Source organism: Aythya fuligula, chromosome 2, assembly GCF_009819795.1.
Source record: "Aythya fuligula isolate bAytFul2 chromosome 2, bAytFul2.pri, whole genome shotgun sequence".
NCBI lineage: Eukaryota > Metazoa > Chordata > Aves > Anseriformes > Anatidae > Aythya > Aythya fuligula.
Window position 1 is genome coordinate 80,482,563 of NC_045560.1, and position 72,089 is coordinate 80,554,651.

The window sequence follows — 72,089 nt, forward strand, 5'->3', positions numbered from 1 at the left end:
GATAGCCATCATGTAACCACTACAGGCCTGGTACGAAAAGTATATGGGGTATGTAGCAAGCAAATCCTGAGTAATTATTAAGCAAATCTAGCTGTAACTGCAGTGTGCTCTTGTGCAGGAGGCAATTTTGAGCCTCCTTTACACATCCTATTCATTGGTGGCCAGTCTATTCCATGTTGCTTTAAGAAGTGCAGACAGTTGCCCCATTGGCTACTCAGCATCTCAATAATGAAAATCTTCTTAGCTAATTATCTACTGTGATTCCAGCCAAAAATGGTCCTCTTATGCTACCCAAGAAGTAATTATTATAGTTGTATGCTGTTTCAGCAGTTAGTAGCTTTTCAGCAAACCAGACCACTGCACACTTACGATAAAAAAAAAAAAAAAAAAAAAAAAAAGAAAGAAACCAGCACTTAAATGAAGGAATGCTGTCAACATCCGGGACACTGCCATGACCTTATGTTCCACTTAACAGAAATATTTACCCAACAATCCTGCATGTGGATATGTTTTCATTAGAGAATTTAGCTTTATCTTCCTGTTATAGCAGCAGGAAGTCAATTTTTATGTCTCAGTTTCCCAATTAAAAACAAGCGGAATTGCTAAAACACAACTCAAAATATGCGAGGGTGTTTTGCTACCAGAAATTTCCTTTTCAAAAGCATTTCTCAAAGTGTCATGACACAGTAACAATTTTAAGTGACGTAACTTTAAAAACAAACATAATACAGCCATTTTCATGACTATTCTACTTCCAGAATCATTTTGGACTTGCTGTGGAAAGTAGGCATGATAAAGCTAAAGGAATTTAAAACTTTCAAAACTACAGTAATGTCACAAGAACATTTAAACATATGCAAAGACACTTTTCAACAACTTTATTGGTTTAATAAATGTTGTTGTACAAAATTTCTCTGGAACATCACGAAAGAATTACAGTGTAATTATATTTTGCTTATAGTATTTTAGGAGGTACAACTTTTTTTTTTGAAAATAAACATTCTAAAATTTTGAAATGGATACTGATTTTAAAAAGCAGCATGATAATATTCCTTGTCTCTCAGCAAGAGTAAAAAATACAAGCCTCATTGTTTTGCACCATTAAATTTGAACCAGAGGATGACAGTACCATATAGGCTAAGTTTACTTTTGCATTTCCATATTGCTTAAGTGGAATTGCTTACAAAACTACTTTGGAATGACAGCAGTAAAATGAGAAGTATCTCAGAGGCTCAGTGCTTTTATACTTTCAGCCTTAGGAATACAGGGCTGAAACTATACAGGGAATTTTCATCCCAATATACATTTAGAAATCATAAAATGAAAAATATTCAGAGCAAGCCCATCATGTTTTTTGTTCCTTAAAGAAGTCCATTCCTTTCAGTTCTTCTGGAAGATAGTCCTGTTCTACAGGTTCCTTGTACATGGGGTTATATTTATAGCCTTTACCATAGCCCAAGTTCTTCATAAGCCTTGTTGGGGCATTTCTCAGGTGCAGTGGAACAGGTGGTAGAGGTCCTGTGTGCATTCTCAGACATTCTTTCACATTGTTGTAAGCCTTGTACACCTCTATAGACTTTGGTGCTCTTGCAAAATACACTACACATTGTGCTAGAATGACCTGGAAACGAGAAAAGGGAAAGCGTTAAGTGATTTCTTTTAAGCTGTTTGGGAAAGGAACTGTTATTCAGACATTTTGTGCAGCTTGAGAAGGCCTTTATTTTTATACTGACCTTGCGGGCTAGGTCAGTGAATATTATTAAACAACAATTCAGTTCTTTATGATATTGGCTCCTAGAAAAGAATAACTAATTTAGAATGTCAGAATATATGACTATTTGTAACTGAGGGAAAACAGAAGAGATAGATAAATATGAAATTAGTTCAAACACCACTTTTTAACATCAAACATGCAGTGAAATTCAAACTACAGCTTCTATTTTTAGAGCTACAATGTTCTGTTATTCAAAAAGTGTTGTGCAGAATGAGCAAATAACTAAATTTACCTTGCCCTTGCAATCTCTGTTTCTTTTTTTTACAGTTAGAGCTAGGTTTTACAATTTACAGTACTTTTATATCAATAAATTAAAGAAGCCTTTACCTCACATTCTGGCATTCCAATGAAGTGACAACCTTGATAGGCAGCAACTGCTTGTGTTAAAGCCAAAGGATCTGCCAGTCCTGCAGAAAAGGATCAGATGAAAGCAAGTTAAAGTCAGTTTACTTTAATTACCTTTTTTTTTTTTCCCCTTCTTCTAAGAAGGACAATTATTCATGCACATTGCAAAGGTGCTGTGTCAGATGGCAGATCGTCTGGTACAATACTTGAACAGTACATAAGATATACTTTCTTCATCCAAAACCTTCCTTTTTCCATGCTGTCTTCCAAAACAAAAACCTGAATTTTGTGCCACACAATGGCAGCCTGAGCAGTAGCAGATAGTGTATGATTCACTTACTTTTTGGAATTGAAAAAGTGGGGAAATATACTGTATAGACTTAGCTTACCCAAATCTAGTAACTCTTCGCCCATCACATGCACTAAAAATGTTGCTGCATGTGTTACGTTGGAAAACAAAAAGAAGATGCCTTAAAACTACAGAGCCAGCTATCAAATCTGAAGTTTGTATGCCAGGATAGGCTTTTAGCTTCCACAATTACTAAAACAAATGAACAGAGAAAAACCCAGACATCCCTGAAATACACATTCTCTGTGACACCAGTTTATTAGAGACCTACAATCATCATCAAAGCTGGAAGAATATATATTAGTACACTGTCAAAACCTAACCTCAAGAAAAATCTTTGTTTTTCCTGCAGTAGATAGTCATCGCAATGATATCAAACACAGGTTTCAGTGTGCATATACTAAACTTTTGTCAGGTATTGTGCATTTCAGTATTTTGTACCTATTCCACACGTAGCATTTATTTCCCCCCTGTACCAATCTTTGGAAACCAGAATACTGGAAGATCTGAATTCAACATAATATTCCAACACGAAATACTGCAATCGCTTACCTATATCTTCACTTGCAAATCTTACCAGCCTCCTCGCCACATAGAGTGGATCCTCACCACCCTCAAGCATTCGAGCAAGCCAGTAAAGGGAAGCATTTTCATCTGAGCCTCTCATAGACTTATGCAGGGCAGAGATGCAATTGTAATGTTCTTCTCCTATTTGGAATGGGTGAGAAGAAATATACAAAGCTATTTGGAGGAAATCAAGTGAGATACATTTAAAACAATAGAATATATTTTACCAAGTCACAGTAGGTAAACATAACCTGCTTTTTCAAGTTCTTTTTATGCATATATCATTATGTTGTTCATCAAAGCAAAGCATGAAGATGCTGAAAACAACCAGAACCATTCCACTAAGTATATAAGCATATCAGAGCAACAGCAGATGAAAAGGAAAGTTTTTTTTCTTTTAAACATTACAAGGCAAACAATTTGATTTTGATATCCTATGACTTTTCCTTCAAAAGTAGGAAACAAAACTGGTATTTTAAGCAGTTAGGAAGAAGATCTTGTATCTCCTAATCCACAATAGGTAAAGAATGTATAAACCATCAAACATTGCTTTTTGACAAACACATGTAGGTAGCACTGAGGAGGCAACAGAAGAGAAAAATGTTGTATACACTGGTGGTATTTTAGAAAAGGATATTTCACATCAAATAAAATTTAAAAATGAAGCATGCAGTAAATGAGATGTGAATTTGCTATATTATACATGGAAAAAAGAAAATATTGCTATAATTATATAATGACGACACTACAAAATTTGGAGGAAATAGGATCACAGCACACAGCCCTGACAAAACCACTACAAAATCCTTGGTTCAGATGTGGACAGCTGCACCCTTTTAGGAAGGGCCCTAAAAATTATAGCCAGTTCAAACAGCACCAAAAAAATTAAAAAGCACCACCTCCAACAACAACAAAAACCAACCAACCATCTGAAATACCAGACTGCTAACTAAAAGGGAAACAATGATTTACAAATAAAGTTTGTTTTTTTTTTTTAAACATTAAAGCTTAATATAAGATTAAGTATGAATTCGAGCAGAAACAAAGCCACTTCACAGATATTTTAGGGCTATTGTTAAAAATAGGGGGGGCAATATTAGAAACACTGAGACCCCTCCTGCTTGCAACTTTTTTGCCATGCAGCTGGGTTTGATTCTTATGCATATCTTTTAATCAAACCTATAAGACTATTTTGCTGTGATATGGTTTTTAAACTCTCCACATAATCTGATTTTTTTTTTTTTACTTCTCAAAGTGCCTGGCATTCCTTGGCTCACAGCTAACCATATTATGAAGGCAACTGGCTGCGTGCACAGCCATCTGTTAACATTTCTCTTCTTCCTACAGCTAAAAGGATTTACAGCCTCAGGGCTGTAACAGAACACATCACTGTCATTTATAGTCCCTGCAAAATAAAAGGCTGCACATATCATTAAGAAAACCAAAGCCTCCATACCAATGCAGTTGCTCCTTTCAAAGTCAGAAAGACTTCCACCTTCCAGATTAGAAACTGGGCCCATCTTCCAGTGTTGCTGCTCATGCTGCACTGCGGTTCTGTGGGGAATTCAGAGTGTGCACTCCCCGAGTGCACAGGCCTGCAGACAGCTATTTTTGATAGGACTGCACACAAAGAGCCCTGCGGTATGTAGTCATTACTCATGCCAACATAAACAGCATATCTGTGCTCTGTCATAGCACTTGAGTTAGTGGCAATAAACCCAAGCAGCTGGACTCGCATCATCATCTTGGGAGAGGCGTCTTTTGGTCTCTCAAAAGGAAGACAGCCTTTAAATATCTTGAAAAGTTGCATTTGCCTGGGTTTTTGCTTTTTTTTTTTTTTTTTTGAGGGGGGGGATGAAGTGCTTTTATACACTGTTTGGGCTACTGTAATGTGTTGTGCCTTGGAACGCCAACTAGAGAGGCAGAAGGAATCCAGTGGATAGGTTAGGACTGGAGACACCAACCTTCAGAGTACATGGCTGAGCAAGGGAACAGTTTCCTCTCTTTATTTCCTTCCTCAGAGTTACGTGTGTGACTGACTTACCAACATAATGACAATATTTATATACTGGACAGACTTATTCAGAAAACCTGCGGAATTATTCTTTAAACCTCTTTGTCCAATGCATGTAACTGTATATTTTTCCTTCTGTTGAAACTGTGTTTTATGAATCTTTTTTAAATATGCAGTTTATACTCTATTAGATACCAGGAACAGTTTAAAAAAATTAGACAGATCTCTTTGGAGACCCTGTGTTTATTAGCCCTGTTTCTCATGCCAGTTAGCCACTACATAGATTCTGGCCTTACGAATTCAGCTTCCAGAGATACATATGCAAAGTTATCACTGCTGCTCTGCATCCCAGATGCCTCTTGAAATCAAATCTCTGAAGAGTTTTTGGAATCAAAACACAACTGTTCTATTAAGTTCCCACACAAGCAAATACCTTTCCTAAGAGAAACAAGACACTTCAGAAAAGGCTTCAGGGAAGATGGTATTTTCTAGAGCATCTAATGTATACAGACACATAAATCATGCTGATTCTCACTTTTGTGCCCTAAATCACTCGTGTGCTTCAGAAGAGTTTTCCAGATAATTTAAGATGTTAATTTCTCTAAGGTCTTATTGGTAATAGACAGGTTAAAAAAACAAACAAACAAACAAACAAAAACTTATTCACTGACCACAGTTAGTGTCTGGACTCCTTAACCAAGCCCTAATTATAGCGAGCCAAAGCAATATAACAGTCACTGTCTCACATTATTTTCTGTCTTAGTCAAAGGTATATCAACTGCTCACTGATAAAGTAGAGAATAAAGCCTTGGAAGAAAGGCTAAAGTAACAACATTGGTAAAAAGCCTTCTCGTTCCGGCCCAGCAGAAAACAATAAAGCTGGCAAATACAACGGAACAAGACATCTTCTCTTTCCTCCTTCATAAAATAGGGTGGCATAACATTACAGGTTACATTCTGTAATCTGGAACACCTTATCTTCATCTCAACTGTTTCTCTTCTTTACCAAAGTTAATTACCACTGTTAATACATAGATAGAGACAAAATCTTGCAATTAGTCTGATTTTTATTTTTGGTATTCACTATTAAAGCACTGGAAACAGTGAGCCAAAATACATAAAAGGAAGAAGAGACAATACAAATCTGTCTTAAAAATCAGGTCTTTGTCCATTTGTAGTTAATTAATTTAGCTGCTGCATCATTTTCTCCAAAAATCAAAATAAAAAGGAACTACAATTAAAAGCTAAAATATGACTGAATACTTTGTTTTTCCCACATTGTAAGGGCTGCAGGCTGTTCCTGGCAGTGAAATTTGACTGGTGGTTTCTTTGTTCTGCCAGCTAAAACACAGATTACCTACGCAAAAATCTTGGCTGTACCCAAATCAAAGCAATAGGCCAATGACTGGATTAAGAATAATTTCCTTCCTAGACTACTCGGAGAGAGTACATGAAGGCATGCATGACCATATACATTTGGCAAATACTGCTTAAGGTGAGCAAAACTAAACCAAATAAAAACTGGATTCCATATTTAAGATTGAAGCCCACTTTTTTTTTTTTTTTTTTTTAAGAAGGCTGTAGATTCCAGCACAAGGACTGAGATTCAAAAAGTATTGAAGCATACTACAAAAATATTAATATTTATACAGTAGCCTCTATCCAGAAACACTTTATACATGAAACATAATAGCTATCTCTATTGTTGCCAGAAGTGATCAATCCAGCCCCAGACTATTCTATTCTGCAAAGGAAAGTTTAAAGGCACATACCCAGGCAACTTGCTACTGTGACATTAGCAATCACAGGCTTTTTACTATTTATGCAGCCAAGAAAGAGGATTTTCAGTGCTGCCACCCACCTCTGAAAGAAAATCTGACAAAAAACACAAAAAGATCAAAAAGAACTATTGACACACACCACCTAGACTTCACGCAGGCCTTAGGTGGAGGCACTCTACCATCTCTAACTAAGCAAATAGGCAGAGGATGGCTGGGAGCAATGGCCACAAATGAGTTGTGCGACTGCAGCCACAAGGCAACAGCAAACACACAAGGGACCTACACAGCACATGAGAGTCATACCAGTAAACTGGTCAGATTTTCCCCTTCCTCCTTCTCTTTACCCATGACTTCTTCCTGCCAGATATGCCATAAAAATGTTTCTTCTCCCTCCCCCTCCCTAACCTTCCCTTCTCAGCTGCCAACGTATCCATATCTGCACAGCTGACTTTTACTGACAATGAGCCATCATTTCCTCTTTGTAGCAAGGCTGAGAGCGGCCAAATGCATTCCAAACAACCTCTACAAATTTCACCACAGCTTTTAAGCACTGACAGTTAATTCAGCAGATCAGATACAGTGGAAAAACACTGCCTGGCACAATTGTCTGATACTATGGCAGAGTAATTCAAGCATTGCCGAAGAACTAGCACATGCATTCAAGGCGATTCGTGTAATTTCAAACATTCAGTCTCTGGCCTTTAACCATCTGCATAAATAGGTACAGGCCAGCTCCTATGGTGCCTAACATTGCCAAGTTACACGTAGAGCAAGAGTGGTTACCCCATTAAGAAGCCTGAAATGCAATTAGATTTATGTAACCTGTACTACGAAGGTTACTAAATTCATTACCTCTAAAAGCAATTATAAAAATATAAGCAAACTACAACAGAGCATTTCCAACCCTCCAAGAACAAATCTCATCAAAATACTACTTCACCCTGCAATCCTCTTAGACCTCAATATTCTAATAACCTGAAGGAACAAAATAATTTCACCTGTTTCAACTGTTAGAAGGACTGCAAGCAAGTCTCTCAACTAACCTATGCTTCCTAAGCCGTATGAGGAAACTATTTAGAAGGAATTTCTGGATGAGCCTGCTATACTGTAAAGGAAATGCAGCTTTTTAGGCCAGATTTCAGTACGGCCACTGCTTCACCAGAGCACTTGGTATGAAAGGGGAGAAGCAATGTGAATGACAGAGGCTCTTCAGAATGCTGCATGGCGAAAACTGTATCAGCTACCCACCTGCTCGGTCATACAGGATGTGAGATCGTTGTAGACCTTCCTTTACATGTTCTTCTGTTATCAGAACTCCATCAGCAGAGCATCCTTTGGCAGTACTCACAGGAGTGGTCTTCCCTGCTGCCAGCCTGGCCTGAACTGCTAACTGAAGTCCGTTCAATCCAGTCCTTGCATCACCATCACAAAGGTAGGCTAGGGTACTTAGAGCCTTCTCCTCTATGTACACCGGGAATCTGCAACAAAATGACAAGATGTTATCCAACGCGTTATCCCAGATGTTATCTCATTGTGTATTGTGCTAGATACTACCTTTCTTTGCAAAGTCTGCTGAGAGGCAACTGGGCTTATGTTTTGTCCTTAACTCATCGTCATGATTAAGCACTGCAGGATCTGGGATAAAATTGTGAGATCCCACCCCTCGACAGCCTGTCAAATTCATGTTAAATACAATGGCAGACAAAAAAAAAAAAAAAAGAACAGAAGCTCTCATCTATTTAATGTTTTTTTTTCCTTGAGATTACCTCCTCTCACCAAGTTCAATGAAAACTAAGGGTAGGTTTTTGCCAGAAGTGCAGTTCTGGCACAGCCATTTGAACATCACGAGATTTTACACCATCAGCATTTCATAGCTAGCAGTTAGAATTCCTTGGGGAAAGGAAAATGAGGAAGCTACCCAAATGCATGAGATAATATAGTGATGCACAAAGTAACTATTGAGTATTTGAACTAATGGTTACTGACATTACGAGCTGTTATCACATGTTCTTTAAAAAGCTATGGCAAGAAGCACTGATGTAAATCATAAAGCATATATGCATCCCACCTTCTTATTTGAAATGGTGACAGGTACAGCTTCAGTCACTGGGGTAACAAAAACTATTGCAGCACAGAGAAAGGCTGTGAAATCCCAGAAGAAATCCCAGTGCACACAAGTCCCTGTTCTTGCCATCCACTGCTTTAAGCACACCAGGGCTATGAGAAGGCTTCATAACAAAAAGGCTGAATTCCAGTGACCACACAGCATAAATGAACAGGACAGGTACAGCTGAGAAATGCAAGAACAGGTGAAGGCTTTGCCATGGTCTCATAGCTGATCTATGGCAAATCTGGGAAAGTAGATTTGCCATCTCTTTCTCTAGGTTTTCATTCACTGGGTTGCAATCCCTGCTCCCAGTGCTATGCAAACCAACCTGACTCTGCACATTGCACATGCACATTGTTGAGTATTTGACCCTCAAACTTCAGTTGCATAAACAAGTTAACTGCTAAGGTGTTTGACAGACATGGGACACTGCTGATTTGAAAACAGAAGCCAATGGAGTTAAAGCATGACACAAACAATCACCTTAACCTGGCCATTTCTAGTAACTGGACTTGGAGAAGGCAATTTCTTATGAAGCCCTCGTGCACCAAGTTATTAGGGATTCACCAACAGCCCTGCACCTCATTCAGAGAGATTTACTGCTGCTATTACCAGTGGTTTACAAAGAGATAATGCCAGGGTTCCCAGACACGCAGCTCCACTAATCTTCATTATTTGGCCCACCCCTTTATGGGGCTATGAAAAATGCTTTTGTTAAGCATGCAGCAGCTGCAAGCAGCTCTGCAGCTACAGGTATTTGAGCAGCTCTGAACTCCCCCTTATTCCCATGCTAGTCAGAAGTAGCCTGAATGGCAACGTTAGCTTCCAAAAACTTGCACTTGGTGTTTGAAACACCCTCTGTGTCTGAACAGGGAAACAGCCGAGTGTAACACCACAGTGCCTTAATTCTGTCAAGTAGCTTATACATCAAGGTACTTAGAAATCAAGGTGTGATGCCTTCCACATACAGGCAAGCTGCTCGTGGTATATTGATGAAGGCAATGATTTGAAATAATGTAATGCTTCCCTAATTCCATAGTTAGGGAAGAATCAGCTCAGCTGAGAATTTACAAATAATATTTTATACTCAGAATAAAGTGAATTCAGTTATTTTTTCTAAGAAATTAAGATCTTAAATCTCATCACTCGCTGTATTTGACATTTTTAAGCCCATCCCATTCTCAGAAGCTCAGGCACCCTACACCCTTTCGCTTTACCCTGACTTCCTCACACCCTCAAACTCTGAGGCAGAACAACTCCCACAGGTCCTGACCTCTTCACAAGCTCCTGAACCTCTTGCAGATGGGCAGACTTGTATTTTTTTTTCCCTCTCCAAAATTAACACAGTACACCCCCGGATGCCAATGCTTAATGTTACTACCTCGTAACCAACGATACTTGGAGACAAAAATAAAAACAAGCCACCAGGGACACCCCAGGATCTATCACTCACTGAGCCGAAGGTGATATACTAGCTCAAGTAATGGAAAACTACCACCATGGGGTAATAAATCATTCTTCCAGTTCCCTCCTTATCACAATATCCTCAACACGGTTTGTGCCAAGAACCAATATGAAGCAGCATCAATTACTTATAAAACCTGTACACAACCAGTGTTTGACACAATGAGAGCAGATGCAAGGAAGTCTAAGCAAGGACAACCTGTACAATGAAAGATTTAGAAGTAATTGAGCAGAGCATGCGATAAAGCATCCACTGCTGCTTTCACATATACATCAGTATTTTATTGCATTCATAACGCAATTATTTTCACTACAGTTGCTCCTGGACAGATTGAAACAGTTTTATGGGCAAATATAATTCTTTGTCTTAAACGAAGTTGTATGATACCAATTATTCACAGCCTTACAGCACTGTCTTTGAAGAAGGCCTCATCCCAGCAACTCTATTTTCAGCAAGGAAATTAGATGGGTGTTTCAAAAAGGGAACAATTTTCAAGAGGTGCTCAACGCCCAAGATCCAAAGGAAGCCCGTGTTAAATATTGATTTATAAACCAGCAAATTCAAAACCTGTCAGTACTCGTAGTATAGCCACTAACGAGCTGAATTGCGTGATGTCTAGCCTTGCCAACAGCAAACTGGGAATCTTTCGTTTCAACCAGCTGCATGCCTTCTGGGCTACCGAACTTCAATACATTAATCTAGCATCCAGTTTACCATCTGACAAATCAGAGAGAGCACTCTGAGGGCAGCACCTAAAAATAATAAAAAGCCAAGAATGAAAAGAAGAATTTGATTTCCTCTGTCAGTGACACAGCACAAGCGCACTGCATCAGTGTGTAACTGTACAGTTTGTGCTGTTACCGAGACAGCTAAAACAGTCAAAAAGCACAAGCAAAATCTCAGCAATATAAAGCATCTTTCATGCTCACGTCTCCTTACTTTTCTTCTTCATGACTGTAAACTTCCTTTCATAATCTCCCCTCTTTTAGTTTACTGCAGGCTTTATGAGGCACCATTTGATGGCAGCAAAGCTGACGAAGATGTAACACAAAGCACATCTTATCCTAAAAAAATCCAGTAATTCATACAAAAAACATTAAAGAAACTTTGTAAGTGCAATGACATCACGCAGAAAAGGATACCAAATTCTGTAATGGCTTCCAGTGGTTCCAGTTCAGCTTTATGGCAAGAAAAGGATACAGTGGGATGAAAAAAGCCAGGTGATCTAATCCTATGAGAAACCTTCAGCAACAGAGGAAGCAAGACAAGAGAAAACCACTGAGGAAACTTAAGGAAACAGATTCTAGTAGAGCATGCTTTCCATTTGGGAACTGCTGCACATGCACACAATGCAGAGGCGGTGACACCTGTTGAATCATTCTGCAGTGGCTGCATTATCACTGAGCTCAGAATACACCTGTAGGAACTCTGGAAGACCCACCCTCACACTGCTCCTCAAGGTAAAAGAAGAGTCTGCAGAGAATCAAGCTCTTCTTCAACACCTCATGTAGGTCAAACATCACGTCAGAAAAGTGTTGTGATACCATCTGATAAAATGATTCCAAGGAGCACATGCAGAACTTCATACTGCACGTGGTTTGGACTGGGAAACTCACTCCTTGAGGAGATTAAATCCATAACACAATGTCCATGCCTCTTCTGTCTTCTGGCTGGATCTCTGCATCCCTTCTAAGTGGGTATGCCTCACATATGGGGACATGCTGCCTTACAGCACCTTTTCCAACTCTGGAACAGATGTGAGCACACTGAACAATCAACTCCACTGTAATTTGTGACATACTATTGTTTATTCTTCAGGACAACATGAACTCTTACCTGCCTGCATCTAACGCTAGCCCTGCTTCACAGAGATAGAGAGGTAAAGAGATAAGAGATACAGCTGCTCCTGCAGAGTGGTAGGCGGAAAGGAAACGAAGGATCAAAAATGGCACAGAGAGTGAAGCAAGAAGGAATTAAGGAGACCAAAAACTGAACTACAGTAAGGGACAGGGTAGATTAAAAAAAAAAAAAAAAAAAAAAGTCAATCTCAACAGCAACAGTATGTATCAACTACAGACCAAAACCAGATAGTGGTGGGAAAGATTAAAAAAAAAAAGTTGAACACATAACTGTAACAAAAGCTCTAAAATTCCTAATTCTATTTTCATTTTAAAACGCAGCCTGGCTCCTGCTTAGTCACTGGTATGGGGCACTCTCTCTTCATGGATAGACTTCTGAAAGCATGCTAGTCTGACAGCCTGCCTGCCAGACTTCTCTCAGTTTGATTAAGCACCACACCACGCTGCTTAAATCATCCATAGCTATCGGAAGGTTACAGATACGGGAGTCTAGCGAAACCCAAACCCAAACAACTGCAGCTGAAACTATGCCTTCCACTTTAATCCCATACATAAAGGAAAGTCTCCAAACACCAGCCAGGGTGTAGCCACAACCACAGCTGTGCCACTACATTAAGGATGACATGCTGCACTGCCCTCTCTTCTGAAAGTCACACTGCTACAACATGCAAAAGCTATAAATGAGTAAAAGTGAGGCAGGGAAAAAAAAAAGAAGGGGGAAGGGGGAAAGCGACAGCTTTTATTTCCTGCCCTGACCTCAGCATTCAGGTTATCACTTCTTATTGATTCTGGTCTGTGATAATGCTAAAAGGAAAAAGCATATTCCCTTCTATTTATTGTATGAAGAGTGCCTGCCCAATTAGCACCACATTAATGAGCTGTAAATTACTAGCAGTACACATGAGCATCTCCATGAAGAAACTGTAACAACATCTTGCATGAAAGTAGCAGAATCAAGCATTACTCTTATTTGCCAGCTAGCCATTTCAGAAGGCAGATACACGTCCATAGGGGATCTGTCTTGACCTTGGTATTTCCAAAAACTCTCCCAAATGTTTAACACGACTATCTGGTTTGGACAAAAAGGGTCAGACAAAAACAAAATATATTTTAAGATAATCTACTAACATCTCACAGCAAACACCCTCCCCAGCATACTGTAAATCATACCATGGCACTTATGCTGCAGCTAAAACACAGCAGTACTCTCTCTTGATCTCATTCAAAAAAAATTGTCAGAAAACAACAAATTTCATCTGGCACTTCCAAGTTAATTTAACAGGGGACGCCCCATCTGCCACTTAATGGTAATGCGATGCTTTTACAACCACTAACAAGAAGTAACACACATTAGGACGCGACAAAGACTCGGTTACACACTTGCTTCCACAGCAAATCCCCAGCAGCAGAATGGATTTAAATATCCCGGGGGGGGTGAGTCAGGAGCTACAGATCCAAGTATAAAACTCTCTCCTAATCCAGACGGTGAGATTATGTTTTGGATGGAGAGCCAGTGCTTTGAATTCTCTCTCTCTCTCTCTCCTGTCACCCCCCCCCGCCCCTGCCATATGCTGCCACCTCTTTTCTTTACTATCAGAAGTGGCTAGGGTTTCTCTTCCCACCCCCCAACTGCTTCATCCTCTCCCTGGCAGGCAGTCAATTCCTCGGGCTGTGCGCGTTAACACCCTGCAGCCCATAAAGTACTCACTCCGAGCTCTCGCTGCTGCTGCCAGTTGCAGAGCTGTCGTGCTGGTCGGCTTTGCCCAAAACCTGGACCCCTAAGGACCTGACGGCCCGCATCAGAATCGCCTCCATCGCCTCCACCGAGAGCTTCTCCAGCACGATCACCCGGCATCGGCTCAGGAGAGCGGCATTGACTTGGAAGGACGGGTTTTCTGTCGTCGCCCCTATCAGAGTCACGGTCCCGCACTCAACGTGAGGAAGGAAAGTGTCCTGAGCATGGGAGGGAAGCAGAAAAACCTCATCTCAATCAATGACAACCTGAAGCATCCCATGTGAGTAGGCTGTCTGGCATTTTCAAATACTTTTTTTTTTTTTTCCCCTCTGGTGTTTTGAGTCTTTGGGCTTCCTGTTGATGTGACAAATAACCTCACTGACAAGGCACCTCATCTGTTCGGCTAATTAACTGATTTAATTTCATGCACAGAGCACACAGTGGGCTGCTCACCTTGATAACCCATGCCTACACTGAGAATGACCCTACCAGCTGAAAAAGGAAGCATCAAATATCTGCAAACTTTTAGTTTATGTGACTGTTTTATTGTTTGGCAATCAAAATACCAGGAAAACATCTAATATAACAAATAATGAGGCTACTTCTAACTCCTTGAACCAATATTTAGGGCTACGTTTTTTTTTCCTACTACCTAATTGAACAGGACATCTCAGAGAACTGTAGGATCAGAACATGGTTCCATATAAAAACTTAACCAGCAGGCCAAATTTTGATCTTTCCATGGCATGACTAAAGATAAAAATACCTAGGAAAACATAAAAAAATACAACACTCAGGCAATGGCTGCAGCAACATATTATACCAAAGTACCATGCCATGCTTTAATTTTCTGTTTTCACAGAGAAGAGTGCACAACATTAAAGCAAACGCACCCTATGCACATCCACATTCCAGACCTCTTTAAGGGTAACATGGAATTTAATCCCCAGCATGGAGGCTGAAATGAAGATATGAACAGCAAATGCTACTAACATGACTTTGGAGAAATAAAATTTCAGGAAAACATCACACAGAGCCCAGCATGCAAGTCAGCTGCAAGCATGGCTCAGCCTTTTATTTAAATCTTCAAATCACAGCAATTTCACACTGATGCTTGGAAGTTAGTTATGAATTTAATTTTCGTAACTCTAATTTATTTACTACGAATGTTAAAATCAAAAGCCCAAAGCGAGCTACCATCTTAAGGCAAAGTGGGGAATTTTACCGAAGTTCTGACAAAGGCTTTTTCCAAAAAAGCGATGTAGTACAAACCTGCTGGGATTTGTTGAAACGATGGATCTCATCGATAAAGAGAATGGTTTTTCTCTTGAAGAGTCTTTTTTCATTCTGGGCTTGACTGATGACATCTCGAACATCATTTGTCTTGGCACTCGTGGCTGACAGCGTCACAAACCTTGCGCCGGTCTTTTTGCTGCTGTTGGCTATGATGTGTGCCAGGGTGGTCTGAAAGAGCAGTAGGAGCTAGCCTTGTAACAATCATTTTGGATACAGAAAGTACTAATGCGCAGACAGTATATAGAGAGCAAAGCTATATATTTAGGACATAGGGACAGTGCTGACAGTTTAGAGAGTAGGATATTTTAGTTCACACTATTGTGGCTGCCAATTCCACCACTGCATTTCTAGGGCCTGCACTTTTAAGTATCAGTCGCAATATTTTAAGTGCCAGCAGTGACAGCTGCCGCCTTCATCACTGAAGGAAAACTCTTCTCCAAAGACGCTGTTGTCACAGAAGATGGGTTGACTACAATTCACCATGCAACTATTTTGTAGAGTCCATTAAAGAATAAAGAGCTGGACCATTCCAAGATACCTGCAGAAGAGCTTACAGTGAAATTATTTAAGAAAGAAAAAACTACATAAACATTGTGAACTAAAGCTTTTTCTATTTCCACCCCTTGTAACAATGACATTAATCAAAAAGCAGCTCTCTACAAAGGCATGAGAGTTAATAGTGAAAAATTATATGCATAATTCAGAAAATATAACTCTAAATCTAAATAGTCAATAGTAACTAAGTGCTGGCTCAGGGAGGTAAAGGGCTGCTGGCTGGACAAAACATTGCCTGGTTTTAATGAGCACTCACATTGTTTCCCTTTCCTTGTAGACAACTCCTTCCCAACACAATTTATTTATAGGGAATTTCACTGCACCCACTAAAGCAGAGAAGCAGCCTGCAGCACTACGTTGCACACAGATGGAGTACACTTGAACATGGGCATAGTTTTCAGTCCTTCCTTCACTCCCCTTTGTAAAGGCAAGAGTATCTGCATGTCTCAAGCAGCGCATCTCTGTTTCAAAGTACTGCTAGAGAAAAACAGGTGATTCTTCCATCAATCTTGCTTCTTGTAAAGAAGGAGCCCAAGGAGACCGAAGCCAGGAGAGCCTCAGCAGCTGAGGAACAGGACAGGTGCTGACAAAACTGCTTCAGAAGATATTCTAGGTACTCAGGTTAATGCAGCAAGTGCTCTAAACCTGATCTTGCAGAGACTGCAGGAGCAACCACCTACCAGAACTTCTGTCTCCTTAAAGGATTTCCACATCCCTGAAACAGCAACCAGACAGAGATGAGAGAAGGGAAGCGAAGGGGAAGGATATATAATTATTTATCCTTGCTTTAGCTTTAGTAAGGGATTCCTGACTGGTTTCAGAAGAGGTGTCATTTCATCTCTTGATGCAAGATACGAATCCTGTGTCGGATCCCCTCTCATCTGCTGGAGCTCAAAGCGCCAGCCCCTTCCCTCCTGAGCATGCTGCAGAAGACAGGACTGGGATGATACTCTGGGAAGTGCTCACAGCCTACAGACATCAGGGAGGGCTAGAAGACCAGGAAAAAAAGGTGATACTTCAGACTTTGCTAACAGAATAAAACCATAAAACTAAAAGTTAGTGTTTCCTTACAAAAAGGACTTAATTCAGAATGGACCTTTGAAGGATTTATCCATACCTTGAAACCACTGAAAGCGTGGAAAGCACCAATATATCAAATCTGAAGATGAAAAAGGAAAAACTACCTCTTCTTTCTCTAAAAGTAGCAGTGGCAAGAGAGGGAAAAAAAAACCAACAACAACCAAGTGGCTATTCTTCTTATAGCTCCACTTCAACTGGTAGCTCACGCTTCATCAACATCAGGTCTCAGAGATGAAGGGCCTAGTTACAGTCAGCATAAGTCTAAGAACATGTCTAAATTGAGGCATTCAAGTCTGCAGAGATCACTTTTTCTACACCCAGAGTGAACATTTTTTTCTTTTTTTCCTATCAACCAGCACAGCTGGTATTGCAAAAATTGTGAATTTTGACTCGCAAGATGTATGAGTATAACAAATGATAATCGTTAGCCAAAAAGAAACTGATTTTAGCTGAAGCCCAATTTATTTTCCTGCTTTCTCTCAAGCAGAAGCCAGTATTATGCTACACAAAAAGTCAAGAACCATGACTCATTAATAACCTTTAACTTGAGCCTGCAGTCACTTATTTCCAGATCTACCACACACAGGACACCTAAATACCAAAGCTCTCCTCCACTGGAAATTTCTTCATGTCAACCCAAATTAGGACTTCCTTCCCCACAGGCTGCAACAGACCAAGATTTAAACACCAAGATTTGTTTCCTTGCTCGGGCAGCTCTCTTTGAATGTAACCTGTTTCCTTATTCTGTGCTGCCACTAGTAAATACAACCTCACCTCCAGGGCTGGAAGAAAACAGGAAAAAAAAATCAAGCACAAACAAAGCCTGTCCCACTTATGTTGATGTTCAACGACTTTATGTTACTAATTGGAAACAAGGCGGTGGTTTCATTTTCGCAGCTTTTTACCAGGTGATTAAATAACACCCGCTGTATTAGCTCACCACAGCCTCTTCTAAAAATTAAGTGATAATGCCTAGCTCTCTTCAGAAACGGAAACTGAAAAACTTGGAAGAGTAGTGTATATGGGGGGATCATATGAATCCCTAGTCAAGAAGTTGCCTGTGAAACCTAAGGTCATCCTTACCTCACTGCACTGGCAGATCTGGTAGACCTTGTTAATGAATCTCAGGCAGACCTTGCTAACGAATCTGCCTGTGGCTTCCTGTTCACGGAGCCTTTCCCTGTCTGTTCTTAACTTGCACGAATTTGGCAAAACAGCTTTTGCAGATGCTGGTCAAAGAAAACACACCGAGCCTCAGGTGTCATCATGTAGCTTGATGAGCAGTCACAACAGGCCATGCCTGGTTGCACAGCCTCGTGGAGGGTGCCAACAGTGCCAGCACCCTTGGACTGCAACTGGGGAAGCAGCTCCCTGGGATACAGCTTAAAAAAATGGGGTCTGTCCTATCCAACACCGCTGAGCTGAACCCAGGCTACCACGCCGTGTCACAAGAGACACAGGCCATGAGTCAGGTTATGCCTAAAGGAAATTAGGACAGCAGATGAGCATGGCTCAGGGACGCTGCTTATTGAAATAAATGCAATCAAAAGTGGCAGCAGTTGGCATTTATATAAGGGCAGATGCTATTCTTACTCCTCTTGTTTGGTTCCTCGCACCCCAAATAGCCCACAGGGAGACTACTGGAGGAGTAAGGTGTCACTGAACAACAGCAAGTGGCTTCCAGCACTTCCAAAATCCAAGCCAGACCTGGCATAAACAGAGGCAAGGTCACTGCGTGGCGTTTTCTGAAGCAGAGCTGTGCCTCCATTTGCTCCATCCAGGTTTGTTTCATTACGCTTTGCAAATGCAATGAGCCAACTCCACTCTTCTCAGAGAACTACACAAAGTTATTGCCAATTTAAATTGACATACGCGAAATCAAGCACGCAGTATTTGAAGACTTCTCCCATGAAACTGCAAAGATGAACCCATTTTTGAGCTGTTCTGAACTCTTAAGCTCCTGTAAAAGACATCGCGCATTTTCAGTTTAAGATCTTACTTGCCACCTGTGTTTGTGATGTTGTTTACAGGGAGCAGGTTCCAGCTACTTGTTGTCTTCTTTTTTAACCCCCCCCCTCATTAAATGACACACGTAAGAGGGAATGTTTACCATACTTAAAAACAGAATGTTCGGGTTTATAAAGCTTAAACCGTATCTGTGGCAGCAAAATTACTCTCTGCTCAAGTTACTCGTGTCCCCCCGCTAACTCTACTAAAATTGGTGCCCCCGTGGCAGACAGGCAAAAATGTAAATCCCTGCATTAAGGTGTCATAAATCACAGCGCAGCTTACTCGGATTACACCAGGATTCATACAGGCTTTGAAAAATTTGCGTAGTCAGGATGAATAAGCTAACTGTTCACAAGTTAATAACCACGGCATCTCTTTGAGGCAGCGTTTCTTCTTCTAGCCTGTGTCTGGTCAGCTTCTTAAAGTGGAAAACACATTCACGGGTTTAACACTTAGTAGTGACAAATTTTTATTTTTTTTTAAATGGAGTCAAAGCAAGTTCAACTAAAGCACTTTGGCTTCATAAAATGTTAGGATGACAAAATAAAAGTACAATGACCATGCTCCCTTAAAATAAGAAGGCACAATACAAATGAAAATTCAAACAAATTAACTAACAACAAGAGTATCCTGATTTTGTCTTTTCATTTTTGATTGTGCTTCCTTGAATATTCAAGTGCACCTGGGACAAGTTAACTTGATCAGCCCAGTACAATGCATTTTTAATCAGGTACTGGCTTTGTTATCTTCATAATAAAAAAATCTCAAAGTATTCTTGACCTTCAACATCAAATAAGTTTGCAGCAGTTTAATAGCAAAGATTCTCCTCTTGCTCAGAAAAAGTCTGTTGAACCACACCACTTCTCATAAAAGCCCAGACTGACCAATAATGCATAAATTCATTTGAAATTTGTCCCCAGGGGTTAACTCAATGTCCACTTATTTTTTGACTCAGTCCTGTCCTACCCTTTTTAAAAGAAGTATTGGTTAACGTGGTATTTGGCTGTAGAAATGGAAAAAAAACATAGATGGAGAGCAATACCCAGATTGCACGGGTAGCAGGAGAGTGAAGAAGTCTAAGAAGTCCAAATGACCACCTTACACAGCAATTTGGAGTTTAGACCAATGCATTTAACAATATTCCTTTTAGCATCTACCCACTAATGTACGACTGTTTTCTTTGATGGGCAGAGCTTAGCACGTGGGCTTGTTACATTTGAAGCTAGATAATACAAATATAAAATTTGTTAATATTTTTCCCACTGTGCAATAGAAAAAGTTTTCAACTATCAGCCCAATGAAGTCCTGAGGCAGTGCTAGTACTTTTCTCTTTCACAAGATCAGCAGACAATTTTTACCATCCTTATAGTGAAGGATTTTTAACCTTTTTTTAACCTTGCATTTTAAATCTCTAAGGACAGGAATTAAAGCAAACACAAAAACAAGTAAAGTACAGAACTTTGAGCAACTTAACCAAATCAAACACTTCTTATGGAGAAGAAGGCCTGAAATGAAATTTTACTCCAACACCATCGTAGAAATATTGGCAAGCATCAGTGAGGGGAAACATTCAGCGTTTTGCAGTAGAAGTTCCTGGTTCAGCCAGGAGTAGATGGTCCTGACACTTCAAAAGAACACGTTAAAAGCTAGGTGAAAGAGCAAAGCCTTAGAGCTACTTGTTGAGGGGCAACCTAGAAAAGAGATGAACTAGCCAAGAGTTTAAGTATTTGGAGAGAGAGTGTAACAGACTTTGGAACTGTTCCTGATGGGGCAAAAGGGACAGTCCTTACGCAAGTCCCTAGTCTAATCTGACGACCAGCTGAATTTGGTGAAAAGCAAGCTTACTAAATACACCTCCACTTGTGGTATATAAGCAAGGTCCTGAGAAAGGAGAGTGAAAGCTGTGTTACTACAGACATGAAACTGACCACTCGTCATTCAGAGCCTATCTTAGTACCACAGCAGGTTCCAAAAGCCTTGCAACACAACTAAGTTGTCACCACCTCATGAAAAAGCACTTCTACAGGCTTTCAAAGAAGGTGCATTCATCAGAACACAATCCAAAGCCTACTGAGTCCAGTTCTAGTTTCCAGAGACTGTATGTGGCCCTCACTTTGTGACCAAAACCAAAGACAGAATGACATGGAAAAAAAAAAACAAACATAAAAGTAGGTCCTTGAAAGTTACTTATTAAATAAACTACTAGACTACTAAACAACCCAAGAGTTTAACTCCACGTCTCTCTCCAGCCACCTTAATCCAGTCCATCTACCTCCCCTTTAATAAGTTTGTAGAAATCGCTTTTCTTTACCTCGCCTCCTCAGGTTTTCCTGATGTTATCACGGTATTTTAAAGGAAGCAGCAATTATATAAGCTCACCATCTGTTTCTTTTCAGGTGCATGTTATCTAGCCTAAACAACCTACTGCATCTTTGCCAACAGTGTCCATCTATTGTTCTCATACCTGCTCCTTATTAACTGTGATTAACTGTAATTAACCATGATTATTATGCAAATACCACACACACGCAGTCTCTATCTTCAAACAAGTATACTAACAAAAGCGAGCTGCAATTCTGTCCTTAACTCCTCTGCTAGCACTAATTCATTAGTCATTACTTTCCCTATCCCACCTTTTCCCATGCAAATTAACCTGAGATCTTTGAGTGCTCCCACTTGAACACACTTGAGCCATTTATTTGGCCTTGCTACAGCTGTGGACCCCTTCACTGTTGTGTTGCAATTACAGTCCCTTTGGGGATTTACCACAGCCTGTCCCCAAGTTATCTTAAAAGAGGCAGAACAAGAGCATGCAGTAGCCAGGACCTGCGACCAAAAGCTGGAAGGGCTGACCGCTTTTGGTTTGTCTTTTTGAAGATGGATGAGTGCCTGGCACAGTGTGCCTAACCCCTGTCTTAGCTCCCTTCCACACCAAAGTCTTTTCCTGACAGGAGACAGAATTTGTGGGCAAAACCAAAGGTGTGCTCACAAACCACGTTGTAGTAAATATGCCAGTATCACACCCCTTCTCCTCGATATTTGTATAGATTTTCTTGCTGTTTTCAAGCTTCCCAGTTCTGCACACTAGTAATGGCTCTAAAGTTTACAAAAACAAGCCTGCTGTCTGAAATCAGCCAAGTTTGGGAGCGTGGGTTGCTTACATTTTATTCTAGAGGCAGGCTGAGCTTTCGCAATCTCTGCAAAAACTAGAGGGCATCAGTCAGCACGAAGCCAAAATAATACACGGGGCGTGTAAAAACAGAACAAAATGCGAGGGAATACGGAAAAAAGGGGCACTCTCAGGGGGTTGATGGGGCTTGGAAAGGCACCAGGGAAGGCGCTGGGCGTGGAGCCCCGGGACTCCGCCGGCGGCTCACTCACCTTGCCGCATCCCGGCGGCCCCCAGAGGATGAGGGAGGGGATTTCGTGGGACTCCAGCAGGGACCGCAGCAGGGTCTGGGCTCCCAGCACCCGCTCCTGCCCCACGTAGTCCCTCAGCGTGTCCGGCCGCAGCCTGTCGGCCAGGGGCTTCCCCTCCAGCTTCTGCGCCAGGCTGGCCCCGCGCAGCGCTGCCCCCCCGCCGCCCTCCTCCGGCTTCTCGCCGGGGGCTCCGGGGCTCTGCCCGCCGCCTCCGCGGCTCTTATGGAAGAGGGAGAAGACGGGGGCGGCCGCCGAGGGGGTCTCCCCCGATGGGACGGCGGCGGCGAGGCGCGGCTTCTTGGGAGGGGGCGAGCAGCCCCGCTCCGCATCGCCCTTCCCTGCCTGCAGGCAGCGGTCCAGGTGCGAGTTGATGAGCGCGCCCGGCAGCTCCCGCAGGCACACCGGGCACCGCACCGCCGCCGCCGCCGCCTCCTCCTCCTCCATCGGTCCCTGTGCAGGGCAGGAAGCGAGACCGCCCGCCCTTCGGCTCCCGCAGCCCTTCGGGAGCTGTAGTCCGCCCCTAGCGGCTGGAGGAGCCGCAGGGAGCCTGGCTGGGGGCATAGGGCTCCGAGCCTCATGGCCAGCTCCCCGCACCCCGACACCCCCGGGGCGAAATGGCCGCCGCGGGCATGGGGCGAAATGGCGCCCTCAGGGGGTCGGGTCCGCGCAGCCATAGGGGCCCCGCGGCAAATCCCTCAGAGGGAGGCCAGCTCATCCTTAGATTTGGCCTTAAGCTGCTGTCTTCATGTTGAAAACACAGAATCACAGAATCATCTATGTTGGAAGAGACCTCCAGGATCACCTAGTCCAACCTCTGACCTAACACTAACCAGTCCTCTACTAAACCATATCCCTAAGCTCTACATCTAAACGTCTTTTAAAGATCTCCAGGGATGGTGACTCCACCGCTTCCCTGGGCAGCCCATTCCAATGCCTAACAACCGTTTCAGTAAAGAAGGTCTTCCTAATATCCAACCTAAACCTCCCCTGGTGCGACTTTAGCCCATTACCCCTCATCCTGTCACCAGGCACATAGGAGAATAGACCTGTCCCCACCTCGCTACAGCCTCCTGTAACATACTTAAAGGGAGCGATAAGGTCATCCATGAGCCTCCTCTTCTCCAGGCTGAACAAGCCCAGCTCCCTCAGCCGCTCCTCGTAGGACTTGTTCTCCAGACCCCTCACCAGCTTCGTTGGCCATCTCTGCACTCATTTGAGCACCTCCATGTCCTTCCTGTAGTAAGGGGCCCAAAACTGAACACAGTACTCGAGGTGAAACAAGTTGAAACACATAGGAAAACCCTTCCAGTTTTTGGCATGTGCAGCATCTCGGTGGTCTTTTTGGCTTTGATTCCACAGCAACCTAGGGTTATCACTGCTGCTTTTTTGTTGTTGTTTTGCACATTTTCAGCCAGCACGCTGCATGGTCTGACTCAGACTGTACAACCAAGCACTGGGAATGGGTGAGCCAGGCTACACCAGCCCCATTTAGATGGCCTCAAGTGCTGTGGACTTGTTGCAGTTTCACGCTGATTAACATTAAATCACAATCTGTATTTGGGGGTGCACCTCGGTCATTTGCTGAAATACACCAAAGCTGCTTTTTTGGTTGACAAAATACAAATAAATTCTTTTTAAGAAGAAAACAGTGCTCCCACATTACACAGAATGCTGCAGGGTTTGCATGTTAAAGTATAGTAAGCAGTACTGTTAGCATCCTAATTTACCACCTGAATTTGACCCACTGGTAATTCTTTCCACCTTACGTCTTGTTTTCTTTCCTGAATTATATATTTAGGTTTAATTATATTCTATTACATAATCATTCCCAGCTTGTAAATTTCAGGTCAGTCTAATGTCAAGATGTGCTATGCCAGGATCTATGAGGTAAACAAGTCTGGCTACTATGTAATAGTACCTGTCTCCCAGCTTAAATATTAAAAATGGCTGGTTTGCAAATGACCAACAGCTCAGAAATAAAGTTTTCATTTGAGCTCAAGACAGAGGCCAAAGGACCGAGTTTTGAGCAAAGTGCTATGCAACCCATCATGTAAACCTAGTTCTGGCCGAAGGGGTTACAAACTAAAAACTGAGAAAGAAAAAGGTTGTTGATGGGTTTTTCTTTTGACTGAAACACATTTGCCTGCCTCTTTCTATATTGGAGCAGTTTCAAAGGCATTCACTTAATCACTTACACTTTTATTGTGCTCATGCTACTATTGCGTAGGATTGTATATACCCCCTCTGCATACAACTGGGCAAGTCTCTGTGTTGCTGTGTTAGGTCTGTGATTTCTGAGTGTACAAGTGAAGATGTGACACTTGAAGCAAATTATTTTGCTTAAAGTGAGAGATTGGCTTGTTGAGGAAGACCCAAAATAAAGCAGATCAAAGTTAGGGTATATAAATGATGGGGGAAGGTTCATCCTCCTTTGAGAGAAACAGAGCTCAACATCTAATTGAACACATTTTTTTCTCTTTCCTTTCAAAAACGTGGAGTGCTACAGCCTCACATTGCACAGTGGCACATGATGAGAATGGGATTGCTTCTCTGGGGCTGTGCAGGGGGCAGTTGCAAACAAATTGCCCTCTGTACACCTCAAGAACTTTCAATTGTTTAGGTTATCATTTCAGTAATATATACAAGTGGTAATGGGGGAGAAGTCAGTAAGATTTGGACTCGATCCTAATCTCTCGTTGGTAATGGAGCACAGTAATGCCTTCAGGCTTTCCACCCCACTAATACTTTCCCAGATAAGTGACCCATTAGTCACTTATGAGGGAACAACATGCCCTTCCAGCAGGACATGTCATTCTCATTAGATGGATGGCCGCATTTGGTGGTCGTAACCTACAGGATGGTGTGCTCTTTGAAGAACTATGGAGAGCCTGAATCAACTTTCCCTGTTTACAGTCACGTCAGGTCAAAAGTGGTTTTCACAGCCAGGTAGCTCAAAAACACATGGCTTTGAATAACTGTAGACGTGGAGGTGGGGGTAGGAAGTCTGGAAACCTCACTTGCTTCTTCTAACAGCTTTGGTGTATGTTCCATCACCCCTTGGTGCTGGGTAGATTGAATGATCTAGAGAATTTGGGCTCAAAGGTTAGATTGAGCCCTTGTGGTACGTAGCCTGCAACTATTAGTGCATTTAGCAAAACTCACAAGCTCTGAACTGAGAACCTGGTGGAGAAATAGCTCTTAAAGTGTCCTTTCACCTGAAGGAGGTGGGAAGGGAGGTCAGAGCCATGAGAGCTGGTGATGATGGCTAGAGGCAGCAGACTTAGCATTTTTGCATACCAAGTGCAAGACTTGTTCAGACAATGGATGTTTCACAGTCCCATGCTGGTGTCCATGCATCTCACTAACAGTGTGGTCTGGGGTGTCTCTCTTACCGTGTGCCCTCTACCTGCTGCCAAGTCTGTGAGCATCTTGGTCTCTTATTGCCACCATGTTGCAGTAACGTGGTAACAAATCTCCCTAGAAGGCTTATTTGCTGGGTGCAAGCTTGCACTTTACTGGCCATGATCTATAAACGTCACCACCAGCAACCCACCTCCTGTGTCACTTGTGATAGCATAAGGCACCTTCCACATCTGGGAGGAGTTTGGAGGAATAACTTTGGGCATTGTATAGTGAGTTGGTGTAGGCATACATCTAATCTGTTGCATGTGTACAGATGTGGAGTTGAAATACAGCGAGGAACATTTTCTGTTGGAAGGTGTTTAGGTAAAAATAACTGATTTAATTGGGCTCTGGTTGTGTACCAAGAGCTATTTCCCCATGTAGCTGATGACTGTAAGGTTGTATATACATTCTTAATTATGCCATATAGTTTATGGTATTTATGCAAGTTAAAGTAAAAACCATGAGCTGTGTAATGAGATTAACCAGATCCAACTTTCTAGAACTAAAGCATTGCTACAGTGCTTTTGTGGCTGAGTCTCTAGTCCAGTGAAGGAAGGTTTCCAATAATGAAAACATTTTTTTTTTTTTTGCCCTGTATTTCCTGAGTCTATTCTGAGTTGCTAAGTGAAATTTTAGTGTAGTTTCTTGTAGTCTTATAGAATTACTTGTGCAAAAGGACATATCTTGTCCTGCAATAGCTTTTCAGCCAACTTTACTGTTAGACAAGCCTTGATGATCCTACATCAAATAAGTTCTAAACACGTAGCAAGGACCTACAGTAGAAAGGAACCCAGCTGAGGAATGTGGTCTTTTGCAGCATTCTGCAGAAGGCCTGAGATCACAATCAATTTGACAATTGCATTCTTTCACAGGACAGTGGAAAGAGAGGGAAGGAGTGAGTTCAGGCCTAAACCACTTTTTTTTACCATCTTAAAATTTCATGGGCTCAGTCCCAGAGTCTTCACACGTCACTTGCTGGAACTGCAGTGGAGAGAAAGAAAACACTTCTGAGCAACAGAGCCATTCAAGTGATTAAAAACTGGGTAGTGATCCATAAACAAGGTTTACAAGCAACAGCAATGCATATGGATTTGGTAGAGCTAAATAGTCTCTACAAACAAATTAAATTACATTGGTCCTGTAGCCTTCTTGAATTATCTAGTGTTCAACGTAGACAAAGAGTGCTGTTAATTCTGTATTTTTGTATTGGTTCAGAATATATAAAGACAGATATTTGAGATATAAAAAACTTTGCAACGCTGGCAGTTTTCTAAGCTAAAATTCGTGAATTACATTGATATTTCCTATTTGTCTTTCTTTTGTACAGACAAGAAAGAGGAGAAATCAGAAGGTATGAGTGTTCACTGGTTTACGAATCTAAGGTGGAGAGGAAAACAGACAGTAAATTAACTGGGCACAGTATGAAGCTACTTAAGATTAACAGGCTGGAGGAAATCAATACACGATACAACAGCAACAGACTGGAAAAAACAGCCTTTTTTCAGAGCATGGAAAAAGTGGAGAGGACTACACATTTTCAGGAAGAAAAAATCAGGCAATCAGATCCTGGAATAGAAGACGAAAAGGTAACTAACTACATAATTAATTTTGTCTTCCCAAAGCATGCTTCCTTTCTTCTTCCAGTTAGTTAAAGAGTTTACTGTGTCTATTTCAGAGTAGAACTGAATTTTTCGTTTCTATCTGTGAACGTGTATTGCCACTACAAGAGTCTGGTCAGCATCTTTTAGTCTTTTGGATTCATAGAAGCAAGCATGTATGTTTTTATTTGGGGGTTTACCTACCTAAATTCAGAAGTTCCAAAGAAGTTGTGTGGTTCTGCAGTGCTTAAAAACCAGAAGGTAAATACGGATTCCCTTGAATTCATGTTTTGAAAGCACTGGTCCTACCTAACAGCAGTAGAATTTGTGGGGACTGAACGAGTGTCATGTGAAGAGCAGATCTCCCAGAACTAAGACAGCTTAATCCCTTTAACACAGGGGGAATAGGGCATGGTTCCTTGCAGAGTGCCGTGGTGGCAGGGACAAGCATTGTCCTCTGTAGCTCTGTGTTGCATTTGTCTCTGGTAAGAACAGTAGTGGGAGCTTCACTGAGTGGTGTCTGGCAGGAAGATGGCTCACCATCTTCCATCTCAGTCAGCCAAAATGTGTTTGGAAACAGCAAAACACTCCTTGTATCGTGGTGCTTTTTCTGTGGGACAGTATAGAGGAACAACTGCTTTTATTGATATGTCACTTAGACGAGAACTAAGGAAATATGCTTACATAGAGCAATGAGAAACAATTAGTACTCACTAGTTTGTGAAAAGGCTTGAAGAAAAAATTGTGCTATGGCTGATTGTGCACTATTTGTGCTGATAGGCCAGAGCAGTTTTTCAAATATTCTGAATATTTTCAAGTTCATGTGATACCCTGGAGCATTGGTATATATTCAGTGACATTTCAGTTTGTATTCAAAACTACAAAAAAAAAAAAATAATCCTAATCTACTAGGTCCCTTTTGTACAAAATTCTTTCAGTCTTCAGTAAACTACTAACTTATTATTTTTAGTAAAAGAAAATGATCTGCATATTAAAACAAAGTATGTCTCATGTAAGTAGGATGTGTTTAGGGAGTTCATGTAGAGTTCCAGTGAAAATTAGAAAAAAAATATGTGTGGTTGGGGTTTGGATGTTGTTATTTACCTCTTTTAAAACAGATTTTTTCCAGTGAAAATCAAAACTTGCACAGGTGAGAAAGCAGAAGCTGATACTGCTGCCACATGACTTTTCCTTTGTCTCTTTATGGTCAGGCAGAAGGAACTAAGTGTGAACCTTCGTACATAGCCATGAGAGCTGCTTTGTTTACATTAATATATCTTTGATGACAAATTGCAGATAGTAATTGAGGTGGTGGGATTTTTCCTCACTTTTTGCTGCAAAGTCTCTAACCGATTGCCTTGATGTTTGCTTCTTCAGTCTAATGGTGGAGCTAGCTCTTTGTTAGGAGTGCTGTAAAATAAGCCAGGAAGAGCTTGGAGGTGCAGTAGGGGAAAAGTGAATAGGCTTAGAAGATGAACAGCTGGTTGCTAGTTGGAGAAATAGCTCTGTATTCCCATTTTAGCTCCTCAGTCTCCTGGGGACAAGACTTCAAAGATGAAAGGCAGTCCAACTGAACTCTGGTAATATACCAGATCACTGGAGTGAGGTTTCCAGATACATAAACATCAGTTATATTTCTCCTAAGCTTTTACAAGCTTAGAAGTTAATTGCAAAGCTTAACTTTCACACAAAATTTTTAGGAATTTCTCAGTGGGATACAGAATTGGGTCCTAGCTGTGCTGTGAATGTTGATGAAAGGAAAACCAAGACCTCACTTTGAAAGGTCTTAACTCGGTCTGCTTCCCTGACAAACAGTTTGATTATACTGATTGGGAAAGGAAAGAAAGATGATTGTGCTGGCAGGAAGTGCAGTAAACTTTGCTCAGAGGTATGCATTTACATGTGTATGTTTGTGGGCATATGTACATAATTTCTGTGAATGTCGTCCTACTCATTTTGAAAGCAGAGACAAAATACCTATTCACTTCAATGGGAGTGGGTTACAACTCAAGAGACCATCTAGCAGAGAGCGGTCAAAGTCTGTACTTGCTGGAAGAAATAAATGCTGGATTCAACTAATTGATATAATTACAGAAGAAAATGATCGCCCTCCTCAAAACAACTGTTTTTCTAGAAATACTCTTTTTGAACATAAGCAAGCACAATTTTAATCTTCCAGTATAGTCTTGTCAGAGCAAAACAAAACAAAAAGATTCTAAATAGAAGGACTCTCCACAGCCATTGCAGTACAACTATGGAAAGTAAACCCACCAACTGTTGGCCATCAGCCATGAATAATGACTTTACAGCATAATTAATGTTTATGTCTTTGAACTGCCAAGAAGCTTCAGTGTTGCAGTCCTCTAGATGGCACTCTTTGCCACACCAGTTCTCCACCTGGACCATTTTTTTGTTGGAGAGGATGACTCAAAAGGACTCGTGATAAAACTGCTCTTTACCTCTTCTACATGTGTTTTGTTTTGAATGTCCCCTTGCTGCCATTTATATAGTTGGCAGCACGTGTTTATATCTCAGCTAAATTCTGTCCTCAGGAACCAGCACAGGGTTTTGCTTCAGGTGATACATTAACAAGTGAAAGACATTTTGTTTTATAGGAACAGTTTTCTGTGTGTGTGTAAGAACCAGATGAAAAAAAAAAAAAAAAAAACAAAAATCTAAATCTCTCCTTGATCCACTGCACTGCATAGCCACACCAAGTGGTTGTTCTGGCCCAAGGGAGGTGGCTCTTACCTGGTTAGTGATGGGTGAGACAATGCCATTCCATTATTCTGTTTTGAATCACTTTCTGAAATTAGAGCACTAACTCCCTATTCCTAATGACAGAGACATTTTAAATGCTGTAAAATTGTCCTCTTCGTGGTCACTTGAAGAGGACACTTGTCTTTAAACCCTGGCTCCACCATTCTGATGGGCACAGCTTGATTCTTTTCTGTTAGAAATGTTCAGAACCATTGAAGCTGCTAGGCTCATATTTTACAAATTAAAAACGAAGTAAACCCACCCACGTTGGATAACAATTAAATGACCACTTTTTTAGGAGAGCAGTATTAAATAAACATTAGACAAAAGTTAAATCTAGTCTTAAGCAAAGCTTCAAAGCTTCTTGAACTTTGGCAGACCACCCAGGGAAAGAGACTTGAAACTCAGGGTCTCTCCCCACGCATAAAGCTACTGATCTTAAAGCAGCCTAGAGAGCTGGAGCTGCAATTGCAGCTCCTGTGGTTGAATCTATTACAAGTCGACAGGGTAATTGTAGAGTTTCTGGATCTTATCATTTGCAGCTACAAGGCTACAAACCATTACCTCGGTTTACCATCCATTTACTCATTTGCAATGTAGTGCCAGTATGGCATTCATTTGGGCAATATGCTGTGATGGTAGAGTGGCTCCCTACACATGCATGTTATCAAGCTTTTCCTTGGAGGTGTAAGTGTTGTGAAGGACCTCTACCTGCAGTTCAGATGCAGCTGAACTGTTGTGGGTAATGCATTACCTGCTGTCTGCTGAGTGGTAGCAACACACACATTACATGCACATTTGCCTATAGTCTTCTCCAAAACAGAAAGAAAAGGCACTGGTGAAAGGCATTGATTCAAACTTTTTTTTTTTTTTTTCCCCATGATTTTACCTGTTATGCTTTACCTAACATTTGTGGAGTTGTTCTCTAGTCACCGCAGTTCAGTTCATGAACTAAGATATATTAAATTGGCTAAAGCACAGCCTCGTGTACCAGAATAGTATTTCTGACATTATTGGTAAACATAAATGTGAAGTTTAACGTTTGCTAAAAAAGTGATTTTGTCAGCTGCAGCTTGTTATTGTTTAAGCAATAAATCCTAGCAGCTCTACTATTCTTGCTGTCTTCCCTGAAAGAACAGAATTGGCAAGAAACAGGGCTGCTCTTTCCTTACGGTCATATTTCAGGCCTTCTTAGTTGTGTTCTTATAAGGAACCAAAGCAACAAAGAATAAAGGAGATTAAATTCCCACTAGCTAGTTTTATTTGATTAGATAGTTGCTATGCCAGTTCATTTTGAAGAAGCTCTAGAGACGTATGAAGTACTTTCAAGACAGGTAATTATTTTCTTGCCTTTTTTTCTCTTTTTGACAAAGCTAGAAAAAATACTTCTTATCGTCATTTTGTGAAGCAAATGTCTTTAATCAAAACTAAAAGTGGTAATTTAATTTTAAATCTTTTTCCATGGGTGTTTATTGTTTCTTTACTTGGCAATACAGATTTCCATGCCAAAATATCCCTTTAATGATATTTTGAAAACAGGTTAAGGACTAACTTTTAATTATTTATTGTGGTTGGAAGTGTTAGATATAGTCCTGTTGGATATATTCAGTTGTGATTCAGTTAAGCTAGGCCTGGTGTTAGCTGCTTGTCCTCTAATTTTTTGTCTCCAACAAGAATGGGATCAGCCTTTGCTCCTCTGGCCCTGCTTTCTCTCTCTTGACCACCACCACGATTTCTCTAATAGTTACTTCTGCTGCATTCTCTGTATGGCAGAGGAGGAAATGGCCTTGGTGGTAGCGATACCTTTGCACATTTCTTTTTCTAGGTGAGGTCAGGCTCATGGCAGTATTTTGAACAGGGAACAAAATGATCACTATTGAGTAATTTAACCCCAAATAACTTTACTTTACTCCCCAATACTGATCAAGATATTTATCTAAATAGTTTGACAGAAACCTATTCCTCGTTTTACCATTTTAGTCAAGAATGCCTCTTCAACAAAATTCTGCAAGGCATTCTGTACATTTGCAGTGAGACTTCTTAACTAAGAAAGTCTTCCTTCAGCCTCTAAATCAAAGCACCATGTCTAAAGGTTGCCTTGTTATAGTCAGAAAACTGTAAGTGGACCAAGTTTGGGCCAAGCTTTATTCCCAACTTCCTTTTCAGCTTGCTTGAAATTCTGTCATCAGGCACCCTGTTGCCAATCTCAGTCTGGCAGGGCTTTGCAAAACATCCTTTCTGCAGTGCACTCCTCAGGTCCCAAGTTCATGGCAGTCTGCTGTCATGTATCAATGTGTGTGATTGCATGATTTCAGGCAGTTGTGTTTTACTTAATGCTCCCAGTTCCCATATTTACATGAATTTGTCTTTCTCAAAAAGAAAGAGTATCAAGATTATCTGACTGAAAAAAACAAACAAACAAAAAAACCAATACAACCAAAGCCACCCTCCCCAACATAACAACTACACAACAACTCAAAATGTGATTTGTAAGTGCTCTGAAGTCTTGGAAACTAAAAGATGAGTAAGGAAAGAATGACAGTCATAATGTTTGAATCTCTTGATTTTTCAAATGATGTTATGATTTTTAGACTTTCATTTTTGAATTTTTCGTACTTGAGATTTCCAGTGCTCATATTTCCCCACAGCCAGAGGGAGTGTGTTAAATTCATTGCTCTGATCAGAGAAATGTAAAAGTAGAAAATAAATTGCACTGCCTTCTTACTGTTTCATCTTCCATAATGACTGTTGGTAATTATGGGCACATCTTAAATATATCCTTATATGTAAGGATTATATATTCTCTGCATCCTCACATGTGCCAATGAAACATGACACCCTTTGTTCCTCTGATTTTCAGTTCTCTGTCTCTATGAGTAAAATAGCTTCCCTGGACTTGTAATGGAGCTGGTTGCAGGCTTTTTTTTTTTTTTTTTAACTGCAGTTGCTTACTATTTCCAATTTTAACATCCTGTTTTCAGTTTTTTAAAACCTTTCCAGGTTTTGGCTGCTCAAGCCAAAACTTTCCTTGCAGAATTTACACCACATTGAATTGCTTGAGAAAATTCAGAAAAAGAAATCTGTCTGTTCCTTGAAATTTTAGGGGAAAGTAGTTGCTGTGATGGTACTGAAAGTGTCCTGTCCCTTTGGTTGAAATGATCCAGCATCTCCATCCATTAGATCCTTGGTAGCTGCCAAGTGAGCAGATATTGGATATCAGATGGGGAGATAGGAACTGCTCAGTGCATGGTGCTGGTTTGGATAGGAGAGCAATGTGAGTAGACTGTAAGTACAAGAACAGAAGGGACTGCAGACAGTAAAGCCATGGCATTTCAAATCGACTTTCCTGTGCATGTGCACTATTTTTTCCTGTGCATGTGCACATTTTAAGTGAATGTCTTGAATTTTGCTCTTCATTTTATTTGTTTGTTCATTTTTTCCCCACTTCTTGTCTACTAAAAGAGGAAAAGGACCCAGTAGGTGACCAGTGGCCTGCCCTGCTAACTGTAAAAGGATTGCGCTGACACTTTGCTTTCATTTGAGAAGTTCTGGGATGTCAGAGTAATTACCATTCAAGTCCATGCAATACACATCTCATGTGTAGATCTCCGCACCTGTTTCAAGCTTGTCAGTAGGCCATCACTTCTTTTCCTTATAGGTTCAGGGAATGTGTTGAAGTATGAGATGGGATCCTGCCACGTCTCCAAGCCTTGTCTAGCTAGGTGGTACTTATGGAACTAGGGAGGGTTTTGGAGGTGCCTGCCAAATTGCATCTGCTAGACCAAGACACCCAAGTTAATCAGTTGATTAAAAGTAAAGGGATGGATCTACCCCTGCAAAGAAATGCTGCCTGGATTGCAGGTAGTTTCTGCCTTTTGGCTTCGTATCTCTGGCATGCATTATGGGCTGTGTTAAGCTGTGGAAGAAAGAGGAAGATTCCTGCACCTGGAAGTACACAGGTAGTAGATATATTTTTAATAATTAAGACATATTCCACGTCTTTTTCAGTATTAATAATTTCAGTATTAATAAAACAAGTATCAATACTTATTTCCAGTATTGATATTGTTTAACTGGGTGAATGCTGCTTGTGTTTAGATGTAGCCAGTTAAACCTGTGTGTTCTTTCTTGGAGTGGAGGAAAAAAAAAGTCTTTTTTTTTTTTTTTTTTTTCCCCTTAGGAAAGGGAAAAAGACTTTTTTTCCCCTCTTTTTTTCCCCGTATTCTTCTCTTTTATGAGAGCATACCCTGCAGTAGGTCCCAGATAGCTGCTGATGTGCTGTTCAGAAAGGTGCATCTCTGCCCTTGCTGTCAGGGTGCTTTGTCTTCCATTAACACATGACGCATCCTCTAGTGACCTCTGCTGGGTGCAGTAAAGGGATTACCTCAAGGGTACCCTCTTTGGCCACGGTGGGCATGAGGTTGCCGGCCTGTCTTGCTGTGAAACCCAGAGATCACCAGAAAGGCTACTTACTGCCCATTATTTTCTTCCATGTAGCATTTTCTTCCCACTGAACTAGCAGCTAATTCTTGGGACTGGTTCGTTGTTATATCGCTAGATGTTGCAGTCAAGGATAGTTCATAAATTTGTTGTGGTTTCCCGTAAAGTAATACAGCGCAGACATGTTTTAGCTCAACAGCTTTTAGATGAGTTCTTGACAGGAAACATTGCTTGAATGAAAGAAATATATGAGCTCGGAAAGGCAAAAAGGAAGCCGCTGTCTCTAGAGTAACTCTGAGGCTGTAGATTGCCTGAATGTGCAGGCTTTTAATTATTTTGCTGCAAACAAGAATTTTCTTGTAATCTCAAAACTGATTTCATGTAAAGGGTTTGCATTCTGAAATGCCTTCAACTTCACCCTGCGTATCTGCCTACTACTGCTAGCCAGGGAGCCATGATAATGGAATTTGTATTAAATAAATGGAATTTGTGCTGGCTGAAGAGCTCAGAGGACAGTGATGAGAATAATAATTGAAATATTATTATGCATATCAGCACGCCATATAATATACATAAAGAAATAGAAGAAAGGCAGGAAATAGTGTAGAATTCTTTGTGTACTCTTCTATGATAACCTAAGAAACTCATTATGTGGATATCCTCTAATTCTTCAGCAAAATTGTTGTCCCAGAAATCTGAACTAATATTTTTCTAAGTAGAAGCAAAAAAAGACAGATTGTATTAAGGTTTTTGATGCTGTTTCCATTTAAACCGATTCTGCTTTATGGCATATACATGCATGGAGAAATAGAAAGAAGGGAAAAACTAAGGGTACGCTCACAAAGTAAAAACATATTAGAACTGTCTTTACCCATGTTATTAGTTAATTTAATAAAGTGTCACTGAATGATGATTTGATAATCTTGTTTTTTGAAGCATTCACTTTAAGTAATGAACTTTCAGTCCATTCTTCAACCAACTTGACAGAAGATGAAGAGCTAGCTTTTGAGTACTGTGCTGCCAAGGAGAATACTGTCTGGGATATGCAGCTCTGCTGGATTTAAAGTTCAGTCACATTCAGTTACTAAGCCATTAACAGCGTATAACTGTGCATTTTATGCAAGACAGTCAAACAGGAGTGGTAAAGAGAAGTGAAACGACTAATATACATGTCAAAACCACACTAGCACTCTGATCTTTATAGAAAGGGGCTTCTTTAGATTCCCTGGCAGATAAAAATAAAGTCCGTGGTTAGTGATTTGCATTTTATCTCTGATGCAGTCTTGAGCTGTTACTTTACTTGCAGATAAGCTTTAAAAATATTCTCTTTTTGTTTATGCTTAGATCACTAAAATTTTGTATTTTTTCTTGGGTGAATTGTGGTATGTAAGGAAAAGTAAGCTCATTTCATTCCACTATTCTCTGTTTATTGTACTTCTACTGCCTTGCTACTATTAGTTTCCAGTTTTTAAGACATTTCTATCTAAGGCTAGTGTATTAATTGGTATTTGTTAGCAAGACGACCATATCCATTGTGTTGTGAAGGAATAGGTTTTTAAATACCTTGTATTAAGACTATCAGAGATTGTTTTGTAGTCTTTACCTGTGCTAAAGTATTCTTTCCCCAAATTTTGCATAGGTCAGTGACTATCTGAGCTCTCTGTCAGTTTTTTTTTTTCTTGTTTTTTTTTTTTTTTTCTTTTTTTTTCACATGGCACAAATCCGCTTTTGAAATTCAGCGTGGTAACATCTGTCAGACATCTGTTTTTTTTCGGTTGCTTTGCAACTTACTTTATGTTTGTTGAGTTAAAAGGTCTCATATGAAGCGCAAGGTTCCCGGGTTATCTCCTAAGCCCTCACGCATAGAAAGGTGGCACGGACTCAGAAGTATTTCAAAAGCAGGGCAAGCTTCCTCCCCAGGGACTGGCAATAGGGCTGTGCTCGTGCAGGGACTCCTGGATAATCTGAATCCTTTGCTTTGGGAGGAAATGAGCCAACAGCAGGCTGAGACCAGTGTCATCTCAGGACCCCATGGCATGTCCATTCCCGACTCATCCCTGCCCTTCTCTTTCTAGAGAGGTATTGTTGTCATCTGCAAGTAAACCATTCCCAGAGCTGCCTGGTTCCTCTGCAAGCTGGGACATCTCTTGTGGCCCTCAGGCCTGTGAACCTTTGGACCTCTGGCTGGTGTGATTAGAAAGGCTGGCGATCTCTAGTAGAGTTTGTATTTGAGAATGGTTCTTTATGAACTCCCAAAGTGCAGAGAGAAGGGGATGGGATCTAAAGAGTGTTTAGAAGGATCTTGCTCACTTTTCTGTGATTCCGGAAAAAATGTGAGTTTGGTTTCCTAAGGGATTATGAAGGAACAGTGCTACCTTTAGGTCACGATGCTTCCTTCTCAAAACAGAGTTAATTGAGAAAGAAAATTTAGAGCGATGACAAATAACTTCCAGCAGATGCATTTTATTTCTACACATGATAACCCAGCAGAAGAAGACTTCCAGTAGGCAGGTAACTATATTTTTATAAGCCTTCAACCAGCAACAAGATGAGCTTTGCATTAAACTCATCCTGTCCTATCAACATTATTGATCTTTTGAAGGGTGTGGGATCTTATTAGACCTATGCATTTTGGCATTTATGCTCTTGGACCTTTCTCTTTTTCCTGTGCCAGCTTACATGTATTTTAAACAGAGTCTGTAAGAATGACCTCTAAACAAGTTAGATGGTTGGGCAGGAGAGCGTCACAGCCCTGTTTTTGTTTTTCTGGATGGATAATAGCTATGGCTGAAAGCAAACATCCACCTTGTGCTCAGTTCTGTCTTGTCTCTGAGAGACTCAGTTACTAAGAACTCAATTTCCACAAAGAGTGTAATGATTGTGCAGCACGGGAAGACATGATGTTCAGCAGGGTAAACAAACTTCCAAATAGCTGTGGTTTCCCTCATTAGCTTTGCTTTTTGTAGCTGCTCAGTGGGTTGTAAAGAGCCTTTGATGCTTACTATATGTGTTATTATGAGCAAGCAGAGACCCTAGCGGAGATTGTATGAGGCACTCACTGTACAGATAGGATCTACTCCAAAGAATTCATCGTCTGAGCAGCTGGATAGGAGATCAGTAAAATCAGAAACAGACAGAGAGATGGATGAAGAGTCTCCTCAGGTCATGCTCTCAGTCAGTGTCAGAGACAACTGTAATATGGAAATGAAATTGCTGACTCTCTGTCTAGTATCCTCTTTACATAGCTATATGCTGAGATCTGGGGGGGAGGCATGCCTCAGAACCCTCAGCCTGCTGGATCCCAGCCATTTAATGAATGCTAATTACTTTGCAAAGGTCCTTCGTGCTATTTGATCCAGAATCTAAAATTTCAGAAATCTGCAGCGGCTTCCTAGATGTTTCCATTATTTTTCTGATGTTCATTTACTTGCAATTCACTCCTTCCTCCCTCAGTTCGTTCTCTTTGTTTTTTATTTAGATCCTAAAAGTACTGTGGTGAGAGGTTTATCATAACCTTTGGAATTTGTGGCTGTTAAAACGTATGAAAAACAGATCACTTTTGATACATCAAAGGCATAGATACTTATTTCAGTGTAAAAAAAAATGGTAAATCTTGGCAGGTTAGAAAAATACCTCCTTTCCTTAAAAACTCCTCTTTGCCCTTGGATGCATGGCTTAGCACGGACTTCTTTCAGCCGTGATCACTCAAAGGTGTCTCATTACAGGTTACCTACCCAGCCAATTTGTAATACACACTGAGATGCAGGGGGATAAATCCAGAGTGTCCCTGTGACCTTTCTCTTCTGGCACTCTTGTGCAACGTCTAGTGGACACGTTTAGCAGAAGTCACGGTGCAATAAAAATGACTTTCCAGTGCTGAGCCCAGCGTGAGGATTCCAAACAAGGGCCTTTGCACAGGAGAGGTCACATTTCCATCACCTCAAAGAGAAACCTCATGTGGAATGAGCATTTGAAGGAGCTGAGGATCTTCATTTTTCCACTTACATGGACAATACAACATAATTCCTGGTGTTTGGGTCTTACGTGTTTACTGAAAATATTTAGTTTTCTCTTGAGTTAAACAAGTCCCTTAATTGCTTATATTAAAAGTATAACTGTTAGGTACACATTGAATAGCACATTAAGGAGAATTTTTTTAGTCAAGTACTTTAACTAGTTGATTGGCATTTACAAATGAAATAACAGAGAGACATGAAAGGGATGTTCTGTAACATGTTCTGACGCTAGAGAAAGCATGTAAGATGTTATAATACATATAAAGGAATTTGTTATTGATACTAAAATGAGAAGAGAGTATATTTCCATAGTTCCCTGTCTCCAAGGCTAACTAAACAGACATACTGGTACACAAGATCTCCCCAACTTCACGCCTGGACTAAACAGTGATTGAGCAGAGAAGTGGGCAGACAGGTTTAATTTCAGCTATGACCCTATCTGCTTATGAGCCTGTTCATTTGACCTCATATCTTAAATAGTGACTATAGTTGAAGATGGTAGGAGAAAATTACAGCCCTTTATGTTGGCTGTTGGCAGTGAGACAACAAGGTGCAGGATGATTTTCTGATGACCTTTGATGATAGCACAGCTCTTAACATCATCATTGCATTTTAAAGGACATGTTCACCAAGAGAACTGTTGCATTTGCCAAACCAAACATTTTCTGCTCTTTTCTGGTTTGTTTGGTTTTGGAAATTCATGGTAGACCTACGTTTGATAGCTCTGAACCTGGATAAATTGCCTAAAGCGTCTTGGTTCTACCTATTTTAGACCATCCCAAAGGTAACCAAGTTCTCCTATTTAAGCCTACAGTAGGTATTTATTTCTTCCAGTTCATAATGTTATCAGGGCTTTATTATGGTTTTGTAAGAATAGAAAATAAAGTATGCAAATTTGGCTTGCTGGTGAGGGCATCTAAAGAGTTGTAGGGTCTAAAGATCCTAAGTCCACATAGCACTACTAAAATGGAAAAATGACCAAAATCCAAATAACTAGGACAAATGAATTGGATAAATTTACTACAACTATTAACTTGTAATTTCTATAAAGCTGTATTTTTCCCTTATTCATTTAGAATGTCAAAGCTGTTCTTCTTTCAAGGCAATATTCTAGGCACTAAGAGGCAGAAGATCTGTCTCTTTCCAGCACTACGTCCAAGGTTGGTATCTTTAAACTCTGCTATGGACAAGCTTCATTTTTAATTATAGAAAAATTCACTGTCTGTTAAAATAAAGAGACACAAATAAACGTGTGGGTTTATCCAAATGCTTGAATTGTCCAGGTCTTTGGACGCATTTTCTCTTAGGTGCCCTGATTCCACATGAGGAAAGTGAAGTTCATACATACAGCTACTGCCTCTTCTGTCATGTTACTGCATTCATTAAGCACAGTACTTGCAGTACTCTCCTTTCTATAAAGAGAACACCTTGTATACAAAATAGTGTATAATAAAATATGTATTACAAATCTTTATAATAAAGTTGTACAAAGATAAGTTGTAAATTCAATGGTAAGTCACTCAAATTTAAAAGTCATTTACCTCTGTCTACTCCAGAGAACAACCCTGAAAATCTTTAGTTAGGAATTCATGGTTGGAATTCCTGACGAGTCAAACGGATTTTATTTAATGGTCTTCTTAAAGAATCCCGATAAAATATTTTCTGTCTGCCACCAATTGCCAGCAGAGTGATTCAAAATATTTGTGAGGGCTAGCGTGGGACTTGTGAAAAAAGTTTGTGTGGTGCCTGTTTGCACTATTCCTGGCTCACGCCTGTGCTGTACTTGTTCCCCCTGCCTCATTAGTGGCATTTTCGTGCATGGTTAGATAGTTCAGGAGGCCAGCTTGGGATGCGCATTTGCTCCTTTATTTCCTCAGGCAAAGCAAAGTTTTACTGCATTAGAGATTACTTATGAACAGTGTAAATGAGTGACAGCTGTCACATCAGAGACCTTACAGTATAGGTAGGCTGGCCATTATAGAAGTGCATAGAGAAGCAGGGGCTCAGGGGGGTGGAAAGAAACATCCAAGGTCACCCAGCAGATCAGCGACACGAGCAGGGCTATCCAGGCCAGGGCTACTGCAGCGTGACCCCCTTGTAATGAAAGAAATGTCTTCCTCATCACACCTGTTTCATATATCTGGATATGTATTTTCTCACACATGTTGTATGAAACCCTCTATGTTATTAGCTAGCCTTTGCCAAGTATGTGGGGGATCTTTTTTATTTTTTTCCCCCACAAATTCTTCAGTCATCTCCATTTCAGCGTGATGTGACTGTGGTAGAGAAAATTGGCTTCTTAGCTACTTCTAGGTTCCAAAATCAGTGGAATGCTTAATTGGAAGAATATGAGTTGGCAATAATGATTTGAGCTGTATTTCCAGATCTGCCAAGTCTTTCATGGTTCCCAGGATCTCGTGCATCTGGAATCATACTGTTAATGTAAGCAGTGTCTGGTACTATGAATGGTTTCCAAAAGTCTTCAACAGACACCAAAGAAAAAATTAGACTCTTAAAAGTTAAAGGGAAAAAAAAAAAAAAAAAAAAAAAAAAAAAGAAATCACTTACATTTGATTTTAGAAACTGCATTTTACAGTTCAGTTTGGAAATCATGACAATTTATAGAAATACATCAATACATGGAAGGTCAAGAAGAAAAGCAGTTCATGTTGGTAGTGTTATATACAAGATTTATTGGCATGAATTTGGAACGGGACTTTATATTGGAGTTTCAAATGAAACAGTGAAGTTTATGCCAAGTAAACATTTTGTAGAATAAATTTTAACATGACTTTGGAGTATCTCTTCACCCATTGTTCAATATATATAATATTTTTTCTTTTTTCTTGTCAGCTTATAAAGGCATTCTTCCTTTATTCTTTGTGGTACTCCACAGTAGTGCAGAAGAGTCATTCATTATTAGAAAGAACTAGATGAAACTAAAAGATAGCTTTCTGAACTACACAAGGCATTTGAAGTACTGCTATCTATTAGTTAATTATAACTGCAAACGAGCAAGTTCTGCTCGTCCCAGTGGAAAGCTGAGATTTTCTACTTTCCAGTGGGCTAAAACCACATGCTAGAGGGTATGTCCGGAGATGGTTCAGCACGTGGGTGGTCCTGGATTACACATTATTTGCAGTGATAAAACGATCACAGGGATCACACGCTTAAAGTTAAGCATGTGCTGAAATGCTTTGTTAAATCAGGGTTGTTAGGTATTATTAATAACATATGTATTTATTTGCACTGAGGTTGTGAGTAAGATCCTCAGTCCCGCAAACATCTAGAAAAAGACAGCCATTCTTTCAAGGACCTCATATTCCACGTGTAAATAAAAACAAAAAGAGAATGACTCAATCAAGCAATCAAGTGCAGTGAACTTGTCTTTGTTGATAGCCTTTGCTTAACTGTATAATGCTTTAATCACACCAGAGGATTTTTTTAAAACTGCATTCTACAGGGTTTAGTTTTTGCTGACATTTTGCTGTATCGTGGATTGTGCGATCAGCCTTCTGTTGCTGATGCCTTGAAATAAGTTAAAAAGCAAAGGAGTAAAGGTAAAGCTAGAAGATGAATAGGAGGAGGGAAGAAAATCTGGCCCCTTTTAAATTTCTTTTTAAATTATCAGGGCCCCATGTTGCTTCTGTTTTACAAAAGTTCTTCAGTTAGATAAAACCAGGCCAAACTGCTTTGGAGCCATTGTGGTTGACACAAGCCATGAATCAGTCTGCTGTGTTTCAGTGAGCAGAAAATAAAGAAATCTGTATTCAGATGATTCCCTCTGGCCACCAAAATTTGGAATTTTGGTAAATATAATGTGCATTTCAGATAAAACTTGCCTGGCTGCCACTGCTTCATTGCCATAGTGCTGGTCAAATGGGAGTTTCAGTTGTGTCCCTAAGATGTAAATTCCTTGGTTTAAGAAGCTGAGTTTTTTGAAAGCCATTGAGAATTAGTTGTGCTCATTTCTCTCTCTTTATTTTTTTTTTTTTCTTTTCCAGTGCTTTCAGACTTGTTTTCCCTGAAAGTGGCACAGCATCTCTGTTTTGTGAACATCAGCTCTGTCTTCTGATATGCATGTTAGTCCTACAGTATCGGAGACAGAAACTTGGACTAACATGTCTTTACTTCCTGAGCATTGGTTTAAAATCCATAATGCTTATAGTACATATGTCCTGATACCTGTTTGAATGGGTTGCACTAAGTATTGTTTGAAAGACTGTTCCCAATAATGGTCATTTGAATGCAAAGATAAGAGAGAAGAAAATTGCATTCAGATGAATTGTGATCTATGGGTTACAAAGGAATTAAACGTTCCAACCTAAGGTGGTTATTTTTTATTAGGATTGGCTGCTGAACATTTGACTTTTATTTTATTTTATTTTATTTTATTTTATTTTATTTTATTTTATTTTATTTTATTTTATTTTATTTTATTTTATTTTATTTTATTTTATTTATTTTGAGCTCCTACTGCATTTAATTGCACATTGATTTTAAACAAACAAACAAGCAAACGAACAAACAAAAAAAACAACACTGATATTTAGGAGCTGCACTATTAGGTCTCTCAGTGTGACTCCATCACCTTACCTAGTGTTGCTTGCTGGTGTTCAGAGTCTGCAAGACTGGTGGTAAGAGAGGCAGGCTGACAGATCCAAAACTAATCAGTGTGTATACACAGGCACGTCTACTCCTTCAGCATACTTCCAATTGCTTCACTTAGGGTAAGTTGGAGCAAGAATAAGTCTGCCTCCAGCACAGAGAAGTCCTCACCAGTTACCTACGTGTGTTTTTCAAATACTCTGCAAGTGTTACTGTATTTCAATCTCACCCCAAAATGTGGATCCTACATAACTTGCACACAGTTTATTTTTTTCAGGGAGTGCTAAAGCCCAACTAAAGTTTACAGTGACCTCCAGTGGTGAAAACCCTTTCTCGAGGAATGACATAGCTAACATCCGAGATCTGGCTGGAAACCATCAGAGGGTTTAAGTGATGCAGGTTTCGGTCTCATAAAGCATTTAGATTTATTTATTTTCTGTGTTGGATCCTCCTGATAATGATTGACAATGGTCATTGAAGACGTATTATATGTGAAGACGTATTATATGTGAGCAGTAGGAGTCTTTACTGGTTATGTGTTTTCAGTATAATAGCAGAAGATCAGTTCGGGTCTTTCTCCCCTCAGAAATCTCCCATTTCTTTCTTATCTTCTGTAGCCTCCTCGATGCTCACAATTTCTTTCAGCTCCTTCCTCGTCTGTCTTTCTAGCTTTCCCCTGTATTTGTTAGCTTTCCCATATGTTGTTAATTGAGGACTTTTTCCATTTCACTTAAGCTGTCTTCTTCCGTTTTCTATGTTAAGGGTTGATTCTGCAGTGTTTCAGCCATCTGGCTAGCCCAGACCCCACAAACAGTGTGAAAGAATGGATTTTTGGAAATAGTGAGGCTGGAAATCTGGCTTTTGGGTGTGGGAGAAGATATTTCTGTGTTCTGCAAGATAGGATATACCTCGATGTTTTAGAGTCCTTTATAGCACTTTTTATTAAAAGAATGCTTCTCTTTGCCTATTCTGGCTTCTGCACTGTGGGCAGCACAGATTAGCCTGACTGCCTCAAATGAATGAAGTTCCTTACTTCCATCTGTTAGTATGACTGACCTTTCCCTATAGAAATACAGAGCTATCTTCAGGGGTGAAAACGGAGCCGGATTCTACAAAGAGTTGACAAGCTCTCAGGTCATCCGTGGTTTTACAGGCGAGAGGAGGAAAAATTTTTTTGGCTAATATGATACAGCAATGATTTGCCTTTCCCAGATGATTTTCATTCTTCTACACTTCATATACCAAGTAAATATGCCGTGTGGTAGGCACGCAAGGGATCAGAAATCATCAGACTTCGACCAGCTGTTCTGAATGTAAATTCATGTGTGCGTGACTCCAGTGGACGTATTCCGAGCTGCCTATGAGCAAATTACGTGAGTTGTCTTTTCCTGGGAATATCTTGGTAGAGACACAGAAAAAAACAATCCAGGTTTCAGAATTTGCCAAAGAGCTCTTGTCTGCTGACTTTCTGAGCCATGTTTTGCTGGTTGCAGTGGGTCTTTAATTCTCAGGGACTTTCTTTGAAGAGCTATTTGAGAGATTATCAAAATGGAGCACCTTGTCTTGCTCAAGACGGGCTAAAGTCTGGCAAACAAACAAAGTAATTAAATGATACAGCAGAGCAGCCCACTGAAACATAAAACATAGAACCATTCTTCTGTAGACGGTGCATGGACTGACTCTGCCATAAGTCCTTCCTAAACATTTCCCTTTGGGAGGCTTTCCATACCTCTGCCACAGCACAGGAGTTGCCCCTGTAAAAGAAAAGGGGATGTTGCCTGTCTTGATCACATTTCTGCCTGCCTTACGCTGGGCTTCGAAGAGGCAGCTATGCTTGTAAAGGGGAATGTTCAAGTCCTACCTGATACTTGTGCCATCTGTGCCATAGTGGCAGGGAGCCAGTGTCATTTCTGGGAATCTCTCCGTAGCTTGCTCCTTGTGAACTTTGCAAATTCCTGGAAATCAAATGCATACGCCTAATACGCTGTGGAGCAAACATGCATAGGAATAGCCTGCTCGTTTGATTTTCAGGGCTCAGGCTGGAGTTTGGATGAAGATCGGCTAATAGGCATGGCTATGGCTAATTTTGCAGGGACAGACGTGTTTCTCACCCTGGGAGGTTTCTCCAGTGATCTCAGGGCACTGGAAAACAGACATCAAGTTTCACACCCCTGGGAGAGGTTGTGGACCTCTGGAGATATGCTGATGGTGTCAGGGCAGCTTGAAAAGTTAGAAGACTGTAGTTGTCAGCAGCACAGCAGGTGTTGGTGTGACAAAGGTTCAGACCTGTGACACGAGTTGTAGCGGTGCAATGGCTGTAGCTGGCTCCCCTGTCCCAGCTTTTAAACCATTTATGTCAAAGCTAGCTGGGAACTGAAGGAACGAAGCCCCCAATTCCCCCAAGTTCACTAAACTTGATGTCCAGTGAAACAAATGTTGTGTGTAACAAGTCCATCTCTCTCCAATTGTTACGGTTCCTTAAATGGCTCCAGGCACGTTCTTTTATCCCTGCTAATAATAGATGGGATTTACAGATGGCTCATATACCAAGGACTTAATACCAAGCACTATCAAAATGTGTCATAGCCTCAAGCCATAGTTTTGGATGTTCTCTGTGAACCTCTTTGTGTCAGTACTTTCCAGGAGTGGTTCCTGAGGGCAGTACTGTTTCCTTTTGTGGTTCGGCAATGGCAGGCATCTTGACAGTGGGCTGTTTTCTGGGGATTCTTGAGAATCCTAATCCTATCTAGTCCATCTTGGATGAAGGAAAGCCAGGTTACATACTACCACCACAATATTTTTCAGATTAAAGGCATTTGCAGGGTTTCACATTTCAAATGATTGTTGTACCTACCTATAGACTGGGAAGGTGTGAGGGTGGAAGAGATGGATTTATTTTCTTATATGTTTGTCTTTCAGTCTAGCAGTCTTGCTTCTTCATATTTTGTGGGCTTACGTTCTTCTGTTGAGAGTTAAGTCAAAGATTATTCTTTTACAGTTTCTTCATACTTCCAAGGTCTAAGAAATGCTGTGCGTGGAGTTCGTGTGAAGCAGGGAGTGTGCTGCCAACAGGTGCTCTGCAGCGTCTAAATGCCTGGGTTGCAGGGATCCACAGCTTTGCACAGAATGCTTCCAAACAGTGACCTGAGCAGAATGATAATGTGTACAAGAGGAGTGCAGTGCTGATGGATCCTTGGGGTTCAGACTGAATCATTTCAAGAAATAACGTGCCTTCAGTCCCTTCAGGAGCACTGTTCTGAAAGTGTGGTACTTTCCCCTTTCACTACACGCATTCAATGCATTTTTCTTCATATATGCAAAGAGAGTAGAAAGTCAAATGCATAATTAGCAGTGTCAAGAAAAGTCGAGTGCACAAGCAATATTACAGGTAATTCTCACTCAGAGACACACCTGTATTAATATAATGTGAGACCAAACCAGTGTTCAGCAAAGATGCTTTGGGCTCAACTAAGAGAGCAACCTTTTAACCACCTTTGCCTTTGCTGCATGTATCCTTGATGCCCAGTGGTGAAGCTGTGGAGACACAGTCCCCCGTGAGGTCCAGGGCATTATCTACTCCCCGCTTGGTGACACGTGACGCTTAATTCCTTGCAGTTACAGTCCTGATCCATGACACTTGATTCTGAGCTGCGGCAAGCTAGACATCTGATCCTTCGTGCTTGATCTCTGACACTGGATCTCCATTAGGAAAATTACTGGTACCTGATCTGCCTGATCACAGCTACTTGATATATAGCGGTGTTGCCCATTGTGGCATGTTTACCACCAAAAGTAAATTTGAAACAGCTAGTACAGCAAAACTGAAGAATTGAAGGATTCGGCTGTGCTCTGTGGGTACTGTGGCTGAAACATGACGTTAAGAAATGATATAGTTTAATGAAAATGGCAAGAAGAAGACCTGTAGGGGTAAAATGAAAAAAGAAAAGAAGAAATATTAAAAAAAAAAAAAAGTACATTTGTGCAAATCCCAACAGATATATCTGCTGTCAGAGCTCCATGCTTTGCCTTAACTCTGTATGTTGTGCTCAGCATGGACTGGCATTTAAAACAAGACCTAAAACAGCTTCCTCTGGCTTCACGTAAGATCATATATATATATATGTATATATATATATTTTTTTTTTGTGTGTGTCAAATTTAGCTGATTCCACTCCACAATTATAATTTAAGTTCAGCCAGTTGGTTTCCAGAAGCTAACAAAGCCTTTCACTAAGCAAACTGGTTGAAATTGGTTTGCAAATAAATTGATAATCTGGCTCATTTCATAAGGTTTTCAGTTTCACCGTAATCATTTAGTGCTCTTTAAGAGAGGAATGCAATATACAAAATTGCACTGAAATGAGAAATACGCATGCTTCATTCCAATGAAAAAAAAAAGGTTGAAAGGTTGAAAGCATTGCTTTGATTGCTTTGATTGCCTTCTTCACTGATTAATTTTATTTGGAAGTAGCACATTCTCATGTGTCCATCAAATCATCTGTTTTCATGAGCCATCATTTTCCAATACATTCTAGTGTTTTGTTTCTGAACTCTTTGATTAGCTCCAGTGACAACTATTTTTAATTCTCACATTGGATCACATGAGTTGGTCAGGGAATATGTTTGCAGTCCTGGTAATCACAATTCATTTTGCATAACGTTAAATGAAAAATTTAGGTAAAAATAATGCAGCAGTCATGAAACTGAATCCCACAGGTGGAAAGGTGAATGAGGTCATTGCAAGGCTTCAAAATGCTTCCAGGTACAAGCAGAACTGAAGAGAAACCAAAGAGACTGAAACCTTCTGTGCTGTTGGGTAGGACAGACCTAGAAGAAAAAAGTGTCTTCATTATACTGCAGTGGCAGAAAGAAAGTAGCAATTATGCAGGGACTTTCATTTCAGTATTCTGGGTGTAGAGCTAGGTCAGTATCCCAGCTACAGATGTCTAGTAGCAGCATCTCAAATCATGGAGCATGAGGTGACATTCTTGCCCAGAAAAACCCTCTTATCTTCAGGCAGTCAGATAGCACATGGCCAGAAGTTACATCTTCACTAATGCCACTAATGAAACTATCCCTTGTGGTTTCATCCGATACCTTTTTTCTGTACATTTACCCCATTGCCTCCAGACCAACGTGTAATTGCTGTGGTGATTTGTTATTTCTCATTTGAAACCTGATGTGTTGAGCATCTCCATCTTCTTGCCCTGGGAGAAATAGCAATCAGTCATTCCCCATTCATCTCAGTGATCATGATTTTTAGAGCCATGATACTACTTACAGGCATATGCATAACTTTTTAGTATTTACTGAGATTAAGGCAAAAGCACTAGTTATAAACAGTGTGTTTCTTTAAAAAAAAAAAATAATAATGGAGGGGGTTGGGGAACAAGTGAGAGAGAAAGAAAGAAATAGTTTTACAAAACTATAAAACGAGCTAAGCAAACAAGGAACATGGCATAATTGGGAACTGAGATTGTTGTATGAAATTGCCCAGCCTCTCAGAAGAATATGGATTTTTTTCCAGCTCATGAGTATTGCCTTTCCAAAGAGTGAAAGTTGGACATTTTGTGAGGAATAATCCCTTTTGCAGTGCAAATCTGTGTTGTATAGGCTGAGTGAGAAAGTAATTTGTGTTTTTTTATCAGTTATCATATATTTCCCATCCTTAGGACTAAGTCTAATCCATGTTTCCCGCTGATGTCATTTCTCCAAGCAACATTCATGAGCAATATATTCAAAGGAATCGAGACAAAAAAGCCATCCACCACATCTTCTCACAAAATCAAAGCCCTACTACTTTATGTTTTGAGCCAAGACTAGACTGTTTTAGTGTTGACTCCACTGGATCAGGGCAGACTCACTTCATAATGTGCTGCACAACTGCATTGTCCTGCCCAGATTGTCCCTGACAGAATTTCAACAATGCTGAGAGCCATAATTCAGGTTTCTGCAGTGATGACGGTCTGTTTTCTAAACATTATTGCAACCATTTTAGAAGTGGGGAAGAAAGTTGAGATTAGGCTTCTCTGTCCATCATCCCTGAAAAATCAGGTGTCCAGCTGAAGCTGGTCTCTCTCTTCAGTCAGAAAGGAGAGCAGTACCACCAGGTACTTCCCATCTGTCCTGCACAGTGACTGTCCTGTAGAGCTCTCTCTCTCCCTCTCCCTTGACTGTAGATGGTCAAAACATCTTTTAGATGGCTGGAGTTCGATTTATGGGTTATAGAGGTTCTGTAACTTTATTCTTCTTTTGCTTATGTCCATCGTTAACAAGCGTAATGGTACCAATTGCTGGCTATGCTGCTGAGAAGGAGAGGAAAGCCAGACAGGAATGTCAGTAGGGCTTTATCTACCTATGCCTTCCCTTCAAATAGGAAGGAGAAAAACTGTGTGACTTAATGTCTGCAATTCCAAAGACATTACAGAGTTTAAAAGAAAAACAGCCTACAATATAACTTTTCACCACTGCATGAAGCGAGAAAGGACCATTTTGATCCTCTGCTCTGCCCTTCCATGGAGCAGAGGCTGTGGAAATTGGCCAGGTGGTTTCAGTAGGGAGCCCAAAAGCTTGTGATCAAATTAGAGTGAGTAACGTTGATGGAGTTCTGTAAATAGAAGAAGTGAGCAGATGAGGATAGGTCAGGGGAAGAGGGGAGAGGTCCTCTGAGGTAAAAGGAGAATTTGTTTCATAACAAGACTGTTCTTCTCGTGTTTCCCTGTCTCAGAAGCAGAGTCACTAGACACTTGGGAATTCAGAACTAATCTTTCATTAACATAAATACAACAAACTTATTCTGACCAATGTTATGCTTTTTTAATTATTTATTTAATATGGAAAAATAAAACAACGTTATCTGAAAACGTCAATAAATGCAAAAGATCAGGCTCCTCAAGAATCTCATTTTCCTTACATTGCATAAGTATAATGTTTTTTAATCCTGCTGGTTGGGAGTCCTAACATTTCTCCTGTTTCTTTTCCTTTAACAATGCAAAGTTAGAGATAGCTTTTGGTCCCCCTCATGCACAAGAACCTGCAGGTGCAAGCTGACCATCATCACCCCTTTTTCTGTTCTTGGATAAGATAAGAAAACCAGTTAGTGATTGGGCCAACTACATGGCCAAGTGGGAATGGTAAAGGTATGAACTTTTTCCCAGTCTTCCTACTAGCTGAACATGTTTCTGGGAGAGCACTGAGGCTCTCTGGAAGGTAGTGCTTGCTCCAGCCACCTGCTTCACTACAAAGCTACTAGCCAGTGCATGCAGCTGGAGTCCTGTGTGAGTGGTTCAGAGGATGGCCGCTTTACAGCTTCGGAGGAGTTCCCCCTCCTATAACATCTCGGTGCAGTTGTTTTCACCTGAATGTTCAAGCTTCAGAAGTTCACAAGTGAGAATAAACAGCAGGCAAAACTTCTCCCCTGAGACTTCTCAAGGAGCAGTCAGAAATGCTTCTGGATGCACATAATGATACCAGGGGGTGAAGCACACTGAAACATGACTACCCTTAGCAAAGGTTGCCTTGCACCTGTTCTGGCCACCCATGTGGAAGTTCCTTCCTAAATGGATCATACTTCAGTTCTGGTGTCCTTAGCTTAAAGTCCTGGTCATTAAACCCAACTCCAAATCCCACAGCATGGATTTAGCAACAGCTTAAAGCCTCCGGGTCAGTAGCCTGCAGGTGTGCACCGTAACTGAGTTATAATTTGGAGCAGGTGACAAAAGGAAGCACGATGTATGCATTTTGGCAAAGGAATGGCTCAACTGCTGAGATGTGGAGCAGGCAGGTTGAGTGTATTGGTTTGGTTCTCCTGTACTTGCTGGGAAAATGTACCTTGCTTTAGGCACTTAAGCCATTTTATTAGCACAAGGCTTTCATTCTGGACCCTGGTTTAATAGTGCTGACTACTGGAGTCTTTCAAAGTCTAAAGAAACACTGCCTCACATCTTCTGGAGAAAAAAAAAAAAAAGGAGAGAAAAAAAGAAAAAACTCTTGTAGTCACATGGATTCAGGTGTTTAAGAAGTAGGACTGCAGTTGTGTAAATGATACAATGTGGTATCAGTGCAAGCAGTGTAATGCGAATCAAATATTTGTTTCTGAAAAGGAAAAAAAAAAAAAGTAATTTCTCAACATTTACAGGCTGAAACACACCATTCCAGTAGTGGAATGTTAACGAATCAGTAATGCTGGGCTGTTTTATTTAGCCAGCTTCTGTAACACTGGTGTACTTTATTGTTTATTCAAACCACAAACTTATCCAGCATTGCATGTTGATAAAATTTCTGTGAAAAGAAACTTCTGTCTGGGAAAAGCTACGGTTGGCCAAAGGAAGCACTCTTTCTGCTCAGCCAGTTGGGCTTCTCCCAAAGGCCAAGAACCTTAAATCTTGCATGATTTTACATATCCTGCACATTAAGGTAGGGAAATAGCTTTTCAGTGATAGGTGCTGTAATCCAGCTGTGTCTTTTGGGTCACTGTATTCATCAGATGCCCAAACTGTCCTCTGACAGCAGTTTCCTTGCAGCATTTCTATGAAATAAAACCTTAGCTCATCTTCTTTACTAGACAATCAAGTTGTTATATTACTCCTGGCCTGCTTAAAGGAGCTCTGCTTCCCAAGAAAAGCACTGAGAAGCTGAAAAATGATGAATGTCCAACCTCAGAGTTTCTTCCCTCATTCTTATGGACAGTCCTAACATCTGTTCACACATGTGAGTGTGCAGAGGTTCACCTGGCAGTGACACTACAGGCTCTTGAAGCAAGAGAATTATCAGCACAGAAGACCCTGCCCCAACTCAATGCCCTCCAGGATCACAAGTTCCCTGTAAATATAATATTCAGAGAAAGTATGAATGAACAGATTCTGTGAAGTCTCTTTTGCAAGATCCTTAAAAATCAATGAGTGTTTTTCTATTCAGCTAGAAAAAGTAGGTAATTGTCAGCAAGACCCCTCTCCCTGGTATTTGCTAAGTGGTAATAACAATATATTTAGCATACATATAACATCTTTTTTTAATTTTATTTTTTCTTGGAAATGTTTTAAGTTGAATGTACTCACAGTATTAAGTGCAAAACTGATGCTCATTTTTTGGAAATTTTAAGTTGAACTCTTAAAGTTTGACTTTTTTTTTTTTTTTTTTTAGAGAGAGAAAAAGTTTTAATATAGAAGAAAAAAGTTTTAACATAGAAGATATTGTTGATTTTTTTTTTTTTTTAATATTATTATCCTGCCAGCTACTATGTCACTTTTCAGATCTCATAAGGTAACTGAAAACTGAAGTCCCACACAGGATCTTTCTCATGGCTTGACATTGGTGTTGATATTGTTCATTTCCTTGAATGTCTTCAGCTGGACACTGATTGTGGCTAATCTTTACAGCCAGGTGGCCAGGCATCTGGAATGATCATTTAGTCGGAATATGTGGGGGTTCAGCAACACAAAAATAGGTGGTGATTGTGATGGCTTTCAAAGTTCAGCTGTAAGGTTAAGCATGTTTCACTTTGTTGGGATGATTGCTCCGTGGGGAAGAAAATAGCTACAAAAGAAGACACATAGCTGAAAGGCATTTCTGTCTCTGAGAACATCCACCATCGCAAAACGGTATTAGCACCTGTACCACGGGCAGGACAGGGAGAGAGGGAGGGAGATTTCTGTGACCTTTACCTCATGTCCTTTCCTTCTGTCATATGAAACTGAGCAGAGTGGGCTATTTGTTTTGGTATGCAACAAACAGATCAAAACGGAGGAAAACTATAATCCTTAACTTCCTGGATTTTAGGTCTTTTTAATATAGCTCAGAAGTTAAGTTTTATATCACACCTTTTCTTTGAATTCTTCTCCCCTAAAGTGTAAAGCTATGGAAACACGCGAGGTACAATTTACAAACTATTAAAATATCAACAAATATATACCCAAATTGGCAAACCTTTCATATAAAATCAGCTCAAATTACCCCTTCCCTAAAAACACTGGTCTTCAGTATGTGCATTTCAGGGTGCTTTTCTTCTTCTACCCAGTCTTGGAGTCTGACATCCATGCTGACTATGAATGTGCCATTTATTCCACACTTTTCACACTAGACTCTCTAGAAGATGAGATGGAGCAAGGTGTTTTCTTCACATGGCTTTTCATGCTGATTTACTAGTTAAAATCTGTTTAATTCCAACTCTGTTTGCAGTCATAGTGGTAAAAAAGTGTTTGCTTCAGCAGAGCCTGCCTGGGTAAACAAGCAATGCCCTGGCTCACCTGCAGAATGAGTGGATTCCTGGTTTTGGTGCAGTGCCTTAGCAGCAGAGCAGGATAAAATAATTTCTTAGTGAGTATATGATGCAGGAATAGCCAAATAGTAGCTGTGGAGAGAGTTTACTGGCATTTTAAAAAACAAACAAGCAAAAAAACCCCAGACTCTTCTTCCCACTTCTTGCACTTCCATGGCCAGTCTCACAGCAGAAGGCAGCAGGGAACAAACCACCCACCACAGGTGAAAATGAGTCGGCAGGAATTCAGCAGAAGAGCACTACATTCCCCCAGCAGCCACCTTGGGACCCTCTCTAGGCTTGATATTATTATCTTTGCAGTGTTCTCACTCTTAAAGAAAGTAGTAGGTTAACTTCTAATGAATCTGAAAGTAATTGCCTTTGCTTTTTAAGGATTAGCTTCACAAATCTATCTGGTCACAGAGTGGCAGCCCGAGACACCCACGGGTCTCACCTGCTCTTTCTGTTGATGCTGCCTGTTGCGTGGGCAGCCACCACAGGCAATGCCCACTGTTCCTGATACCAGGGACTGGGAGATAAGGTCAGTGTTACAGCTCCACCTGAGCTGTCGGTATGCTTCTTCTGGAGGAGATAATGCATCCTTTGTAGAACTCCTACCTCCCAACAGGCCAGGCAGCTTTGGAGCTCTTCTCCACAGCCCTTTTAAAGAACTTTTAATCAATACAGTTTCCCTTTCTCACTGAAATTACATTTGCTGTATTTTTAGTATGTTCTGATGGAGCGAAAGGTGTTACTTACATCCAATTTTCCATATAACCACTTCTGATGACTGTCCCTTTCAAGTCTTTTCAGCCTATCCATCCTGAATTAACTTTTTTGTTAGAAAAGGCCTTTCGTGGTTTATAAATTTTAATACAGGATGCTAGCTGCCAGAAAGTTTTGGATTGCTACCAAAGATTTTAACCAGTCTACCCAGCAGATGAAATGAGGTACAGCTCCTGCTGCACCTGGAGACAGTACTTCTTTCATTGCTCTGTTTCAGAGTTATGACACCTCTGCTTTAGCCTCAGAAAGTCAGGAATTTTCCTTTAAACAGGCTTCCTGGAAATAGAGTTTTATGCTATTAATGGGTAATTTATCACACAGTATTTTTCAGCCTTAAAAAACTCTGGGTTTTGAGGTTTGTTTTGTTTTTTAGCGTAGTAAAATGGGGACAGCCAAGCAGAGGTGAGACTCTTGAGGTGATATCTTGACAGCAGGAGATGACGATAGTGGAGACAGACCTTCAATGGAGAAATGTCGATGGTGATTGAACTTCAGTGGTGCAGTGCTTTCACCTTCAGCTTCAGCTGTTAAGCATACAGATGCTGATTAAAGTGGCTTCTGTATGCACCGTGCAGTTCTTATTCACCCCGAGAAATCTGCTAACTCTGGGATGCCTTGAGTGAGTAAGATGTGCTTGACCTGTACAAACGCTGCACCGTGTGTCTTGCAGTTGATTGCCTCTCCTGAGAAAATACTTACTCCCCATACAGAAGAGGTCTTCAGAGCTCCACAGTATGGGGAACGTCACCCCCAGTATATGGTTACTATCCTCCACCATCATGTTCATCATCAAAAAGATAGATATTTTCTACAGTAAGATGCGTGGCTCAACAGCTCAATTCACTTTTTTTTCCTGCAAAAGGTGGTTGTAGGAACACTTTCAGAGAGATTCAGAAATCGAAGGTGGTGGTGTTATTTCTGAAAGGCCTTTGCATGGCATCTGCAGATTGATCGCTCAACTATAGCCGGGCTCACTCTGCAGTTCGTTTTGGGGACTTTCTCTTGTGATTTATCACTAGGGTATCTCCAGGATACTTAGTTAGCAGGGTCATTATAGCAAAGGAAGTCAGAATTCATAATTAATTAACAGGTCGTAGAGTAGTTGTATGCAGAGAGCCCTGTGGAGCAGTAAATTCCCTAGTCCTACCTCATGAAGTTCAGTGCCAGACTTCCCTTGCTGCATGCTCCGGCCCTGTATAAAGCTGTTTCCTTTTCTAACATTGAGCAATGTTCCAGACTAATGTTTTGGGCAGTCCCCAGGGGAGCCATAAATGCATATCACTTATGACACTGTATGTCACTTAATCTTAGCCATACAGTTATTTCAGCCCCCATGGTGAAAGAGTCCAATATGACTGCTGATTGTAGAAATGTATCATTTTGGATAAATTCCCCGATTCCTTTGGGAGGTGGCAGGGGGGAGAGAAAATGGTTTTCCTCTTCTACCATCATTGACATCTGTGAACTTTCTGTAAACAGCATGACTTTCTGAATCAGTTTCATAGCTTTTGTGCTTGCTCTCTAATCTGTTTCAGAGCTGAGCAGCTGTAAACTTATATTGTTTCTCAGGGAGATGTTGTTGTGTACTAGAGAAAGAGCAGACATGCTTTCATTCTCATTTGTGTACTACCATATACAGTACTTTCTCTGCTTCGTGACTAGCATATTACAATTCCTGAATGTTTCAGATAGCGGCTCTCCTGTTCCCCAAAGTGCAAGGCTGTTTCTTATTTGAGGCTGTGGAGATTTCTACATAAATGTTCTGTAAATAATGTAACGGTCCTCCTCAAAACGCCTTGTTTGCAAATGATTAAAAGAGGAAGTCTTCTTGCTAGGGATGTCTACAGTTTATGACCACTATCACAATGGGGAAAAATACAAATACATGATTTGTCTGTAAAATACAACTGATGATTTAAAGATACGCAATATTATTGGAACTTCTCTGCTAAGACCAATGGCCAGTCCAACCACAAAATATGCATCTCTGTGGCCAATCTGAGAAAAAAAATCTTCATCTCCCTTGATCATAATTTCAGAAAAAGATTGTTATTGCTTATTTACAAAAGATCTAGCATTAGAATGGTGAATTTGTAGTAGAACTTGATAAAACTAGGCTTACATATATTCCCTGCTCCGTTTTGATTTATGGCTAAGTTTTCATTAAATGTATGAATACAGATCAACCACGGGATAAAAGCTGACGACAAAATGATTTTCTTCCATCAAGATTGCTGGAAAGAGTTCATTTTTAAGGAGGGAAGAAGAACATGGAAGTCCCAGACATATAGAGCAATGTACTATTAGGTACAAAATAGACACTGAAAGGATTAGAAATAAACAAACAATTTGGGAAAAGATGGCAGAAAAATAAGGAAGTTGTAGATGAAATTAATTTTACAAAGGTCTTAATTTAAGTCATTAAAAAAGCAGATTATTATTTTATTGTCTGAGCTTCTGAAAAGTTAACTCCTGCTGTAGATTTCTGAGTGTCTCTTTTTCTTTCTTCTCTTCTGAGATTTTATTTTAGGAATTTGAGCAATTATTGTTATTATTATTATCATTATTTTTAATAGAAGAGGAAATCAATATATTCAAAGGAAAGCCAAATCTTACTTTTGTTTCTAAAAGATATAACTCGAGAAGCTGACCTGTACCATTTTCACAGACGAATTGATTACATATTCCACCCCACTCTTGAATATTTCCTCTTTCTATTCAGTAGTAAGGCAGCTTTTTAAGAAAAATATTCATGAGCATTTCCCCCCTTTTTTTTCTTGACAAAAATGCTGTCTACTCACACTGGCAATGAGTTTATGTGTATAATATAAATATATACTAGAGAGAAGACCAAGAGAGAGATGCAATAATAAGCTTCAAGTAGTAGAAGGTGTCTAAGAAACAGAAGAAAATAAACTGTTCTTGTCATCCCTAGATAGGACAAGAAATCAATTTCAGTTTCACAAAAGGAAATTTAGATTAAGAAAACTTTCTAACATTGAAAATTGTCAGCACTACAACAGATTGCTTACAGAAATTATGGGAGTTTCAGCACTGAAAGTTTTAAAATGCTTAATATATAAGCCAAACTTTATATATGAAAAGCTTGGTTTGCTACATGCTGCCTTTTAGCAGCATAAAGACAGCTGTCTTTCCTCCAGATCTTCCCACAATTTTAATAATAGATGTACAGGATAATTCGGTATGGATATAACTTAAAATACACCTCATCCTATCCACTCTTACCTAGGTTGTGTAAAAATGTATGTAATTAATCTCAGTGATTGGGAAGGTTTTCTAACGTCTCTTTTTCTGAAAGTGGAGGTCACAGTGGCCTGGTCTAAATTAGCACTTGTAAGTCAAAGCTAATTGTTCACACCTTCCTTTTTATTTTATTATTATTTTTTTTTCTTTTCTCATAAATATGTGCCCTATGCAAACCTGATCCTTGCCAGGACGTAAATACTGAAAAGCCAAAAGAACACATGCTGCTTACACACAGGAGCGAGCAATGGCTGGAATGCGGAGCGTGCGTCACACACATGCTGCAAACTCCTGCACAGCAGGCATCCCCATTTTATTTGGGGGAGAAAAGCACTGGCAAGACACCCCAACCCTCCGTAATAGCAAAATATCAAACCAGGCATGGGAGTTTGGGGGATATGTTGTTTAGACCAATTTGAAATAGGTGAGCCTGGTACTGTAGTCTCCAGATAAAGTTCAGTTCAGCATATCCCGTTGCAGAGTTTACTGCCCCAAAAGTTGGAATTAGACTCCGGGACTCAAACATTTCCACTTGTGCTCTTGTTTAAATGGCTGATGCCAGCAGCCGTAAATTTACGAGGTGCTCTGTCTGGGCCTTTAACAGTTAGGAAATGTGAAGAACTGAGCTAAACTGAAAAGACTCAGGTTAAAAATTAGGGGGGGAAATCCTTATAACACGAGTCCAGTAGAAGAAGAGGAGGTAAGGCAGGGTACTTAGCATCTGAGTAGTAGTGTTAGAGGACCGAGAACTGGTGAAGATTGAGTGTACGGCTGTTTTAAGCAGAAAGCAGTTCTTGGGCTTTCTTTGCACTGATAAGCTCTCACATCTGAAATATATATTAAATATATATATATATATATATTAGCTCTTTTTACTGATTATAGACTGTTTGGATGTTTTGGGCTATCAGGATTTATTATTTTTTTTTAATATGTTTTACTCTTATATCTCTGAGACTGACATCCAAATGCTGTGGAGCTTGAGGTCCTCCTGTCCTTCATAGGTTTTGCATTGGAACATGCTAAGAGCTTGGTCTGGGCATTTCTGAACCTGAGGCTTGTTCAGAAGCAGAGACCTAATGGAATTGAGGTAGCAAACTGGCTGGTCAGTGGTAATTTCCTAATGCTAGCCAGGTTTTCATGTTCATATGTCTAGAGAAAATAACACTGACCACAGTTGGAGTTCAAGAGAGAAAGCAGAAGGAAGACTTTTTGCCTCTCTAGTCTGCCTAGTCTTCACGTTTAACCCCTTTATCAATTTCTATGCATCTAATGGCAGAATTTGAATCTAAGTATGTATCTTGTTCACAAATGTAATACTAATACTAAGTATGGAGTTTTATCACATCTCTTGCAGACCTGTTTTATGATGTCTGTAGAGGTGTTTAAAATGTGAAAATGACAGGAGTAGCCAGAGTATTTCTCTCAAACTTTAGGTGCTCATATACTTTGAAAATTACACATGCTGCTTTAAGGCCTTTTCCCACTAAACTTGAAAGAAAAAAGAAATACAGTTGTATTATTATTATTATTATTATCATTATTATTATCATTATTGTATCAGCCATTTGAAAGAATTCAATACCAATTGAGCAGCGATTGTATGGAATAAATAAAATTCTTGGCAGATTATTAAATACCATGAATTATCACAGTTGATCAGCACTATGTTATATAGCACAGGTGTTTGTTACTGTGTGTCAAAATTCCCAGTGTTCAGTATCAGCCTTTGGGCTGATATTGTCAATTCCACGGTGTAGTGGCGTATTGCTAATATTCTGAGGTATTCTAATATTTCTTTTGCACCCTGCAAAGAAAGAAATGTTCAAACACTTTAAATAATGCTATTTTTTACAGAAGACTTTACCTCAAATAATTGACTCTCATTGAACTCCTGAGAGGTATTTGAGCATGTATGAGCATTTCCAGTTTGCAGAGCAAGAGGCAGGGCTCACAGATTCCCAGCTCTGAAGAAGTTACTGACAGGAGCTTGCTGAGTCCTGAAAGCAAGCTGCTGTTACATTTCTTTCATTTGTTCCTCTTTTCTAACCACTACACGGCAGTTCTCTCTTCCAGCTCACTTCAGAGCTAGCACATACTGGTGAGTTTGTAAGGAAGCATTTTTGCAGCTGACTTTTTGTATTTTAAACGTGTCTGGCATTTTTGCATGTCATGGCATAATATTAAATCAATAGGACTTTACAGAAGATACCTGCTAATAGGATCTTACCTCACAGAGGCTAAAACTTTTATTAGTGTTTATAGTACTGGTTTGAGGTATTACATGTAACGTTTCCCTGGACAACTGTTAGAAGAGATTTAAATGTTTAACATATGTGGCTGTGCGCAGTAATATAACACATGATTTTACCATTACTATCTGTATCTCCTTTTTTTTTTATCGTTTCCGTGCATTTACAAAATAATGTTCCTTTTTGAAAGGATCCCGGTGGCTGCCAGCTTTCCCTGTGAAATCCCCCTGAGCAGGAGCCCTAGCTGGATGGGTGGCGAGGTACAACAAGCCTTTAGCCTCGTGTTTGTGCAGGGAGCATGGGGGTAAGGAGAAAGCTCTCAGTGAACTTTTGCCTGGATGCTTCACCCAAGGTAAATGGCTCTTCAAACTAGGGCCGTTTTACAGCCGTGCAAACACCTCTCCTGGAAGGTTGTGTCTAACAGGCTTCTGCAAATGTGAAACAGTCAGGAGGGTTTAGTTTATCTTTCTAACAGAGATGAATGGAAGAAGACAAAGGGGATTAAACATAACTGCTCTCTGTAGTAGACTCCATGATATTCCTTGCTTCAATCTTCTTATCTTCTACTTTTTTTTTTTTTTTTTTTTTTTTAACTGCTGTCCTGTATATTATTCTTTCCATGAAATAGGGATCTCTAAACTCTCTTTTTATTTTCATTTTTCCTGTCCTGCTTCCTATTTTAAAATCCTTTCACCTTCTCAATCCACCCAGCGACCACGCTACGCACAATAACATGTGGTGGTCACCTCTTGGTAATGTCTGTTATGTAAAGAAAAGATTTCATTCCACGTTTTAGGGTCACACATGGACACAGGTCACCTTTCACTCCCAGTAACACGCTGCTCTCAGAAGGTGACAAATGTACCTAGGAACTTTTTTTCCTTTATTAACCTGTGGTAACCTGAGAACAAGCTCCTGAATTAGCTTATCAACACTGTCTATATATTGATTCATAAATGACTGTGAGAGAATGCCTTTGGAAACTTTTAAAAACATCAGCTGTGATTGGCTGTAAAAGAAATCCTTGGCACCAAAAAAAGTAAGGAGAAGGCTTTTCATATGCTTCCGTTTCTGAGCAGAACTGATTTACTGATTTTGAGAGGATATTTGGTGTGTTAGATATTCAGAACTAAGTACATGCTCTACCACGTTATCCCTCACACTCCTCATTTAAAGACTGGAGAAACTGAGGTTGGGAAAAGAAATAAATCACGGGGATCACAGAAGAAGCTCTTGATCCTTTGAGCAGAGCAACTGTCTGTCTTCCAACCAGTGGGCTGACTTTCCTTGTCGTTTTCTGTAAGAGGCACTGTACCAACTCAGACTGACCTATGTGTAGTCAATCTGTGGCAGTCATTTGTCCAAGGTAACCTTTTCTTCATATTTCAGAGACAGCCTTTTTCCCTCAAGGTGATCCATACTAATGTGCTTTTTGTTCATGTAGAGTATGGTTGACTTGAGATGAGAAGTTTTGGTTTTATTATTATTTTTTTTAGATCTGCTTTTATTTTCCCATGCAACATGAAAAATGACCAGCAATTCAGACCTATGCTGAGGGGAATCTCGTTCCCAGTCATGCTGATTCTTCTTTATCCAATATTGTCTTTCTGAAAAAAAAAAAAAAAAAAGCCTTTTGCAAAAGCAAAAATTAAACAAACAGTTTGAGTTATGAATACTAACCACTGGTTTTGAGACTTTTACTGGCAGGCAAACAAAGCAAAGAATAGAGTCTCTCTATCAAACTTTTTATTTTGGAATTTAAATGACCAGATCATAGTAAAACCTAAGAGCTTCTTCAATTGTGGCAAATTAGTATAGTCTCAATAAATACAGAAGTAAATGAGATTTTGGCTATGAATGGAATTGCTTGTGTGGAGAGCTAGCTATAGGGCAGAGAAAAAGCTCTGACTTTTTCAAGTATCTGCATTCCAGCATCTCCTTCTTTTACTTTCTTTAGCATATTTGTTTTTAACAACTCCATCAACTTCCTGCCTACCATAAGAGACTTCTCAAGCAATAGAGGCTTTCATCTGAAAAGCTCACCTTAAGACTAGCAATTTCAAGCAGCCACATTTAAGGTCCCTGTTAGGGCCCTTATTCTCTTCAGAGCAGGGATCACGTTACATACTAGGCTTTTGAAAAGCAGCAGCACCACTGCCAAGGCGTCTCTGCCCTTAGAGGCTTCTCACATATCGTGTAGCCTTTTTGCTGACAAATTCCTTTGGAGTGCAAATAGTTCTGTCCCTGCTAGGGCTGATGTCACTGAACCGAGTGCATTTAGGATGCTCACCTCTCTATTTGCTTCATTTGGAAACAGATATGTATGTAAAAAAAGAATGGATTCAAGGCGCTTTCCTTCCTAAATAATTTGGGTGTCTCTTCCCTCTGTTTTAGTCAAATGTATGAAAGTAGTTTGTTAATTAGTTGAGCTGGAGTTGCCAAAGTAGCCTGTATACCTGCGCAGTCTGGATGGGAAGCCTTTGCAACTGCTAGTGTCCTCAAGCAGCCGAGCATCAGAGCATTTTCTCTTCCTACACAAGCCAGCAAAATGACCACATCCAGCAGGCAGAGCTCTTCTACAACTAAGGTCAACAACTTGGCCAAAATATTTGATCCAAATGCTTTGCAAAACCAAGGGCCTGATATCGCAATGGAGCCACCCCAAATTCTTCGTGTTGAAAGCAGTGATGTCAGCACATCTGGAAGTTTTAACATCATGGATATGAAGTTTGCCTCCCTTGAACAAAAAATAGATAAGCTGTTGACTCTGCAAGACAATGTCCTTAAGAAGCTTAACAGTGTTTCTCAAGAAATCTGTTGCATAGAAAAAGATATTGAGATTGTAAAAGCAGAGACATCTGAACCTGGATCAAGGATGGAAAGAAACAAAAATCTAAAAAGTAATGAAATTAAGAGGCTTTGCCTTAAAATGAAAAAATCTCTTTCTGATATAAACAGGAATGCAGAGCAGCAAGTTAAAAGACTAGATGGACTGGAGCAAAGCGTTTCTGGAATACAGAAGCTCGTAGGGCCTCTGGCTGAAAAGGTTAAAACATTAATAATTCATCATTCAAGCTTAAAACACCATGTTCAAAAACGTAAGCTTTATAAGTTTGGTGATTACACAAAAGGAGCTGGACATGGTTTTGGGATGCAGATTTTCTCACAGACAACAGCTGGTGCCCTGCTCAAGAAGAAAACTGAAAAGGTGAGCCTAGGTTTGTTTTTCGTCTTGTCAAGAATTGTTGCAAGCCACAGATTTGTTCTCCTGTATGCTTAGCTCTGTCATTTCATTAACATTTAAGAGAGAACAACCCATATGCTTTAAAAAGGAAACGTATTAGAACAAACTGAGCAAGTTTTGGTGGAAAAGATACAAAAATCTACTTGGTGATAACCCCATTTGTTTTTTTCTAATGATCTCTTTACAGTTATAATACATAGTTAGGGGTCAGTGACAAGATTGTCACAGAGTTCAGTGGGTTTGGGTCCTGGGTATACATTTGACTGTGATATTCACCAGATTTATAATGATCGGGGGAAATCAAGTTGCAGGAGCCATGCTATATGTCGCGTAGTCTACACTCAGTGAAACTGATGAAAAACCTTCCGATGACTACTGTGGACTTTGGATTGGGGCCGTGCATGTGTATGATGTCCTTTATTTCAAAGAACAACTTAAGCGTGCTGTTCCGATCTGGTATTTCTGCTGACATCAGTGGGGAGGGAGGGCTTCTAAACTGGGATCCGAGGTAAGGTTACCGTAACCGGAGCTGTGGCTTGTGTAAACTTCCTCAGGGGAAAAAATGCCTGTGTCACCGTAATGGGAGTTTCGTTATGTTCTTTACAGGCCAGATTAAGAGACCACAAAAATCTCTTGAAAGGTTCCATTGAGTAGAACAGGCCCTTGTAAGGCAGTTTGACTATTCTTTGTTTGGTGAAGAAGCCCAGTAGCACTAGAAAATGAAGGAATTTCTTCTAACAAAGTGTGCTGAACCCAGAGTGAACCAAAAAGGTTGCCTTCCATATTCTTTTTCTGCTTTGCTTTATTTTTTCCCCTTCAAAAAAAAAAAAGAAAACAAAAAAACAAAACAAAACAAAAAAAAACACATACAGTCTTCACTGTTTAATACACTTAAAGGTTTATTTAGGGAGTTTGGTTTTCTAAAGGCTTTGAGCAGGAGAGCCACCGTGTGAAGTTATCACTGGAAAGGGCCTCCCTTGAAGACAGAAGCACCCAGTATTGCCCAGCTGGCTTACTCGTAGGCAGCCCCACTTCTCAGCTAGACCAGAAGCATTTGAGCCCTCCTGGGAAACTTCACGGCGGCCGGTGCTGAACAGCAGCAGCGGAGCGCCTTGTAAAGCTCCATCCATTGAAGTGTCTGCTCTGCCACCATGTAAGGATATAACATGCACAGCCCTGTTCCCAGAACAGCGGTGACTGGGGCGAGAAGTTGCTGCCCTGCCAAAGGAGACAGGCAATAAAAGTGATTTTTCACAGGCCTTCTCTGAACATCAGATCGGGCTGGTTTCAATGCGGGAGTTTGAACAAATGAGAAGTTTCCTTCTTTTGTGCCCTTACCTTGATGAGCAAATATTATTTATTTTGCAGCTAGGGCTTCTTTTACTTTTTTAAAACACCAATGAAGACATCTGCTGTGAAAGCCCCATGCACAGAGAGGGCATCCGTGTAAAGCTGTGATCACTGCAGCCTGAGGCAAAGCTCTGCCTGTGTCGGTGACAGAGGCTGTCGTCTGTGGTAGAAACACGGGGTAAGAGAGAGGAAGGGATCGTGCTGGCTTTTTGCTGGTGGCAGACTACTAAAAAAGCCTCAAAAAGGGGAGGGGTGAGTGGGGTTGCTGTCTTTGTTCCAGCAGCAGCTCCATTTGTAATCCCCTTGCTAATTCAGTGCTGTTCAGGCAGACTTTCGGCGATGCAGAGTGGCCTCAGTAGGAGCTTGTCTAGCACCAGGGCTTAGCAAAGGCAGCAGGAGCACGTCTGGAGTCATGCTGGTGATATTATTACTCTGTTAATATTTTGTTTGTTTTATTAGATAGCATACATATGTTAGCTTGTCATTACCTTCCTCTCTGTGCGTTTGATTTATTAGTAAAGGACCATCATAAAATTATCAAGCTATCTTGCGAACAACAGCTGGCTTTAGTAAACACTCAGTCATCTTGGTTTTAAGTAAAAGCAGACTTGAATTCAGCCTTGCATTAAGAATAATGGAAAATGGTATGATATCCTTCAGCAGAGACTGCTGGGCCTGGCTGTTAGTTTGGTAGGAGCCAGCATTCATCAGTGTTCAGGACAAACAGACTCTCCGGGGCCAGAGGAGGTAGAAACAGCATCTCAGCAAGTTAGTGAAATGCCAGGTGCATGAAACACTGTGAAGTCAGTTGCTTGTGCCTCTGCCTGCCACTTATTCAAAATAGATTTACAAATGGAGTTTTACATTTTTGTGACAAAAGGAAATTTCTCAAAAAGAAATTGAGAAATAGGGGATTAGGTATCTTCTCACCCTCGCAGAATTTTGCACCTGAAATGTACCAGTGATACCTGGTGGCATAGCAATGAACAGACCTACCCAGTTATGCAAAAATTAACCCTTAATTCTGTGAACACAGTCCTTGTCCCTGTCCCCAGTCCCTACCTGAAGACAATTTGACCAACGCAGAAGTGCTGGCCACCAGTCAGTAAGACCAAAATCAGTGTTACCCCAGGTGGACTCCGTATTGCATCACTGAGCAACCCTGCCATTGCTCCAGACATGCACAGCCCTATTCTGTTCCCTTATGGCCACGACCAAAGTGATCCTCTCTCTACAGTTATTTTGGAAAGACAGCACCTGCTTTTGTGTGTGCACTGCTGGAGGCGGTCAGACATCCTGGGTGACGGGCCAATTTGTCACCCACCCTCTCCGAGCTACCAGCACATGCTGCCTAATAGTGGCTGAGCGTTCTGATAAATACCTGGCTGTCCACAGCCTGGTTCTGCAAAATAATCCAATCATTCTTAATTACTAGTAGGCTGTGCAAGAAGTGGCCATGATACATTTGGAAAAAACAGTATTTAAGTACTGCTAAATCACCTGTCTTCCATCCTTTCCTCTTTGGGAAGGTGCTCTGCTTTATTAATTGTAGGATTGGTTTTGATTTTTTTCCCGACTTGCTCATTTTACAGGACCCGACTGAGCAGAGAGCAGTTGAAAAGGCAGAACAAAGGGGACTGCTGTCTCTGCTGGAAGGGAAAAAGGGCGATGGGAGAGAGGTAGAGAAGCGGTGATAAGCAGCTGGGGTGTGTAATCTCTCTTCTGGCTACAGCAGCAGCTGGAACAGTTTCCAGATCATGGCCTCCACAGGGACTTTTTGTGCTCTGCAAAATACAGGGATCACTCTTCTCTGAACCAAAATTTCTGCTTTCCTGCCTTTTACTGCCATCCTGCAATACCTCTGCTGCCTCGTCCAGGAGGTTAATTTATTTCTGTTTGGGGTTGGAGTTATAATATTGTGTAGCCTGCAGACACTTCGTGCTTTGTCACTGCTGCCAAATGTCTCCCAGCCATTTTCCACCGCATACAGCATGACCCCGTCACCACGTGGCTGAGAGGAGTAGCACGCATTACTTGTTGTTTTAAGTTATTTTCTCACTACTACTGCCCAGGGAAATCAGCAGTTCTACAGTAAGTGTCTTTAAAAGTCCTGAGGTTTTCCTCAAATTCACCTTTCTAAGTAGTCCGTGATAATCCTGTGGCAAAATGACTCTGTAACTCCATTTGCAGTCTTACTCCTTCCACCCATAAAGAAAGAGGGTGAAATGATACTTCACTTATTTCCTCCAAATTAAATGGTTTAGAGATCCTATGTTATTAACCTGCAAATACTCACCTGGAGAGTCAGAAAGTCCCTTTCTGTTGCCATCATAAAAGCCGCGTTGAACTTTCTGCATTTGCCTGCAGGTTGCTGTAATTTCAGTCTCCTGCCATTTCTACAGGCGTTGCCACAGGACTAATGACTACTAGCAATTTAAGGCTGTTTCCCACACTAAAACTCCCCAGCAGTGAGTCGTGCTTTCCATTTGAATCCTCTGTCCCTCCTGTGAGGGTATCACTGTGTGACTGCAAGTCACTGCTTGCTTTAGCCAAAGTCTGCAGTGAAACTTCTGTTTGCCACCTGTGTTTTAAGATCCGTTCAGCCTCAGCCTCTTACCATTCTTCTGATTCCGTCATTTTGCCTACAAATGCGAACTGCTCCCTTATGCATTATTTACCTTCTCTCCAGATTGGCTGTGTTCTGTGATTTTTTCATATTCCAGCCAAGCAGGCAGGAATTGAATTTTTTTTTTGATTTTTTTTTTGATTTTTTTATTTCTGTCTGCAAGAGTTTCTGCAATCCTCAGTGGTTTTGAGGGCAGAGTCTTTCTGCAGGATCTCAGCAGATGTGTTGTCTGCTGCTTGGTCAACACAGCTGGTCAGCGCTGCCTTTGCAGCTTTGCATGGGCTTTAGCTGCTTTTATATTTGGGAATGCTTTTCTGTCCCTCAGGGCTGATGCATTTACCTAAATATGTCCTCAGTAGAGCATTCCAGTTTTTCAGTGAGTTTTAAAATATCAAAGTTATAATTTTCCCCCTCACTTTCTATAATACCAGGGTGTTTTATTCAGACAAGACATCTTCATCTAATGTTGCTCTGTTCTCCTCCCTACTGTCAACCACAGGAGGTTTGTCATGCACTTCCAATTCAGAATGACATGCAATTTTGCTTCCATTTAGCCTCTGAACTTGCTCTCTGCTGTCAATGTTTCTTGGGTAGCATCCTGCCCTGAGCGCTGCTGCTGCTGTGGTTTTGCTCCCCCAATACCTCTGAGGAACATGTGGAATTAAAGCAGGCACCTCTGATTTCCAAATAACTGTGTACATCCTCATATGGCTTATTGGCATGATATCAATGCTGCATGTTACAGTCAGCATTTTAGGAATCCACTACAATTCCTTTGCAAATATAGAGAGGCATGTGAGATAAAGAGGTAACTGGTAAGCACAGGGGAGCAAGACAAGACAGGTTATCAGTGAGGAGTCCTACTAAAGGCTCCTTGAAGAGGGGAGACAGTGGTAGGAGGGTTTTGCTCAGGCAAGAGGACTTTGCCCACGCCAGTCATCAGAAGTCCACCAATTAAAGGCGGTCTCTCCACCATGCTGGCTTTTGATGACAAGGGTAGCTGCTCAGGAATGTAATTAATTTGGTGCCGTACTGGCAGCGCCCTGGGCTTGGTGCACACACACCAGTGATGCAGAGCAGCGATGCCTGGCTGGGCAGCGGCCCCAGCAGAGCCTGGGATGAGTCCAAGCACATTCCTGTCGGTGTGTGCTGCCTTCGTGGTGAGGTGCCACAGGAAAATGTGTGTCTGTAGAAGGGAAATAAAGAAGTCCCAGATCTTCCCCACCACCACCCAAAGCCCCTTCTTGTTAAATGAAGTGCGTTATTAGGAAAGCTTCGTTTCTGGACTCCGGTTGAAAGTGAGTCATCAGAGCTGCAGGGGATGATTTTTGAAGTTTGTAACCCTTTGGAAATCTCCCAACGGTATGATTTCCCAAAAGCAACTTATGGAGAGCAGTTCAAGAAGTCTGAACATATTTGCCTTGCATATCATTGCATGCTTAGCTCAGCTAAGTATGTAAAGCTGTGAAATGTTCTCATACCAATGAGGCTACTCAACCAATACAATTGCAAAAAAATTCCCTGGTAGTTTGACAGATGGGTGGTTTATAGGTTTTATTGACTTCTGAGCTGGACTTTTCGCCTCCTTTCTCACAGTGTGACAAGAGTGAAACCCGCAATAGAGGATGAGACATTTAATGGTAATGTGACAAATGTAGAGAATAGCACCTAGATAGTTTTTGGGATGTGGCCCAGGTACATATGATGTACATGTGCACCTGTGAAGCACACGGGACCCTATCAGTTCTCACACACAAGAGGACATCAAGCAGTATGGAGAAGGGGTGGATCTGAGGCTGTCTCACCTAGGATGACATTATTCTGAGAGAATAACTCATGGTTTGGGGGTATTTGTGTGTGTGACTGAAAGAGTCTTGTGACTTGGTTTGGTTTATACAGAAAAAAAAACATTTTTATTTTGTTTATCTAGTTCAAGGAGCACTGTAAAGATCATGAAAAGTCAAAATTTTTGCCAGAAGGTGCCAGTGGGTTGTGTAGCATAGCAAAAAATAATGATATGGAAGCAGATGTACCACCTGCCAAAAAAAGTAGAGTTCCCATGTGTATGTTTTCTCTCATTAATAAGTTTGCATCAGAAATTCATTCACTGAATATTTTGCATTGCTGCGTTCTTGGGAGGAAGATAAAAACAGAGTTTATATTGAAGAGCAAAGGAAGGATGGATGCCATCTTTTGGGGATAGCGCAGGAGGCATCACCATGCAGTGTGATGCCCCAGAGTCTCTATCATACATGACACATTCTCCTGTGTACCAGTGTGGAGATGCTGAGAGGATCCACCGTGCTGTGCTCAGGTGCAAAAACGCATGGCTAATTTCTGTCTGGTAGTGAAAAGAACTCTTCACAAAGCCTGAGTGGCTGAAGTCATGTTGATAAATGGATGGTGACCAGGTCTTATACAAAAGCCATAATAAAGCTCTGCAAAGTATATTAAAAACCTGAGAAAGAGAAACTGTGTAAGAAGCATGTTCTAGGCATATGAAAAGTTCTGTGTCTTGGTATCAACCTATTGAAGTTAAGCATAATATTCTGACATCAAGAGAAATGCAATGGAGTGATAAAGGACCTCTAACTAAAAGCCTGGGGCTGCTTCATGAGGCCATTTATTACTTTTTTTTTTTTTTTTTTTTTTTTTTTCAGTAGGAAAAAAAAAATCAAAGAGTTTTATTAGGTGAATAAAAAAAATTGAAAGTTAGCTAGGAAAACATTCCAAGGTTAGGACTGCTACAGTATAAAGGAGGAATTTAACTAAGTACAGCTCATTAAAAAGGAGTCAGATGTCTATAAAAAACATTAATTTCTCACTGCACTTGAAATCTCTGTTAAAATATGTTATATTTATACTTATGATTGCTTGTTGCTTAATTTCTGCAGGTTTCATGTCATACTTTCTAAAGTAAATTTGAATAATTGCCAGAAGTGTCTTTTTTCTGTGATCTATACTGGAGTTTTAGCCACCAGAGTATTTTACATTATTCTGTTATCACCACATGGGCTTTCATTCTCTCTCTCTTACTTAGGGTCTAGCAATGAAATATGAATATGAAAGAGTATGATTAAGTTTGGAAAATGTATTTTTGAATACACAATGCCAACTTGTGTGGGTACAGACACTTTTTCGCTTTGGTATATTTTGTAGGCTGACAATTTAACCTTTAATATTTAACCTTTTCTGGAATTAAAATGAAAACTTCATTAAAAGATTCAGGCTTGTATGAGTAGGAAAAATACCTGTAATGCCGTAAACCTCACTGTGTATATTCGAGTCATTAAAGAATGGGAAAATAATAGGGTGGAGGCATAATTTGCACTGAGAGTATTAATTCACATAATTTTAGGAAGTACGGACTGAAAAGAGTCACATGTAACCAAATTTCAGGAAGAATAATGCATGAATAAATAAAATTCCATAAGGATTAAATTAAAAAGACCCTTAGCTGTACCCAGACTGAAGGAAGAAGCATGTTACGAAGAACAGGCAGGTGCGATGGATGCCAGCAACCCCCACGCTTTTCAGATGAGGTCCTCAGAGATCTGGTGTGATCTCATTATTTCTTCCCTTGAAAGGGTGAGGGGAAGGTCGTATTTTTATTGCTGGACTACGATTTGACAAGTTGAAGGCACATGCTGCTACAAAGAGCAAAAACACTCCATGTGGAGAAAACTAGAGTGTGCATGGACAGGCCACTGATGTGTCTACAGATTGTATCAGTGAAATATCTAGTCCTTGTACTTGTTTTTCTTATTCTGGTGCACTCCTGGACCTATAATTATTGCATAATACTTGCCTTGATTAATTCTGAAGAATACCAGTAAATGTTTTATTTTTTTTTTTTTTTTTTTTTTTTTTTTGTTTGTTTGTTTTTTCTTTTTCTAATTTGGATTAGTATGAGCTCCTCCTCTGCTGTTAAAATATAAGAGATCAGAAGTGATGCTTGAATAAACACTGTAGTAATTTATGTAACACCGTGGCAGTTTCAGATATTCAGCATCATCCAATGTTCCACTAGGTGGACTTTCAAAAGCTGGCTTCCGTATTTCACACCTGCAAACTACAGCAATATTGAGTAGGAAGCACTGTGTGCCTGCAATTAATTCTGAATGCAGAAGTGAAATCTGGCACCATGCATCAAAGAGCTTGGAGGCCGTTTCTCTGGTTATTTGCTCAGCTGACTGTATTTGATCAGAGCTGATGTCCTCAGTGGTGTGGTGAGGTTGACATACTTACAGGAATCCGAGTGCATTACTAATTGCGGTCACATTGCAGGATGAATAAGTCCAAGGCTTTTCCGTGCCTCTTTCAGTGCTTTCCACTGTGAAAAACAGAATTGGCTGATTCTTTGTGATCCACCTGGAACCAAGACATTTATATTTAAGTTCCATGTGAACAAGGCTCCGATTTATATTTCAAGGCTACTTGGCTTGTTGTATTTAGACCTTTCTCATCTTACAGCTTGCACCTTCATGGGACTGACTGCATCCCAAAGAACTGTCATTCTCAACTCTCACGGTCACAGTACAGTTTCTTTGTCCCTTGCAGATTAAGATTTTCTGAAGAAGTCCTGCTGAAATCCCTCCATGCAGTTTTATCCAGTTTTTCATAACTGTTTTTGCTTCTCAGGGTGTTTTCTTTCATGCCTAATTTCTGCATAGCTTGATTAAATTAAAAGAAATAAAAAATTTAAAAAAGCATAAAAATGCAGAGAAATTACCAGAAATGTGTTTAGTAACAGGACTGACTCATGCCCAGAGTACAATATGAATAAGCAGTGGGAGTGCTTACATGATTAAAACACTCAAAATTTAGTGCCTTACCCCTGTGTACTTCGTTGAAATGTACCACACTGCTCAAAGAGAGAAAGTAGTCTCTCTGGAAAATGTTTGGAGGTATCTGCATTTTTCACACCCTTTGGATCTGTTACTACTAATAATGGTGCCAGTTTCATGGTCTTGTTAGAGGAAGAAGGTAGAAGGTAGGTGGAAAAGAAGCACTGGTCACCCTCCTACCACATCAAGGAGTGGCCGATGAAAACACGCACTGAGCAAATGGCAGAGGAATATTTGTAAATAGGGACAAACATAGAAGTAATAGCTAAGTTTTTAAGGAG

General features: G+C 40.5%; 1 protein-coding gene across 1 annotated transcript; it reads right to left on the reverse strand.

Annotated features, from left to right (window-relative positions):
* Nucleotides 1-906: 906 nt before the first annotated feature.
* On the reverse strand, nt 907-22,801 carry WRNIP1 (WRN helicase interacting protein 1). Its single transcript, XM_032181094.1, has 7 exons — nt 22,319-22,801; nt 15,269-15,460; nt 13,970-14,214; nt 8,079-8,308; nt 3,021-3,176; nt 2,102-2,181; nt 907-1,621 (listed from the first exon to the last, which is right to left on the reverse strand). Exons 1-7 carry the CDS (start codon nt 22,799-22,801, stop codon nt 1,346-1,348), a joined length of 1,662 nt encoding a protein of 553 aa, XP_032036985.1. The 3' UTR covers nt 907-1,345.
* Nucleotides 22,802-72,089: the final 49,288 nt, after the last annotated feature.

Excerpts from the sequence above, each read along its gene's own strand:
- WRNIP1 (XM_032181094.1), bottom strand. The coding sequence starts at position 22,801 with ATGGAGGAGGAGGAGGCGGCGGCGGCGGCGGTGCGGTGCCCGGTGTGC. Across the intron at positions 14,215-15,268 it reads GTTTCAACAAATCCCAGCAG|GACACTTTCCTTCCTCACGT; the intron begins GTTTGTACTACA and ends TCCCATGCTCAG. Across the intron at positions 8,309-13,969 it reads AGCAGCAGCGAGAGCTCGGA|ATTCCCGGTGTACATAGAGG; the intron begins GTGAGTACTTTA and ends ATTTTGTTGCAG.